Genomic DNA, 60,948 nt, shown 5'->3' with positions numbered 1-60,948 from the left:
ACATGTAGCACTCACTTCTTCCGCCGTCTAAAGCTCACCGCCGCACGGACCCCATAGTTAACACTTTTCTCCCACCCCTCACCCTTCCCTTTACGTGCGCTTGCCAGCACTCCACAGGTGCTCAGATCCAGTGCTTCCCCAGAACAACCAAATTTATCTGCGTGCAAAGGGAAGGATTCGAAGAAGCACCGAGAGGACTTTTTAAATAAACGTCGCAGTCCGGCGGAGGGACCCTTCTCGGGACAGCCGGCCCGGCAGCGCTGGCCTTGGAACCTGCCAGCGCGGCCCAGAGCCCGCCGGCTCCCCGCCGCCCTGAAGGGAAGGCCCCCGCCGCCAACCGCCTGCAGCGCTCCGGCTCACCGACCGGCGCCTCCCACGCACCGGGGCAGCGCCGGATCCCATTCCCGGGGTCGTCATGCGACCACCTTCCCAGTGAGGAGCCGCGGGGCACCAGGCACGGAGGGGCGGGAGATGGGCTTGGCTCAGTGTCCCCTCAGGCGCGCGGCGGCCGTTGGACGGCCCCCACCGCCGCTGCGCACGCGCAGACAGCTAGGCGCCCTCCGCCCAATCCGCGTCCCCGCTCGCCCTCGCTGACCAGCCCCGCCCCTTTCTTTGAACGCCGTCTGTTACCGCAGCCGCCGCTCTCGGCCAACCGCCGCTCTCCCTGCCGCGGCGCCGCCCAATCGGCGGGCCGTGGGGGAGGCATGACGCAGCGAGTTTCCCCCCCCATCCCCTTCGTCGCGCCTGGCGCCGGCTCTCGGCGGCGGCGAGGTCGCCGCTCCGGCCTGTGACGCGTGACGCACAGGTACGTGAGGGGCTGGCGAGCCCGGCGGTCACGTGGGGCGGGCGCCGCCGCTGCTGCCAGGCGCCGCGGGTCCCGTGCGGTCGCCCCGCCGCTCCGCCGCCCCTCCTCCTCTTTCCCCCCGCCGCATGTCGCTGGCGGCGCGCCCCGCTCCCCGTCAGCCGACCGCCGACCGCCGCCTCAGCCGCTGCCGCCCTTGATGTGGTTCGGGGCCGGGCGGGGAGAAGATGCCGCCGTCCAAGTCCCGCAAGATCGCGATCCTGGGCTACCGGAGCGTGGGTGAGCGCGGGGCGCCGCCGTGAGGGGGAAAGGGGGGTGGCGGGCCTCCCCCCGCGGCGGGCGGGCCGAGCCGGGCTCCGCAGCGCCCTCCTGCCGGCGAGTGGGGGGGGGGGGGGGGGAAGCGCGGCCCGGCCCCGCCGCATCGCCCTCCCCCGCGGCAGCAGGTGCAGGGGAGGGAGGGAGGGGAGGGCCGCCCCGCTTCCCGCCGCCGGGAGCGCGCAGCCGCGGCGGGCGGGCGGGCCCCGCCATGGCGGCGCCGCAGCGCGCTGCGGGCCCGGGGCTGCGGGGCCGCCGTGCCCTTAATAGGAAGTTTCGCACCTCCCCCACCCACCCCCCCTCCTCCGCCGCCGCGGTGCCGAACGGCCCCGCGGACCCTGGAAAGGCGGGGCGGGGGGCGGTGAGGAGGCTGCGGCCCCGCCGGGGGCTGTCGGGGTGCCGGCCTCCCCCGCGGCGGCCGCCGCTGCTCCCCGGGAAGGGGGGTCGGGGCTGCCCGCCCCGGGGAGAGGTGAGGGAAGCGGCGGGCAGCGCTGCGGTCCCCGCTGGCTCGGGGAAGCGCTGATCGAACTCCCTCCGAACGCGCCCCTGTGTGGGATTCACAGCCCAATTCTGAAATACCGAGGGGAAACCAGGTTGGTCGGTTCCCACTTTTGGCTTCCCCTCAACCCCCCCCACCCCCGCGAGATGCTTCATGTCAGCATCAGCAGCGCGGTGAGGCCGGTTGTACTCGTTAGGGCCGCGGGGTTGTATCGAGTGTGTGGTGTGTCCCCAGCACGGGGCCGTGTCGCTCTTGCAGGGTGCTGCGGGAGCACAGGCTCATCCGCGGGGAGCAACGGCCTGGAAGCGCCCAGCACAAGTCTGTAGTGGCTGAGAGGGGGTTTGTTCTGTAACTGTCCACACCTGTAATCCTTTCTGCTTCTGAGTTCGCCGTCTTTGACGGAAAACAGTTTAAACCTTCGGGTTCTTAAAGCAGAGGAGAATAAGCCATAGTACAGCTATCCTCATCGATCAAACTTAAAAGCGTAGATCAATGTTGAAGATAATGTGCGGTTGGAAAAAAAAATGCTGCAGAGAGATACTACGCTGCTATAAAAGGGGTTTTTACATTAAAGTAGTGGCTAAATCAGTAATTATCTTTTGTTATGCACTCAGCAGAAAGAACCCATAAAACAAAGCTTTTTTTCAAGATCAAAAAAAGGCTAAATAAGCCTTTCTTACTTGTTTTGTATGTAACTGCAGCCAGGCTTCGAAATGGGCTGATGTAAAAATGATGCTGCATTTATCTAGTCCTTAAAAGGAACGGCAAGTAGTAGATTTGGTCAGTTTGCACAGTATATTTGACATCACTTGTTGCAGTCCGCTCCATTGTCTGTCTTGTGTGTTATGTTTTGTTTTCTGTTTTCTTTGAGCACTGGTGAAAGCAAGCAATGGGCCGTCTAAGTGGGAAGGAAGAATGGTTGAAATTCTGTCATTTAGAAGTCTGCGATGGGGACTGGATGTACTGTTGAGCTTTGGTCTTTCATCTGTTGGCAATGACAAGCAGCAGTCAAAAAATGGGATGGTAGTAGGGTATATATTCCACTGAGGAAAAACAGAAGAAATAGTATAGTATTGTTAATCTGGTTGGATGTTTTGAGCAATAGTACTCACACTGAAAGAATGGGCAAATAGTTACCTGACGTCTATTAAGACCTACTGCTGAACTTCAACTTTTTGAGTTTTCTGAGACTAGGGCAATATTAGGATTGACGGGACAAGATCAGTTTTATTAGGACAGCTACAAGTTTTATGAATGTAGAATTAAGGGAGGGGAAATTCTGTTTTACTGTAGTTTTCTTTTTGTTGTCATTGACAGTTCTGTGTTGCCTCTTAGGTAAAAATCTTGCATGTTAAAACTGCAAAGTTACTCTTCTTAAATACGGGAGCATTAAATTTCTAGGCAAATACTTATGTAAAAGTTCACACGGCAAAAACAGGTCATTGGGGTCTTACTTCATCTTGTAAAGCTGTTAGAAAAACAAGAAAGTTAAACTGTGAGGTTTAGGTTGGGTCCTCTGCTTATCCAGTTATGCCTCCTGAAGTCTGGGAGGATAGCGACTTAGTTTGGCTTCAGAGAAGCTTTTGAATAAGTCTTGCTTTGTATCATGATGGCAAGAATATTACTTGAACCCTGGGTAAGAAAGGGTCTGATCTCTTCTTAGGACGAGCTTTTGGGTGCTAGCAAATGAAGAGCATTTCTTACAGGGGAAATGCAATGTTTGAATAGAGCTAATGTTCATTAAGCTGGGGAATAATTCCAAAATCTGAAGAGCCGGAAGGAAATGTTTTCTAAATTTCCTTTTGTAATTAGGGAGCTACATTACTTTGCCACTAACATTAGTCTTCACCCTGGAATGAGGGAGGCTAACTCTGGTAAGTTGTAAGATGTTTACAGTTCTATAGGTTAGCATAAACGCTTAGGTGACTTGCTCTGTCAAGCTGCCTGCTCTCCTTGTACTTTGTATGGTGTTAGAGATGAAGCTCGTCAGAAAATGGCGAGCTTTTTATTCCCCTGTGTCTCTTTCAGTTATGTGTTGAAATAACCAGGTTTTGATGACATATTTCAAGCAGTGAGCTGTTGCCTACAGTTGATGATTCAACAATTTTGCGGATCTTTCAGGTCGTGAGCGTGTATAGTAATGGACAAGCATGTCCTCCACGGGGATTTGTGAAATGGAGTCTGAATCTTGTACTGGTGTCATGCTAAGCCCCTGTTTCTTTTGCTTCCATTACATTTTATTCTTACCCCGGTGCTGTTGTCAGATAGACCAGAGGTTGGGAGTGGTATTCTCATATAATAGTTCTCGGAACAGAAAATTCAGGAGTCTGCTTGTTTGAATACACTCCCTCTATCTTTCAACACCACTGTCAACCCTTTCATATGTGAAACTGGTATTCATTGCTGATGGGAGATATCACGGTGGAAACCTCATGAATTCCCAGGCAGACGTACTTTCTGAGATGCAGACGGAGTATTTGCCAGGAACTTCGGGACTTGTTTTTTGGTGAGGAAGGCCAATTATGCGTGGATGTAGCATACAGGTTGTGGCATGACGCTAGGCAAAATCACACAAGAATGTCTCCTTTGGGTTTTGCTCAGGCTTAGATCGGTCTAAGAAAGTTAAATTCCATTATATAAAAGTGCTTGTCTTAGTGAGGTTGTGAGTAGAAATTGGATGGATTTCATCCCAAAATTTGAGTTACACAATGGGAAGAACTTGACTTTGGTTACTGTTGTTTGATAAATGACCAGAGTGGATCAGCTGCTCAAGATTTTATTCTGGAAAAAAATCTGGTTTATGCATGATGAAGCATAAAATTTTAAAAAGTTATTGCCTTAGCTAAGAAGAATCCTCGTACTTGTGTTTTGGTCATAATTTAATATATCCCAACTATAATTGGAAATAATGGCTTTGCATGGAAATAAATCAAGCAAGACTAAGATTTTCTGAATCTCTTCAGAGTAACAGCCACTCTAAAAAGCAGCATATAGTTGTCCAAAATGGTTTGTGCTCAGTTTGCTTCTTTTTTTTATTTATATATATTTGCTGTTCATATAAATCACGCTGCTGGTATTTACAGATCTACTTGCAGAAACTGGAATTCTGTTTCTGAATTTTACACGCATGGACTGGTGATCTGAAAACGTTCTGTTGGTCAGTTTATAGCTCTGAGGGGGAAATCCAAGTTAGTGGTGACTTATCTATTTTCTTCTCAGGTAAATAAATCAACTTTTTGGTGTAGGTGGAGAGCAGTCCATACTGCAGGCAGAAGTGGTCACAGTCTGTGCCTGTGGCATGCAGGTAGCAAATAAACTCTGATGAAACAAAATTATCTGCCAAGGTTAGATTTATATGGAAAGGCTTCCAGGTGGTTGCATTAAGCTAAAAAACGCTCCTTCCCCCCCCCCCCCCCAACTTACCTAAAAGCAAGAAAGGCAGAAAACGCAGTACCTTTAACACTTACCTCTAAATAGTAAGAATAATTCTTCAGACAAAACACAGTTACTGGTTTTGAAAACATGAGGTTTTTTTAATATTGGGAGGTTTGTATTGTAGAATGGAGTTGAGGCTTTGCTTTTTGCTTCTGAAAGATGGCATCTGTTTGCACAGTAGTATACCGCCCTGAGGAGGTATCCCTTTGATATTGGACGGAGGGAAGTGGTAATTTTAGCAGGCAATAAATTGCCCATGTAAATGTCAAGAGAGAAGGAATCGAGAAATTACTGCTGTCGTGTGCTGTAATTTGGTTTACAGAATTGGTTGTGTCCGCAACATTGGAAAGCGTGAGATTTAACAGGAAAATTGAGCGCTTCAGGATCCAGCTGATACCTAAGGTTAAAATTTTGCCGAGTCTCTAATAAGCGCCAAGATTATTTTCATGGCGCTTCCCCTCGTTAGGACTGCATTCGCTCTGCCGGGGCGCAGCGATGCTGCGGAAAGGAAAGGTTGCAGCTACCGGGGGACTGAAACGGGGCTGGAAATGCCAGCTTTAATTGCATTTCGCTGCGGCTGACTACGCTGTTCAGCAGTGAAAGTTGCTACAGCGCATTTGATAGCAGTAGCTGGAAGCACTAGAGGCAGCATGTTCAGCTGTAATATCAAGCCACAGTAGGGTTATTTGAGGACATCGTTTCAGGATTAACTCTTAAATTGCCTACTCCAGTCTCTCTTAATGGTAACACTTGCAGCTTTTGCTGGTTTATTTGAGTGTTTTGGTATTTGATTACTCAACTTAGAGTTACTGTCGCTGGGAGAAACTAAATGAAACGTAGATCCTGTAATTTATAAGCTATATAAAGTCGAAGCTCTTCATTTAGATATACTACACTGCCTTAAGTGTAGGTTCTGGGTAAACCACCCACCTCTGTGGCGCACACTGCTGCGGAAACGTAGCGTAACCACGCGTTTGGGATTAGAAGAGCAGGCTAAAATGTGATAAACTACTGATTATGATTAACTTCCTGTAGCTCTGCTGAAGGTGACATTCAAGGGCGTATTGTAAAAACTGCTCGACTTAATTGTGTATGCAGTCCAAAATTGAAACAGCTTCTCTGTGGGATGTTTGTAACGCACTCGAGCTCCGCGAATCTGCATGAGTCAAAACTGCTTGGTGTCAACCGAAATTATCCTCAATCGGAAGCTGCAGCCATGAAGCACGGTACGGAAAAACACGAAGCTGCCCTTGTCAGTCATGGATCTGTCTCCTTAAGGACTTCATAGGTCTCCTTTTGTTTTCCAAGGCCTGTATTGGAAGTGAATGGCAAACTTGTTGTGAATCTGATAACATGAGAAACTAAAATGTGCTTCCTGAGACTGGGGGGTGGGTGGTGCTTAAAATTTCTCTCCTCCAGTCCTGGTCAGGAAATTTACGTTCCTAGATGGTTCTTGCATGCTGATGGCAGATGTCCTGCAAATGAGGGTGTGTGGGATGGGGCAAACGAGAAGAATGTGGAGAAAATCTGTGTTGTGTGTTGCCTGTCGGACCTCTTAACAAGATCTAAGATTAAGTTTTCCAAAAACATGTCAATGCGGGCCATTAAAGACTGCATTTCCTTCTTGAGAAATACGAAGTACAGTGGATGCTGAACTGTTTTTTTGGTGGAAAAGATGCCTGTGTTGAACTTGTAAAAAGGAGGTGAACTGAGGCAGGTTTTGAACAAAGTGCTAAAACAGGCTGTCAGGTGCAGCTTTTCTCGAGAGAGATGTCCCTGCCACTTTCTTTTTTAATTGCCATGTAATGAAGGCAGATGCAAATGAACTATGTAGGCTGGGGCTTCCCTTGGCCCAAGTGGAGCTAATCCTGCACCGTGGGGACAGTTGCGCCTCCAGCCGGGTGGGCACTGGCACGCTGGAAGCCCGGTCGCCAGCATGGGGAACTGATTTCTTTCAAAAGAACAGCAACCAGAAGGAGAAGTTTTTGTATGGCTCAGCGGGTCGGCTCTGCAAGTACAACCCTGGCAGAGGGATCGGGGTCAGGAGCGTGAGCTGTGTGGGGAGGGTGGAGTAGGCTCTTTGTGGCTGTGCAGACTTGGGTTCAGTCAGACCTCTTATGAAACCACATCTGTAAGTATTTTCCTCCGCCACTCCAGATAAGCGTGAATGCTTTTTCGTAAACTTTCAACAGCGGGCCTTTTGAACTTTCTCTCGATGGAAAAAGATAGCCTTGTAAAGGTGGCGGACTGTGCATTAGGGAACCTTGAAGACATCGAGTCTCTCCGAGATTCTTGTTTAAATAACCTTCCGTCGTCAAATCTAATGCTTTCCTGCAGAATCAAGGAAAAGTAAGGTGTTTGACTTGCGGTAGATTCAAACCTTATTCTGAAGTCTTCAAATTCAGATGATGCTTCAAGTGATATGATCTGCTGGAAGTTTCTGGAAACGCTTAGTGGTAAAGATGTTGCAGTGGAGCAAAGCCAAAGGTGCAGACTACAACGTGCGGGGCATTCAGAATCACTGGTTGCCCCCTGCTTTAAAAACTAATGGAAACAAATCTAAAGGCTCTGTTGCTTTTCAGCATTTGCTAAGATATCCTACAAAATACCTGTTGCCTGCAGATACCAGTTGACTTCTCAGCCTGGTTGATGACTCCTTTAGTCATCCGGATTTATCAACGCTGGTGCAGCATAGAGGTGATTCACAACTACTTAATCTGTTTAGATGCGCTGATTCTTCCTCAGTTTACCATATGCGATTCTTCCTCAGTTTACCATATGCACTTTAATCGCTGTACACGCAAGTTTTAAGTATAGTTTTTTGAAGGACGCAGGGTGAGACAATGGTGAAAAAGGTAGTGGTATAAACAAATGATAAAAGATCTCGAAGTGCAGATTTTGGGTTACCGAGCATGACATACCAGTCAAGACGAAGATGGGACAAGCAAAGAATAGCTTGTGAGCCTTGGGGGCTCCTGCAAAAGGGAAGGCTACGTGGAATTTCTTATGGGAATTCTTATGTGAATTGGAAAACTTATGACTAGAACATGAGGAGAAAATTTATAGCGATTTAATTTGGATTAAATCCTGAAGAGTTTGTGGATAACGGCCAAAGATAAATCTTTTGAGGTATAAGACTAAGTGAATGATTTTTGAAGGCCTTTTAAGGAACAGAAGACCCGAATGTGTGACGCTCGGAAGACTTTTTCAGAAAAGTTGCGGTGCTTCTATGTTACGTGGAATCAAGATTTCTTCAGTTTGTATCCCTAATAGATTATGCTTTCAACAGTAAAGTTTCCTTTCAGCTCTGTCTTTCAATATTAATTTTAATATTTAATTTAATTTTAATATCACACTGCAGTCTTAAAAAATGAGGAGTCAATGCTTCTGGAGTGGTTATCGGTATCGTTAGGTATTTTGGGTACAGGAACCAGAGCAGCATGCATGACAAATCTTAGCTAGTTATTTGTATTCTGTGGAGTATTGAGTTAAATGAATTTTAATTTGGAAAAAGAGGGAATACATTAGTGGTCTTCAGTGTGTGGGTGTGAACATGTGCAAGTGTAATGCGAAATTATGATACGAAAGTGTCTCTTGACAACATTGTCTCCTGAGTTAGTGGGATACATCTGTCTAGCTTCAACAGCTTGTCAGATTGTATTGCCAAAACTTCATTCAATGTGTGCGACCTTCGTTAAAGGTACTCTTGCTATATGCCGAAGAGCTGGGGTGCATAATATGCAGGAAAACTCCATTGAATCTGTCCTACAAACTGTCAAAACAATCAAGCACTTGACATCAATGCAGTAAAGTGTATTTTGCTTTAAGGCTTGGTCCTTCATTTCTAATAAATTTTTGGTGTTCAAAAAACTGTTTCAAAAATTAGCATTTTTAATTAGAACTGGAAGTTTCTGCTTTGAAACGTGCATATGAACAAGCATTTGCTGGAGTACCTTCTGCATTGCTTTCTTGGAAATGTCCATTTCTAATAGATGTTCTGCTTCGTCTGTATGGTTTGACACTGGTGAATAAATTCTGAAGAAGGGTGTTAGTTGTAGTTTTACTGTTTTAACTTTTTCATGTTTGGAGAAAAAGGTTGTCAAAATTCTTGATAAACCTTTTGTGGTTACTAAATTTAAGTCTAAAAATGTTTAAATATGAGGTAATTCAAGTTTTCCTGAAGAGTAAAGCTAGGAAGAATAAGAAGTTGTCTGAATGTTTCAAAATCATGTTCTTTATACAGAGTGTATCAAGGAATCTTATGACATCTAAACCATTTTTCTGCTTGTCCTTCCTCAACTGCAAAATATATTTTATCCCGAAATACGATGGTAGGACAGAGGGAGAGTTAAAGTGAAACTTCCAGAACTGTTTTAATGACTACCTTGCTGAAATTTCTTCTAGATGGGTGTCTTGGATGGTGTTCCTAAGCCTAGCGTTGGGTTCTGCTTTTGTCACAACCAACTGCTATGAACAAGTGTAAGTTAATGGTAGTACAAAAAAATGAGATTATGTCTTCTCACTGTGCATTCCCAGGCAAAAAGCCTGTGATCTTAAAAAGCCATTACCTCATATACAATTTATAGCTAATGATGAGGCTGTAGAATAGACATTTCTTTGTTCTAAAGATGGTTATTTGAACATCTCATCAGTTTGGAGTCCAACTGCTTATGTGGGCATGGGCTGTACATCCTAAAGGTTGAAAGGTGGAGGTGGTTAAGGAGAGTCTGTATGAGAAGGGCTGTAGGGACCCAAGTTTTAAGGGCAGTTTATTGTGGGGAAGGTGGGGCCATGCCTCTCTGGTTCATACAGCATGGAAGTGCAGAAATCAAAAATGAAGATACGGGTTATTTCTCAAATAGCCAGGCTAAGGAAGTAAGCAACTTCTGAAAGGCTTTGCTGTACCCATAGAAAATCTTGGCCCTTGACCTGTTTGCCTGTAATAGTTAACACTTTATCCATTTCCGCCAAGTAGGTGTGATGTGCTTAATTCCCTAGCTACTGTTTAAAATAGACTTGAATTTAAAATTAGCTGGATTAATTTAAGATTTAACTGGATAATAATCACTATTATAAAAATAATAATCACTATTGTACTTTGAGAATTCTGTGTTGATGTGCAAAGACTTGTATAGCAGATAAATACAATGCACAGCTCCGTCTCTTGAAGGTCGGCCTGAAGTTGGGTTGCCTTAAACTGCGGCTTCATACTCCACTCCTTGTCCAGGTTGTGTGGTTGTGCTAGCGGAGTGCTGGGAAGGGAAGAATCCAGGTTCTGTTGGCGAGTGCTTCCTCGGGGCTGGAGCTGGGCTGGCTGGAAGACACTTCACTTGTGAAAGACAGTCTAAATGGGAAAGTAGTTTAATGTCTGGTTGCAAGTATCCTCAGTTGTCTCCCTGGGCTATTTTCAGGTGGTCGGGGGAGGGTCCAGTTAGTTCTGTGTTTTTGTTGTTCTTCTCTGCAAATATCGGAGTTCTGTGTTGTGACCTATTGTACTAGATATTGTAAAAACTGAAAATAGGGAAGTTTGATTCCTACCCAAAAACTCTTAATTTGAAGTACCTTGTGAGCCAACAGATGGATACACACTGGAAGGTAAGAACGCCAGCTGGCTGTCATGACAGGCAAGAACCTTATAGTATGCTGTAGCATACTTCTCTGCCCTATGGCAAAATCAACTATGTTATGTCATATCTGACGGATCTTTGGCTTAAATTCCCTTGAAATTTCCCAAGGTCGGGGGCTCTAATCATTCTCCTGGTATTCTGCATGGTGTTATCCTTACCCTGGAGTCTCTTTTTCTTGGTGTCTTACCCACATCTGTCATGCTGTGATATTGGTACATGATTACTTTGAACCTTCCTTACTGTTAACAGGTTGTCCTCTGTATTCAGAGGCTACTCTGTTACGTTGATCGGGTAAGTGTGTAAACGAAGAAAGCTTGCGATTGGAGTGAGTGGGGAGGGGTTACCGGCTAACTCCAGGTGCATAAAGTATGGGATGACGATGGCATTTAACAGATTGTGGCTTTCTTCAACCCTGATTTATAGAGGGGAGGAACTTTACATGTTACGCAGAAGGAACATGGAAGATGCCTTTAAAGTTAATTCAAATAAGATCTAGAATTGAATTGGAGGAGAGACAACAGTAATTTATCAAAAGTGGATCTCAATCTGATGGGGGGAGACAGTTTTGGTAGAGGAAGGTACAGTTCAGGCATACTGGTTTTGATGTTGGCATGGTTATGTATAGATCCACAGCATCCTTGTGCTAGCACAGGAGAATTAAAGTGGTCAAAGCTCAACTGTATGGTCATTAATGAAGACTATCTGTGGCTACCTGTGTGTTTGTTGATGGAGGTGTGATGGAGTTGACCATGTCCTGCTCCACTAGTGGAAGAGAGAGTCAATGCTAATCTCTGTCAGTACCCCTAAAGACCACCTTCTCTGTTTTGTGCTAAGAAATGTTAGTGTTGTCAGGGTTGGTATGGCAGTTCCTGAGGCTTCATGCAGCTTTGAGAACTTCCGCCCGTGTAGGTCATAGCAGGTAAATTGTGCTCTGTGTGTTGATGTTGAGTGCCAGTAGCAGCATGCTTTCCATGAAAGTCAGGTTTTGGCTGCCACGTCCATTGCTGGCATTTGTTGACATGGGGTTCATCAGGCTTTGGACCATCAGTGAAGACACAAAGAACCTGTAACAAGCTTCTAACCTCAACCTGCTAACCTTAGCAACCTTCTGTTGCTGAGATCTTCTAGTGATTATTATGCAGTTAGATTTATATATATGTTTAATATGTTGTAAAAGTAGCCTGGATTTGTTGGGACAAATCAGTAATATCTTCAGGTTTTGCTACAGGTTGACAAAGAGCTCTGTGGACCTTCCCTCAGAGTAAGATTGAAATTTCTTGGCTATAGTTGCTGGATATATATCACATTTTTTGCTGAAGTGATGTTACCAAGAGAGGGGATATTACCATTACAGTCTTGTCAGGATTTCGTCAGGTACTTGCCTTCTGTCATCCTACAACAAGGAAGAGAGAAATACATCTCTTACTATTGTTCTTTCAATTCCAAGAAGATCCTTGAGGCCCTGCATGGTACGCATTTTGGTAGTACTGCCAAGAGGGTCCATTCCTCACCATTTCAGCTGCATTTCTGACGGTTTACTTGGCATTAGGATACACTCAGGGTCAAGTTCCTAGACTTGCCTCTTTAAAATGACACCAGGAAAACTTCACTGGTGTTTTCAGAGACTTAGCCCTCTGCTTGGTGGTGGTTATAAGCAACAATGAGGTATGCTGGCCACAGCGTTGGCAACAGTGACTGCTATGGCTCCAGACCTCACAAAGATCCTTACCAAGGAAGATCCTTAGGGAAGACCTGCATTTCAGTGAAACAGTACTCATCTGTTGAAAAACTGAGGCCTTTCATCTTGGTAAGGGTTCTGTGCCATTAAAGCTGTTGCTGTTACTGACATAGATCGGGTGGTGTAAAAATGTGAGATTTGCAGTGAAAGCAAGAGGAAAGAAGAGTTTATCCCATTTTCTTACAGAAATGTTAAGTTTAAAATCCTAATTTGTACCTGTGCGCTCTGGCGTGTTGGATGGCACACTGCTTTCCCAGGTGGTCACTAGTAGCCGTGTAACTTAACGTGGCCGGTGTTAACTTCAGCCGGATGTGTAGAAATTAAAAAAAAAAAAAAGGAAAATGATGGGTGCAAACCCTCAGTAAACCTAAACAACTGCTTTATCCCACATGATGTGCATAGAGTGGAGTTCATCAGCTTTTGCCGTTAAATTCAGCTGTGCTGCCAGTGCAGTTAAGGCAGTGTCTGCGCAGCGGAGGGAGAGCTGGTGCTGGGAACTGCGGCTGCAAAGACCCACTTCTTGAAGAAGGGCTTAAAACCTGCATGTCATGATATTTAAGTATTTAAATTGTACACCCCAGTGATCTTTAGCGTCAAGGAAGAACTGACTGGAAGTTGGGGGTTCATTCCCTTGTGTTGAAACTGAAACCTTAAAGATGGGAAAGGGGGAATGCGTGGAATGCATTAAAGCAAGAGATATGCATTTCTATTGCTAATGACATAGCATTTTAAAACTGATTTAATGATGAAACAATGACAGTTACTAAAAATATCTTTCAAAGACATTTCATGTTGTACATAACCGATGATCCAAGAAAAGGTCAAGTTTGCTCAGACACCTAATTAGCTGCTTGAAGTGTGTGCACAGGGAGAGAGGACTTGGCTTTTACCCAGCAGTACGACTTGAATTTTGCCTCTTCAGGGGAAAATCAGTACAAAGTTCAGGCTCTTTCCCTCTAAGTGTGTCATAAACTAAAACATTAGAGTCTGATCTTTAAGCTTAATAAGCTTCCCTTTAGAAATCCAGTATGTCAAGTAGTACTCCCTAACTTTTAGTTAAGGAATAAATTTGCTAATTAGACTAGCAGACGTGCCCGGTAAGTGAAGTTGCCTCTGAACTTCTACAGCCACCTGTGATGTTGTGGGCATGGTGCTGTGGGGAGGGAGGTGGGAAGGTGCTGCAGGCATGCACAGTTTCTGCAGGAGGTCTGAAGGCAATACAGAGGATGGGATTTATCTGAGCAAGTACTGGTTGACTGTCTTGGATGTGAATGTCTGAATGGCCTTCGCAGTTAGGAGAGCCCAGGATGCAGTTTCCCTCACCTGTTTAAAGCATCTTGGATGCAGCCATCCATGCACATGTACCATGGCTGGGTGAGGTGCATGCCACAGGTTTTCTGGATTTCTTTAAGCCTTGTAACAATTTTTCCATCTTTGACAACTGATAGTAAACACGTGGAATTAAAATTGGGTTACCTCGCTGTCGTGGTTTAGGCCAAATCGACGACTGGAGGACCCCAGATAGGACCAACAGATGCTCCCCTCTACCCCTCTTCAAAGACCCCTCAAACCAGGACACTCATTAAAAGGGAAATACCAAGCAAACTGTGGCACATACTTTTCTGCCAGCAGAGGTAACTGGACTGTGTGCTAAAATAACTAAAACGTTTCTTCTGACAATCCTTTGCTGAGGTTACGGACTTAAATGGAGACAAAATGGACACCTGGAAGTGGCAACTAAGCTGTTGCAGAAAAACACTGGGATTTTTCTGTACATACTTGCCTGGACATCTAATACAATGCAGCAAAGCGCAGGTGAGCGTTGAGGGGGGAGCGCTGCGGCAGGATGGAGCAAGCTTGCTGTTGCATGTCAGGGAATAAAGCACATGCTCTCTTCTTGCTTTCCTTACAGCAAATATGATCTAGAGAGCATCATTAGGACTCTGGTTTGTGTTTTGAAGGCTTATTGCTGCCAGCCTTGCAGGGGCCTGCAAGTATGCTTGTGAGTTTGACCAACTGCTTTGGAATCTGAAGAAAATAAAGGAAGCCATCTGACTTCCTTGCTAATTGACTGCCTCTCAGATTTCTTCTGGTTTGCAGAGGAATACCTTTGATAAACCTCAAGAAGATTGTGCAAGGCAGAAGGAAGGGAAACCAGCAAGTGTCCTTTTCTCCCTGCAGGCTTGTGTTCTTGGTGTTACTGACTGTCATCTGCACCTCCTCTTCCACAGCAGGAGTGGTTCATGCTACAATGCACTTGCTTATATCCTAATATAAAAATAGATCGGGAGAAGGCAGGGAACAGTTGTAGCAATGGGATAGAGTGCCATAGAAGTTGAAAAAGAGCTTGTGTTGTACTGAAATGCTGATCTACTGATGGTTTGTTGTGAAGGTCTCCTCTGTTCTTGAGGTCCCTCACTACCAAAAGATGCCTCATTGAGGTCCTCAGACTTTCACTCTTACAGGATTATAAGGGCGGATGCTTTAGTCTGACCTTCAGGAAGCTCAGACAGCACTTTGAGAGGAGTGCCACCACTCTTTGTGTTGCAAATAGAGGAGCAAGTGCACCAGCTGAGCTCTGTGTCAGCAAGAGTTTTCTCTGTAAGTATCAGAAAATCATTTTTTAATCCTTGTGTCATGTTTACATCGCAAGGAAATCTCTACAATATGGATAAAACTGCAGCTCAAAGTAGATGTTTATAAGTGATAATTTTTCATGATTAAAAGTCTAATGGTAGAATTACGTTGCGTCTGAGTATAACACAAACTACTCATTGTATCACTGTCTCCAGAGGTTTAGGAACAGAGTTCTTTATTGACCCAGATGTATTGTATTTATAGTCATTAGAGTGATTCACTGAACTACATAGCAGCGGACAGCAAAATAGCAACTACATAGCTATAATTAGTACCTGGGGGGAAAAATCTTAATTAACCATAGAAAGTTGCTAATGATGAAGCCTGAGATGAATGATGAGCTAGTGATGGGTTCTGAGATCATCTACTATCTTGTGAAAAGATTTTTGTCGAAGAGTGATGCTGTAATTCCCTTTGCTACCCAGTTAAACCTCCATCTGCTCCAAGATGTTCTGTCCCTTTCTGTGCTCTGAGGACATACAGCTGCTCTGCCCCATGGAAATGCTGGTTTCTCCCTTTTGTGCATCTTCATATTCTGAATTAAAGCAGATAAAGATCCCAACGTTCCAGTTAAATCGAGTGTAACTTTCAGTATGAAAACTTCATCTCTGTGGAGTTGGAGTAAGTAGAACATAGCTGTGTGTGGGATAGAGAGTTGGGTATGCAGTAAGGCTTGTCTAATCTGATATGACTGACAGCATTTCATTATGAAATTTCTAGAACCCTTTTGTGAGAAAACCTAAACTAGTTTGTTCTGTAGGTAAGACTGAGTAGATCTACGTAGAGACTAACCTAGGTAAGATGCTAGGCTTGTGGAAGGCTTGTGCCAGCTGTTGTTTAATAATTAAGCAGAGTACATAAGCAGATGTTTTAATGGAAAAAGATGGGTTGAAGAAACTGTGCATCTAAAAGCCTAACAGAAAGGAGAATTGCAATTCTTCAGTAGTTGTTGTTCTTGACCCCATCAAACTGTTTACTGATAGCTTGTGCAGACGATTTTGAGTATTGAGAAATTCTTCCTGTTGAGATAACTGCTGTGTGCTGCCAGTGGCTGTCATCGGGGGGGATGCCACGTTAGAGGGCAGCTGCAGAACCGAGCTTGCACAATGCCTTGCTTGTGGAGCTGTTGTTTGACTTGCTGGCTGGCCGGTTGCATCATTTCTATCTCCTGGGTTTGGGGGGGGGGGGAGGGGGGGAGTTGGCTGCCAACGAGAATTTCATCTGGGCTTTCCCTCTGCCTGTGGCAAGGAGCACAGCGGTGTGGGACGGGGATGGCAGGCAGGTGATGGTGCACCGAAGAGAGGGCACGGTCTATCCGGGGAGGCCAGCTGTTCGTGAGCCCCCCCGCTCCGTTACTTGGCTTCTTGGTGAACTGCCTAGTGTTGTAAAGCTTGAATTTTAAGGCTAGATTAAATACCACAGCTCTTGTCCAAGCAGTAAAAGGATGAGTAAAAACTCAATTTGGCAATTGTTTTGCCTTGACAATTGCAATGGCATTTGAAACGGATGTGCTATGACTGCACTACGCAGAGTGTTTATGGGACCTTCGGCTTTATGTAGCGAATAGTCTATTGTGTGAGCAGAAATACAACAGCTTTATTTTTTGAAATGGTTTTCTGTCTGAAAACCTGTTCCTTTTCTGTCTTGACAGTGGAAAACTTTTCTTTACCACTCCCGCATCGTGTCATAAATAATGAATTGTGTATGCAGATATGCTTTGGGTAGGTCTGGATGACTTGAGTTGAGCTTTTGGCCGCCTGGGACTCATATTCTAAATGCTTGTAAAACCCATTCCTCCCGGCCCTTACCTTCTCTCCTATTCCTCTAGGGAGAGGGAGAGTTAGTAAAGTTGGAGGATTTTGCTTACAACTCCTCTGCTGCAGAGTACCTGGTGCTTTGAGTTACTATAGTAAGTACAGCTGGAGGAGCCGTCTCATCGCCCTGCCTCAGCATTGCCCTTAGTTGATTAATTTTTTTCTTTGTAGTCATCTTGAGCTCTCTGATTCTGAATAGAGTCAAAAGGTTAAATCATAATCCTCTCCAGGAAGGTTTTGCAAGTGTGGTTTTTTTCATCTTAAAATCACAGGTCTCCATCAATTTAGTGAACTGCTTCCAGCAGACTTTGTCTTGCCTTGTGCTCATGACACTTTTCCTTTTGGTCTCAACAGATGTTTATTTTCCTAAAACTTGAGGACAGTGGATGCACTAAAAGTACCAGCGTGGAGGATGTTACAAGGAAAAGCTTAGCGAACTAAAAAAACATTAAGCTCTTGTTCCAAATACTAGAGTTGAGCCTTTCTTGAGGTATGCACCCTTGAGTAATCAATTAATCAAGTCTTTGCTGCTGATGTCAGGCTCCCTCATCCTTTTAGGCTGAAGTGTGCTAGTGGCATATGCACATCTAGACTGCAGTGTCTCCCCGTGTCCTTCTCCCTGCCGTGCTCTGAGATGGAGTTAGCACATCACTAAACGCAGTTGCGTGCAGTTCCTTGGCCCCTGCCTCACAGATGTTATGTTTATGTTGTAATTCTCTCTGAAAATGTTGCCTGATCTTTCTGGGGAAAGAGGAGATAGGAGCTAAATTGTCAACTTAATTTTCCTCTCTGCCCTCGAGCATAGGTCAAAGGCCTGGAATAAAACCTGTAGGACAAAGTTCAAGCCAAGCTGTTGTTTACATGGTCCTGCATGCTTCTTGGGCACGGGCTGAGACAAGGCAGGGGGTGTTAATGACTTTGGTTTTAAATTTCCTGCGTCCCCTTTGGTTTAGTGGGATACTATTGCCTGCACTTATTCCAAGGGGGTATGTGACTGAATCCAAGACTGGAGAGCTTCCTAGAGGAGCCACAGGGAAAGCAGGCATCCTTCTGCGATCACAAAGATATCCTTACTGGAAGACTTGTTACAAAGCTTGGAGGAATTTAGAAGAAGAGTGTTGGAACGCTCGTTTTGTCTGGTTTTGTTTCCTTCTCTTTCACTGTTGGGGAAAAGCAGTGATTAATACAGCTGGATGTTTAGTGCAGCATTTTCTGTTGGCTCTGACTTCTTTCTAGTACTCAGTTTCCAGACTTTGCACAGACAGGCAGTGGCAGTCAAGTCTTTCAGTTTAGGATCCTTCTTAGGAGGAAAAATGGTCAGTGATGATCTGCGCTTAACTTAGCTCGTCTTATCTTGAAGATATGTAACAGTCTAATATAGGAGTAGCTAACTTTGTTTTAAAATGGAGTTCTTCATTTGCTGGTATTGGAGAAGAATCTAGAAGCATGAACTCTGGGTAGCAATGTCATAAGCTTATAGCTGCAGAATAAATAGCTTGAAAGTTCATTCAGTCTCTAAGTGGTGTCCAAAATACACAGTTTCAGAAAGTTGCTGGGATGCATAGTCTCAATTCTAAGTCTGTCCTTATTAGGATGATTTCAGATGTGCATGATTGCCCCCCGCCCCCAGCTGGAGCAGCAGTTTAAAGGGCAGTGTTCTCTGTAAACTCATGCCCAGTGAGTATGACACCTTTAGTTGCGCTGTTAGATGTATCAGAAAATGGTATCCAAAAGCTCGATTTGAGAAAAAGCAGATCTTAAAAGGTTGTGTGCTCATTGGTCTTTTGCAGGTTTGTCTGGGTTTTTAGCATTGTATCTTGAATAAACTGGCATGATTGGTAGGAGACAGCAAAGGGATAAGCATGGCAGAGCTGGGCGGTGATGTTAAAAGAAACCAAGCAATGAGTTGGTGAAAGTTACGACTGTTGGAAAATACCCAAATGATGGTGCTTGTGTAACACTTCTCTTCCTTCCTCCTGGAGAAGTAAATCGTGGAAGTGTTGCAGTTAATGAAGGAATTGACTGCATGTTTAATTATAAATATTAAGCCAAACTTCCTTTGCATCAGTTTCATCCTTGTACTTTGTCTGACTTGCCATTTTTTAGAATGTCTTTAACAAAATGACTTGCTAAGTATGCTGCTGATGATAAATGTGAACAGGTCAAGAGCCTTGTGTGGTGAAGCAAAAGTGGAAAACTGTGTTTTAGTATTTTCTGAAGGAATGCTTAGGAAAGAACTTCTTCTACAGAAAAGTATAAACTTAGCATGGTCTGAGCACTGCAAGTGGGCAATCTTTATCCAGTGCAATTAGTTCTTGAAAATAGTTTTACTATGTAAGTAACCAACGCTGTGGCTGCACTATGACATCATTGAAAGGCTTCCAGTGAGTAGGATGGTCTGGAGTCTAAATTTTAACTTGAGGTCATATTTTGTTTGTGCTTCTTGCTGATGAGAAGAGTATAAAGGAGCATGAAGAATATGCTCATGTGCAAAAGCAGCTAATGCACTTGGCAATCTTTATAAGAGTGTATTTGTCCAGTAAACATAATGTAATAGGATCTGGTAGATTCCCAAATGTAGAAGATGTGCTGTAATGGGAATTGTGTTAAGACTTCAGTAGTGCTTTGAAAAGTCTTGAGTTGCAGAGCTTTAAAGGTGCTTTTTATGGTCAATGTGTGTGATTTGTTTTTACCGTCTTGTAAAATCTTTCAAGACTAAATTAGTTTTCATTTTTTCAATCTGCTACTAAGTGCAGCATTTTGCATTACTCTTTATTGGGGGCTGTATGATCAAGTCAGCGTAATTGAAATTGGGGACGTTGTCTGCAAAAGTAGCAGTTAAAATTGCCTCCAAAAGAAATAATCCGATGATGCCCCCCCCCTCAATCAGTATGCTTGTAATACAGTGTCCGGTGGTCTGTTGTAGTGTGGCATTAAGAGGACTAATAGGAGAGTATATTGATCTCAAGAATTTTGAGATCATCCTTTTGTCGTGGGAAATATGTCCAATCTCCTAATCAAACCAAATTTGGCTGATTCTGCCCAAGTTCCTAGTTTTGTGTGCAATGACTGAAAATTATTTCTTTTTCCTTGCTTCTCGACAGAAGAATCTTCCAAGTATAGCAGTTTGTTAAATTTAGTTTTATGGGGATTGGACGCGGCTACTTTTAGATTTGTTTTAAACTGGAGGAGGTGCTTAAATTATGCTATGTTAAAACAAAAGCAGAACACATGCCGGGTAGCTTTTGTGCTATTTTTTAAATGTTCAGGAGACCCAGTTACTAGGAATAGGCCCTTAATTTAAAAATAGGTCAGTTGTCATGTATAGCTAGTTTAAATGACTATACAAAGGTCATATTAGCTCTTATAAAAGCATTAGTGTATCTGGTAGTAAGTGTAAAGTGATAACAGCCTGAAGACTTGTTTCAATACAGATCATCTTTTCCTTCCTCTACAGGAAAATCTTCACTGACGATTCAGTTTGTGGAAGGACAGTTTGTTGATTCATATGATCCAACCATAGAGAACAGTAAGTAAATAACTGACAAGCTGCTTTTCTGTACCTAATTAACTTTTATCAGAAGTCACGGTGGTTATATGTATTACTTATGTGGGCATTTACGTATTGACATTAAAGCTCATTAATTTACTGTTAAGTTTTATTACTCTTTTAAACCAATGCTTACCCAGCTTGTAAGCTGGGTATTGCCGTGTGGAAATCACATATTTCTCTTTTAATACTAAATGAAGGAAAACCTAATCAATTTGGCTAAAATGTGTCTCTTTGTATTACATGTATGTTGCTGGACATCTGCTTCCCCTAATATAGCCGGGGCACTTCCAATTAAGTATGTCATATCTATATGAAAAAGTACCACTAGATACAAGTATTCCAAAGTCTCAAACGTCTCGTTTGATCAGCATATCCAGATGGACACAAAGCCAGTGATATCAGTCAGGAGTAAATGACTACCTCAGAAGGTAGACATGCTGTGGCCATGATAACGTGATAATCTTTTAAATTACTTGTTTCCAACTGCTTGATAACAATCAGCTTGCAGCAGATGCTGGGTAACTGACTTCTCAAGCATCCTTTTTCTCTTGGCAATTTTTTTAATGTTAATGCCTTTGTGAATAGCTAGCATAGCAGGTGAGTAAAATACTAATACTGAAAATGCTGCCGCGAGCAACAAGTCGCTTCAGAGGCGAGTTAAACCCGGTATTCGTTACAATCCAACCAGCCCTTTCTGAGCTAGCAGTGGTCATAAAGTACTCGAGCAGCTGTGGCGCTAGGCTGAGTAACTTGATCGTATGGTCTCACTCCAGTCGTGTGGCAAATAGAACTTTGATTTCATGATCGTAGCCCTGGCGGTTTTTGTATTTTAATGACTTTGGAAATGCAGGGGTAGCACGCATTTTCACTGTTTCGAACTTGCGCAGTAGAATGTGATACTTCAGGAATTTGAATGAAGTAATCAGCAGAACAAAGTTTCTTTTGGGTATATATGGTAATAATTACAAATCAGTAGCTGTCAGGATAGTTTAGTCAGGATTATTTCATTGCTTAGAACTAAAATTCAAATGCTGTTTTTTGACAAAGCTCTAAATTTGCTTTAGTGAGTCAGGGTGGATAATTTGTCCCTAGACCTGAATGATCTGTTAGTCCTTATATGGATGTCATTAATATTAACACTTCCCATCATCACGTTTTACTTTAGAATTATAAGTAAGGTTTGTTCGAAATAAAAGTTGCTAACAAAATATGGGGGATTAAGTTTCTTTATTTTAAATCTTAGTATCAGTTGGGACAGGCTATTTTTCATGGTTTGTGCTATATAAATGTAAAATATTTAAAGTAATATTTTAGTTTTATGCAGGTATGTGAGAATGAATAAAGCCTGAGAGACAAAGTCAAAGTCACTCCAAAATATGTGTCGTCTTTTAGGATTTTCACACCTTGGTACAAGGTTGGCTTGTTTCATCCTTTACAAGCTGTTGTCCACAGAAACCTGTTGTCTGTAACTGCTGTTAAGAACTCTGTAGTTGTATGTCTCCCTCTGGTAGCATTTCTTAACTATATGAAAATACAGCCTGGATGAATTCTGTGCTTATTTGACTCTTGTAGTCTGCGCTGTTTGATCCGCTCTCCAAACATTGCGCATGTCATGGCCATGAAAACTTTGTTAGGAGGGAACATCTTGAAAAGACTTAACTTTCACTTGATTTCTTATTTGTTTGGAAAACATGCAGCATTATTCATTTGCTGAAAGTCTTGTGATCTGCGACATGGCTGGAGGAATTTGCTTTCTGAAAGGTAGAGAATTGAAGGGCTCTTCTTGCATCAGAACACATTGCTGGGAAAATAAGGGTTGAAAATGTAAAAGATGTGCTCTGAGGCATAAAACAGTTGGTCTGTCCCTTTCTTAATCCTGTAGAGAGGATATAGAGAATGGTTCAAAAATTCTCTGTGAAGAACAGAAGGGAAAACACTTTCAAATTTACCACTAAAATTTAAAATGTATTGACAGTATTTTTTTTTTTTTAATTTTTTTATTTTTTTTTTAGAAAAACATGTGCAACTAGTTTTGATGACATTAGTATAAAATCACTTTTTGGACTTAGGTTCTTAATCTTTTTTTAAATGCTTTTTCTACATAAAAATCTTTGAGTCCAGTCTTTTGAGACTCCCAGCTGTACGTTTCTGATTCTGTGCAGGGTCATAAGACACCAAGTATGTAATCAACTCTTTTTATTGTTTTCCTAGTTTGTAATTTCAGGTCTGGTTGACCATGCTGGCAAAAGGGGTTGAGGAGCCTGTGTCCCTGTGCTAGGGGCAGGAGGGAGAATGCTGCATTTTCCCAGTGCTTTATAGCAGCTTATAAAAACTTTTCAGTTTCATCTCGTGACTGGGTCTACTTTAGTGTCACAAAACTTGAAAATGAAAAAAAAAAAAAATACAGGCTAAAGAATAGTCTGTCCTATTTGATTTCTGTTTTGTCTCCAGAAAATTGTTACTGATAATTGATTATAGTATTCTGCCAGTACTGATGAAAGGTTAGAAAGCTGCAGTACTGTTGGTAGCTTAATCTTTGATTTTTGTCTTCAAATAATAAAACTTGCACAAAAAATGGAGCATAAAGCGAAATTGTATGGAAGGCAAGCCATAGTTAAGCTCTTACAGGAAAAAGTTGCATAGCATATAAGCCTTGAACAATAGGAATAAGACCTAATATTCCAGTAGTTTAGTTTTTTCAGTGTGAAAATCTCTACCTTCTTTGGAAGTGGTACAGGGAAAATAAGCTGCATCAGATTTCACTTAGTGTTTGTTAAAGTCAGCACTGCTTCACTGCTGCGTTTTCCTTTGCTTATATTACATTAGAACCAGAAAAGTTAGTTAACGAGCGTGCTGAATTCAGTTGCTTCTACTAAACTTGTGTATCAAGAAGAGTAACTTGTCATGTTTTGTGGCAGCAGCAGAGGTGAAATTTAATTGCTTAGCAAAATAAATTTTTCCCCTTCTGAATGTCCCAACAGGAGCGATACCACAATGGGTGGCTAGTCTTGAGACAGCCAGGTTGAGAAACCAGTGGAACCATTACCTGTGGGACTGTTGGGAAGAGGAGGAAGATCCCTGCAGAGCAGGAGTCTGTGTGGACGCTGAGCTGCTCTGAAGGCAGATTAGCTCAGATGAGCCGAGACCAGAACAATACAAAACTAAAGTTTTCCTGGAATAAAACCCAGAATCTTAACTTGGAATTCAAAGCAAATAGGTCAGAAGGAATAGATAATGATGATGTGCACATAACTCTCCCCACCCCCATCTTTGCAGGGATGTCTTTGGTTATCATTAATTCAGTGACTTTGTGTTGCAGGAAAGCTGACTTGGCTGCCCGAGTCTCAAAAATGTTTTCTCCACCTCCTCTGAGGCCTGCCTGGCTGCTTTCTGCTTTTCCTTGCAGTTTCGGAGAGGCTTCTAGCAGTGTGCCCCAGCTCTGTCATCTTCCCTTCTCCCTTAAACAGGCTCAGTAGCTCCCTAAAGAAAGGAACAATCTTCTGCCAAGGGTTTCCTACCTTCGTCCTGTGTTTTTTAATATAATTGTGAGTAGGAGCATATTAGAAATGGGGAGTGGGCTGGAGGCACCCTAGTAATTTTGGAGGGGATACCTGTAGGTTTAGATGGGTCTACTAGAAGCATCTTTAAGGCTTAACTTCTTCCATGCGTGTCATGGCAGCTGCACTGGAAGGGTGAAGTGTGCTTCTTCCCAGGAGTTGCTGATGAGCAGCCTTCTCAAGGTGTGGAAATGAGGTTTTTGAGAAAAATTAGAAATAACTGTGTTGCATTACACATCTCAGTGTTGTAAAAGATGTCCTGACAGAACAGGGACAGGCATTGACTTTGGAATGAAGACTAGTGGAAAGGGATGCAGAAGGTAGTAACTGAGGAGCCCTTACGAGGTGGTTGTATTTAGCCACCAGCCAGGAGCTCTGTGGGAATAACGTTACCCCCCTCTCATACCTTTACTCAGTAGCACTATTGATTTAAAAACCTGCATACAACTGCCTGGAACTGGTATTTTTATCACAATAGCTTGTTTTCACAGCAACTGTCGTTTGAGTTGCACGTGCAAATCACTTCATTCATGTTAGCCTAATTGAAATGTACGTGATCTTAGGGTAACGATGATCAGCAGCCGATGGAGTGGCTGCATAAGTTACATTTCTGCTGAGCTGTAGCAGCCTTACGTACTGAACTCTGCATGTAATTTTACCAGAACTTTCTCTGATGGCAAAGTGGCTTTAGTTTTGTTGCAACGCAGTTGTTGGCTGCTGCACCCTGAACTGTACATGTATATCTGTTTGGTGCTGTGCTGTTTGCTGCAGCACCAAATTCTCCAAGATTCAGGAATGCATCCAAACTAGGAACAATTGTAGGTGGTAAAGGTGGGGATCGCAGCTTTCTTCATATAGCTACACTCGAGCTATGTGTTGCAAGGTGTAAGCGTGTCCTGCTCCGAGATCTGTGTGCTTCATGGAGCTAAAACAGGCTTTGCCCATGCTTCAGCTGATGAGCAGCGTTTCGCAGATGCTCACATTATGAGTAGGACTGCAGAGATTGTTCAGGTCTGCTGAAATCTGCCCTTGCCGTACCAGCAAGAGCCGTACTATGCCGTGATCGTGTTATCGGTTGGTTGTCTTGCTCATAGGCGCAGCAGAAGGCAATATGTCCCAGGATGGTAGGTGATGGAATTGGAAGTGAAAACTTCCTCTGGGTCCAGGGGACCTGTGGATCACTAATCACATTTAGTACAGCTGCAGGTTTTTCCTGAGATGAAATTCTTCCCAGGAATATTTTTAAAAAGCTTCAGCAAAGAAACAGGAGTCATTAATTATGACTGCATCAAAGCAGATTTGTGTTCGTGCAGTGGGCTTTTGCTAGTGCTACAACCCTCTGCACTGAGCTAACAGTTCTCTTCACCCAGTCTGTGGTGACTCCTCCACTGTTTCCCTTCCCCTGGCTCTGTCACACTCTGCTTCCAGTACCGATGATGACGATGTCTTTGCTGGCTCTATTCTAGGCTTCTAGAATAGTCTGAAAAAGCTGCCATCTGTCCCTGTCCCTTTTTAAATATTAACTTCATGAAGCTCTTGAAGCTACTTTGATTGCAGAGTGCTTTGATGTGTATGTGAAGTGTCAAGAGACCAGAGACTGTTATTTTTAATATACCTGTTAATGCAGTGTGTCTCCAGATGAGTCTGTTTTCCTTCTGACAGTGATATTGTCTATAGCAATGCTGCATGCTAACATCTGTTCAAACAAACGCTTGCTTCTGTCCCCACCACGGTATTCATCCAAGGCAAAGAGCTGTTGTGGATTCTTGCTTCATAACCCTAAAATTTTGTGCAGCGATGACAACAGCATCCAGAGAGTGACTTGAGAGTGGCTCGTGTGGCTGTGGGCTAAAGCAGCTCTCTTAGGGGACAGAGAGGGTAAGGTAGGGGATCTTTTTGAGGCTCCATTTCAAATTGCACTTGTTAGTATTGTAGTGGCAACTGTAGGTACGCTTTACACTGTTTATTTAGACACTCTCGGCTAGTTTGAATTGCTCCCTTTATTTAAAAAAGGGTGCTTTCATTTACTAGGTGGGTTGAAACCTCCACTTTCAGATATTTCAGCCCACTTACTCAAGAGAATACTCCTATTGTGGAGACTCAACAGGGCAACGAGTATTGGCAGGGAGGAGGAAAGTTGGCCAACTTCAGCTTCTAGGGGACCCTGTACAAAACCCAGAAGGCGTAGGCAGGAGACAGCACAGCGGGATCGAGAACATTCAACTTTTCAGCTTTGAGAAGCTGTTGGACAACTTAGAGTATGGTGAACAGGTCACTACAGTGTTGGCTGTTTCCCTGCTCGTCACTGCAGTGAAAGGTGAAGCTACGTAGGACTGTTTGTATTTGGGAAAACCACCTCAACCAGAGGACAGCACAAACTTCACTTAATGTATCGGTACTGTCCAGTAACTGTGTCTTGAGTGCAACGCTAAGGCCGGAGTGGAGCTCTGCAGCCAGGTCTGTGTGCTCTGGTGGGTACACGGAGTGCTCGGTAGGACATTATTCCTACAAGGGCCGTGACACTGTTTGCTTTTGCAGTTGCGTAATACAAACACTGAGTAAGATTCCTCAGCTCACAGTGCGTTGGCATTTCATGAATCCGAGGAAGAGAAGCAATTCTCATGGCTTCTAGGGACTGAATGTACTTCCTGACTAGGAATAGATAGGCTGGTAGCTACAGCAAGTGTGGAAGCAACGTGGAAGCAACAAAATTTTCTAGCTAAATTCTTATTGTTTAGTATATTCAGAAGTTGGGCTGTGTGAGTTTTAGCCCCCTAAGATTTTTATTTATTTTTAATCCAGATCATTTACTTCATGGTATTTACATTTAGGAAATTAATATGCTAAACTGCTTGGAAATGGGGGAAATATCCTATAATAAGTTCAAACTTAGCTTTGATGCTAATTGTGTCACCATGAATTATAGTTGCATGGAAGTCTGTTAGAAACACATGTAAAAACCCTTTTTACTCTTTCTTTTTAAGTAACTAACGGAGAAACTGCTGCATCCAGTGTGAGAATCTTCTGATATTTGAAATCTTAAAGTAGATTTCTGAGTTTCAGTAGCTGCAGTGTGCTACTTAAAAGTACAGCCACCTGATCTAGCCTTTTACTGCTACTTTAAAGCCTATAACTAAAGTTCTTTTTCTTAGTCCCTTGGCTGACGATGGCATAGATAAGTGACTTCTGACCCCTTCCTTGTGTATAATTCTGACATGTTTATGTATTTGTTTGTTCTAGCTTTTACAAAACTGATCACAGTAAATGGCCAAGAATATCATCTTCAGCTGGTTGACACTGCTGGCCAAGTAAGTCACCTTTCTTTCTTTGAATCTTTCTTCAGAGTTAAGACCACCGGTATTCATACTCCTGCAGAGCTAAGTTGGTAGTGACCATGCGTTCAAAGGTGAAGGTTAACCTAAATGATTCTGCCTTGTCGTTTAGTCACTGAGGAGCAATGTTTCTATAGCATTTATTTAAAGGCTTTGGTTTGTTGGTTTTTTTCCCCCCCCGTCTATTGAATGTATGTCTAAAAAAGTGAAGAAGGAACTGCTTTAACTCTGTACCAAAAGTTCGTAAGTAGCTTGCTTGCTGTTTACAGACTAAACTAGCAGTCTTGCTTTAGGTGGAAAATGTCACTTCAATAAATTCCATGGAGTTTTTCATGACTTTTTCCTATTTGTGTGCTCTAGCTACACCACCATGACTTTTATCCATGAAATAGTCGTGGGGAATAGACAGAAATGCATATAGGTCATACTTACCGGGCTAGCAATAAACTACTGCGGTTTGTTGACACTTTTACATGCTGGTTCATGTGTGCTTCTGAGCCTTTACGTAATGACAGGGAGCGCAGGAGACGGCAAACGCGTGGCCTGTAGCGTGGTCAGTAGCTTCATGAAGTGCAGGTGTTCATTATATAGTGCTGCTTGGCTGAACTTGCACTGCACGTCCCGTGCACGGGAGTGCTCTGTCTTTTGGAAGACTCTGTATTAGGAAAAAAAACAAACAAACAAACAAAAAAAAAACAAACACCCCCCCCCCCCCCCAAAAAAAAAAAAAACCAGAATAGGGGCTGTTAACCCCCTGTATTTTTATCCTAGACTTTTTATTGCTTAGATGATACTATGCCTTTGGGTTTTTCCAAACTAGGAGTACTGTTAAATAATGTTAGTGTTGTAAAATACGCTGCCAGCGCTTAAGACTTTAAAGCTGCAGGATGCTTGCTCATAGCTGGGAGACTATTCAGAAGGGTTGTAACCTTCTAGGTAATGTTTGATCGCTTTCTTGGAAGAGAGCTATGTGACTTAAGAATAACCATGCTGTATTTGCACGGTGTCAGCTTGTGGTGCTAATCAGCAACACGATATCCATTTATAATCTGTTGGAGGTGTCTGAAGTGATTAGAAACACAATACTGGCCACACGTTCTGGGGCGAGATTGTTTGATGGGGAATGTTCCGCAGAGGGGAGCGAGGCTGAGAGGTGGGCTGGCAGAGAAAGAAGTGTGAGCAGCGGCACAAGCTCCGTAGGTTTCACTCTGTGCCAACGTAACCGTGCTTGCCTACATCTGCAATTGTACCGTAGTGGTGAAAGTAAAATTTGTCTTTGAGGAAGAAATGGGCTTCTGGGAAGGCAGTGTAACTTCACTAGTAACATATCTCTATTGCTGAGGTTTATTTTCAGGGTTGATTTAATGTTACACAGTGCTGTAAAACCAAAATAACTTCTTTCCCAGCCTGTGGTTATTTTCAGATTTGATTCTTCTTATGAATGACTTGAACTTTGAGTTCTGGCTCACTGGGTTGGAGGGGAGAGATGATGTTGGGTTATGGAAGGTGTGGCTTGGACAGATTTCTTAAAGTCTGTCTTGCTTAATGATCCATAGGGAGTCCTCGTGTATACAGCATAGCAAGGATTATACTGTAGGTTTGCTACATACTTGAAAATTTGGCTGTGACTTGAAAAGTTTGTAGCTACGTTGTTTAATCACTTGGCAAAGTTCTTAATTTGGCCCAGGAGTTCCAGGAAGCATAGCAGCTTTTCGTCCTCTATCCAACAAGCTAAAAATTAAGTAACGCATTAGAAACAGTTGAGGTTATGGCACTTACTTTTCTTGGTATTGCTCTTGTGTTCTGTGCCTCTTAACCTTTCATGGTTATCTGTTCAGATTTGCGTAGTTCAGTTAAACAAGAGTCTTGGTACAGGATCAGAGAAGAGGAGTGCAAAAGGAAATCTTACCTAACACCAAATTCCGGCTGGGGCAATCCTGAGAAATTCCGGGTAAAGTCAAACAACTGCAGAGTTGCACTTTCACCGGTTTTACACGCAGACTAGCTCAGATCCCTTCTGTATTGACTTTGGGATTACAGGGCCAACTGAAGTGGCAGTTTGGCATTTCAGTGAAGATGGGGGAGGGCTGCCCTCAGCGTGTAGCAATAAAGGCAAATAAGGGCATCTTTTGTCAAGTGTTACTCTTTCAAACTTTTTTGGCTGAATCTGTGAAGTTGATTTATAAAGGGTTTTTCCTCATTTGCCAGTTAAGGAAGTTTGATTCCTTTTGGCTGTCTAGATTTAAGCTGCGTAATTGCACTGTTCCATCTGTTCAGTCATGACAATATACAGAGAGGTTATGTGATCTTAAGCTAAAATTAACATCTTAAGAAGCATAGGTTCAAAAATTTGAGAACTCGTACATTAAGAATTATGGCTCTTGTCAAAGTGGAAATGTTTCCTGGAAATATCTATTAGAGCAATTTTGATTTTTAACATGGTATTCACAGTATTTGCGCTGCGTTACCTGTAATATGTCAGTTTGTTTCATTTACCTGTGTGGTCAGTTCCTTTTCTACAGTGGTAATAAATTCGGTGATTGAGTTTCTGGTATTCTGTTTTTGGTGTGTTTGTTTTTTTGTTGTTTGTTTTTATTTTTTAATTAAACACTTGCTTTATGACTAGAAGTTTACATTATACAACTAATAACTATATTTCTTGCATCTGTAGTTGATCAACATTAGTTAGGAAGCCACAGTTATTCACTTCCGAACAGATCCCTTAGGTAATTTAGATGTGATCAGCATCACTTGAAATTATGAACTGCTAGATCCTGTCGTCAGCTGTTGAAACTAGGAATTTGAAATGTATCACTGGCAAGATAAGAGGCATAATTGCTAATTAGTGGTAGGACAGAGTGGATGTTTTGTACTAATACAAATTGATAATTAAGCAGGATAAGAGGATTGGGAGTAGCTTTAGCTGATCCATAGTCTTAGAGGGAATAAACCAAAAAAGCTGTAGCTTAAATTTTAGAATATACAGACTGACTCAGCCTTCTGTTAATTTGGTGAAGATTCCACATCTGACATTATGATGAAAAAATGTCTGACGTTATGATGAAAATTTGGAAAGCACTAGCTACACAAAATGGCCCTGCACCTCATGTCTTAAAAACATAACCAACTTACCTGATGGTGATCTGCTAACATCAAGTTCTGAACTGTGGCAGTAAGTAATTTTAAATGCAATGTTTCTTCTACAGGATGAATACTCCATATTTCCTCAGACGTACTCCATAGACATCAATGGCTACATTCTTGTTTATTCAGTCACGTCAATAAAAAGGTAGTAAAATTTGTTGTGTTCTTCTGGTTCAGATATTAACCAGATATATTCTGGGTTCAGCTCCTGCCTCTGCTATGTTTTATGTGTTTAATTCATTCAATTTCTCTTTCCCTTAGAAGTATAATGGAAATTAAAATACATGTTTTTTCAGAAACTTCCCCTCAGGTCCAAATGTCACAGACACATTGCAGACTAATATGCACATGTAAGAGTTGAGACAGTGCTGAAATACATTGTTTTGAGGTGTAAGTAAAAGTACATAGAATGATTTGAGGAATAAGTGAAGTTCATTGTTCTAGCATCAGATACAAAGGCAGACTTAAATATGAACCTAAAGGGCACAGCACATTTATGTGAAGTACCCAATTAGCTACTAGATTGGTCCCTCAGCCTCAGTACTGAGATTTCTTTGGCTTTTTTCTGGGATTGTTCTGGTTAACCATTAGAAATTTTCACATAAATAGCAATATATGAGTTTTGGCCTGTAGACTCTCTCTTTGAGGTACTGCAGCAAATAATCTTACATGAAAATTTTCCCAGAGTATCTATTTTGTCGTTGCCATTAGCTGTCCATTCTGACATGAGGACAGAGTCCATCATAGCTGGAGTAATTTACTTGCAAGACGCATCTCAGCCTTCATAAGGCTTTGTCATCTTCTGTTGTTTTGCCCCTTCCTCTGGTTGTCTTGCTTTGTTTAAATACTGGACATTCATGAATAGATGTTAATTTTGTAGTATTGTACAGCATCTTTGTTATGACAGCCAAAACAATACTATTTTCTTAAATTTTTGTTTGAGTAAGACGATTAAGAACTTAGACCTTTCACTCTCAGCAAGTAGAAGAGAAGTTGATGCTTCCCTTCTACTTGCAAGGAAGCTGATAAGCTTTTTACAAGTGCTGAAGCATTCCACGTCTTTTCCTCTGAACCAAACAAAACTGGTCATCTCAGGTACTCTTTAGTAGACCATCATAAAATATAGGTAAAACAACTTACCTGTTGGTTCTCCTGTGCTTCTCAAAGAAGGGGTATGGTCTGGTTGTGTTGCTTGCGAGGTCTTTAACGTTGAACAGATTTTCAGTCCTTCGTTCTTGGTTTTCACCTTTAGTTCTGAAGTAGTGAAGGTCAAGCTCACGTGATCTGGAGGAAATGCAACAGATGTTAGGCCTTCATGTGTGTCTAGAGATTACCTAACTCTTTTTTCCTTTTTTTTTTTTTTTTTATGAGAGGTTCAGTGTTGGTGCTGAGTAATTTGCATGAAATAGGAGTTAGTATTCTCAGCTTTAAGTAGACAAACCTCCACTCCTAAAGTGAACAGAAGAATGTTCATTGCTAAGTGGTACTGTGAGGACAACAACATCTTTGACTAAAATCAATGTAGATCGCTTGGAGGCTTCTGCAGCTTGTGCTGTTCCCTGGTTAGCAGCTAAAGAAAGGACTTGTTCTTTTTCAGCTACTCCAGTTGTTGCCTCATGATGTCTTGAGCTTAGCAGCACAGATGAAGAAATGAAAATCTGGTTTCTGTGGTAGCGTTCAATCAGTTAAAACAAACCAAATTATGGTCAAAATACTAACAGAACAAGGTATGTTAAGACTGTAGGTAGATAGTCTTTTCATCAGTATTTTAGTCATGATCAATTTATTCCAAAGTTTTTGGTTCTTCCTTTAAATTTCAAAGTACCAATGATCCTGTCTTGTTCAATTCCTTGTGTTCTGTATCAAGACAGTGTTTAGGCAATGTGAAAGATCTTCCCCAATACTTCGCGTAGATGACTTGCCCAGGCATTTAAATTACCATCACCATCTGTCTTGACTTCTGTCGAAGTGCGTATATTGATCCGAGCATTGATCCAGCAGGGGTGAGAGCTTTGACAGCAAACTTAATAGAAGTGCCCTTTTAAAATTATCATCCTCCCTGCTAACCTCCAGTGGGAAGTTTAAATGGGACTTGAGTAGAAGCTGGCGCCCTGCATTTTTCATATTCCCAGGCTCTCAGCAGCAAGGTTTCTGGAAGGCTTTTACTCTAAAGCAGCTTAATTAAATTCCAATTTAGTATCTTGCTTGGTACCATGATCTTGTGTAACACATTTATCTGACAGCTAGTAACTTTTTTGTTGTGTTTCACACATTGAGCGGTTTGCTGTAACCCTGTTTGCTTGACAGAACTGTAAGAGACTTCTTATGGTCTCCAAATCTCTTGCTGTTTCGTGACTTGATGTGATGATGCCCTTTTTTGATTGGTCAATCTCTGTCTTAAAGTGTGTCCCAGCTCCTTCTAGACTTACTAATTTGGAAAGCTTTCTAGAACATTAAATTAATCTGATCAAGTCAGTTTCATTCCTGGCAGTTGTTAGTTGTTAGCAACTTCTTTCTGTGTCAGAACTGTCTTTGAGTTTAAATAGCACTTCTCTTTTGGTTTCCACCTTGATCTGTTAACAAAGATCATAAATCATAGGATGGTTTAGGTTGGAGGGGACCTTGAAGATCGAGTTCCAATCCCCCTGCCATGGGCAGGGACACCTCCTACTAGACCAGGTTGCTCAAAGCCCTATCCAATGTGCCCTTAAACGCCTCCAGGGATGGAGGTATTCAAGATCAATTGTTTATTTGTAGTATTTTTACTAAAAACTGAGCTCATGTGCTATCCTAGGCAAGCAGATAGGTACACAGAATTGGCAAGTGAAGAGCCCAAGTTGAACAAGAACGCTTTGCGGCATTGTGCGCTGGCGACTCCTCACCTGAGGTTCCAGGCTGCTGTGCCGTGGCATGGCGTTTATTCTGGCTATTCCGGAAACAACATGCCTAATAGTAGCAAGGAAACAGTGATTGTACTGTGTTAGTGATTCAGTTATCCTGTGGCTAGTGTGCTAGATCTTTCCTGTTGCTTCAGACTGAGAAACAGTTTTGTGGTCTGTAGCAGATTTGTTTTTGTAGTATTTTTATTCTTCTGTCAGTTTGCAGGGTCAGCGATGTGTAGCAATACCTCTCAACTTTGTCACAACCAAACTCCATTTAACTCTTATTTTTGGAATAATTGTAAGAATGAAAGTCCAAGACAAGTTCTCAAGACCAGAATTTCACTAATACCTTTTTGTAACTCTGAAGTCCTTTCATTGCTTCCACATTTTTATGTAATTTGTAGTATTGTACTTGAGTTAGTAACAATAAGTTTATTTGAGTTACTAATAATAAGTTGTGCCAGACCAAGTTGCGCTTTTGGTGCGAAGAGCTCGGTTTCTTGGTAGGGTGTATTAAAACTATTAGCTGAACATGGAGAAGTATTGTGTCCTACTCAGTCTCGAAAATTATTGCTGAAGTCATCCAAATTGACCTACTTGACAGAAAATCCTTCTTAAATATGGTAGCGTTTATTGTTCCAGAAGTGAGAAGTTTTAATGATTCAGATAGCTTGAATAGTGTTTTTAGGCACCGGTTCTTTGAGAGCTCCGAGTTGGAAGTGGTTTTGAGTGCTGCTCTATTTCTAAGAGTTACGATTCTCATTGAAATGCAGTGCAAGTCAAGGCACTGCCTGTAGCTAACATCCTTGGAAGCTGGAAAAGCTTCGGTCACTTTTTTGTTCTCTAGTTGTGTGTCTCATCCATGAGCCCGTGCCTGTCTCTTAAAACAAATCTGAATTGTGCACGTCATGTACCAGCATTTTTTCTGTAATGTGATTAGAGGAGCACAACACCTGCTCTTCAACCCCATTTATAGCATATTCTCAACAGTACTAAATGTCAAATGCAGTGGATTTTTAGTGAGGTTTTTGGCTTCCTGGTATTTCACAGTACTGCTTCTTATCTCCCGTCACCCAAACTTCACGTACATGGTAAGTGAACAGACAACAAGTATTTGAATAACCACTGTTTCAATACCATCACGCAGATCAGTTTACTCACTTTCCATAGAACATTAGAATTCAGGCTTCTTTTGGCTTTCACATAAGTAAAACTAAAGAATTCTATATGAGCTAAGTGTTCTTAAAATAATGTGTTCTTTCAAGATGGAGTGTGCTTAACTGAGTAATTTTTCTTTGAAACTGCTTTAATTTGCCATGCTCGTCCAGGCTTGTTGGACTCAAGCAGTTAAATTACTGCAGATACAAACCAGATGAGAGGTGGGAGGGGCTTTTAAGTGATTCTGTTAGATGCATCGGTCCTGGGTAATGTAATTTATTTCTGCAAATGGTTGTAACTGGGGAGGCTATAATGGTAGGCGTAGACTAGTCTTCACTGCTTCTGGGACCGTTTTGTCTGTTGTACACAAATCGGTAAGACTTTCAGCATCTTTGTAGTTCTGCCACTATACGTAGAGTAAGTTTTAAACACAGCAACCTACATATGCATTTAATTGCTTGTGTATTGGGTATTAAGGATAAACATCGGAGTGCATGTGTGACTTCATCCCTTTATTTTGCAGTTTTGAAGTGATAAAAGTTATCCATGGCAAGTTATTGGATATGGTGGGAAAAGTCCAGTAAGTAGTGACACTTTCATCTCATTTCATTGCAGGCATGTTACTAGTACTTTGTTCAGTATACTGTAACTGTTCTGAAGTTCTGAACTTTCTTTCACAGAATACCCATTATGCTGGTTGGAAATAAAAAAGACCTGCATATGGAACGGTATGTGAACTCCAGTATGTGTGAAATGCAAGACAGCAGCCGGCATTCCTGTGGCTGCAATGAGCTAGTTTTGTTCTTGGCTTTCCGTAACTAAAAATCAAATTGGAGGTTAAAATAAGGTACTGGCAAAGGAATTGTGTCCAGAATGTGAACTAGGAGCCGTGAACTTCTGTTGTAATGTTGACTTTTGCTACAAGGTTCCAGGGATGGTCATTTAACACTCTGGGTCTTCAGGGTTTTTTTTGAAAACAAGTAACAGAAGAGTAATTTCACAACTGTAAAATACCAGATGATACTACAGATTATGAAAACAAAGCAATACTTTGGGACAACTGCTCTTCTGGGTCGTATAGCAGTTTTACCTGGCCCAGTAGTGTATTTCATTGCAGCCAAAAGCAAATGCTCTGGATCAGACTTCACAAAACATTCCTATTACATGCATTTATGTGCTTCAGTACTCTGAGCTCCTTCCTGATGTATCAAATTCCAATTCTTTTGCAAGTTATAAAGAAAAGTATTTTTTTTCCTTTGGTCAGGGTGATCAGCTATGAAGAAGGGAAAGCTTTAGCAGAATCCTGGAATGCGGCTTTCTTGGAATCTTCTGCTAAAGAAAATCAGGTAACGGATTTAAGATTCACTTTATTTGAATAGCAATGTAATGGAATGACTCATAGTTTCACTTAATAAAGGAAGCGAAAATATTTGCTTGTACTCTACAGATATTTTGTGTAGATGGTTGGAAACAAAATGGCTGTTTGCATTCAGGTTTATATATACAAGATTTTCCATCTGACTGTAAATGGAAGGAGGAAGTGAAGAACTGAAAGTTAAGCTTCACCGAACATAGCAGAACACTTAATGACAAACTAAAACTCAAATCCTTGTGGTGGATGGAACAGGGTCTGTGATCTGCTGCAGTTACCTTAAATAGGAGGTCACTGTGATTGCAGAGGAGTGAGTTGGTATAAGGCGATGAACCTCACATTTTAAGGTGCTAGGCAAGGCTCGGTTTCTCTAATGTGGGGAATAATTGTTTTCTGGGTCCTTGGGGGGGGTGCAAACAGAAAAATGTTAGAATACAGCAGAGGCTGTCGGACACTGTGCGATACAGCCGTCAGTGAAGTTGCACAATCTGACACAATACAACCAGCACGCATTTACACTAATTGGTTTCTTATCACAGAAAGAAAGTGTTTAATTAAATGTTAAATAGCATCTTATTCTTGGTTGCTCTAACTAACTTTCTTTTAAAATGCCTCCTAAATTTGTTCTGGTATTTGAATTTATTCCTGTGGCTATTAATAATACTTTGTCATTGATTTGACACCTTACGTGTCTAAGGTACAAGAGCCTCCTACTTTGGCCTTGAAGTAATGGATAACTGCTGCGCACTGGGGGTGTGTGTCTCTTTTTCCTCTGTTCCCCGTGCCCCCTCCCCCCTTTCTATTTTTTCCCCTGTAGGTCTCAACAGCATCAAAGCTTTTGCTTTTTGAAAATATAGACATATGATAAGTTCAAAAGGACATTGTCGGGCTTATTTTAAACGAATTAGCCCTTATGCAGAATAAATACTCACATTGTCTCATTTAACCAAGGATATCACACCCTTGGCCTCCTTGGTAACGTTAGCACAATCAAGAGGGCAATCCTCTAGCTAGGACAGGGCCTGTTTAAGCAGCCTTTCTTTCCCTCTCCCCCATCCCCAAAAGCAAAACGAATAGCTTCTGTCCAGTGTCTGTTGTCAACAGTTCTTCAAGTTACTTGAGTAAAGTTGGATTTTCTCTGGAAGAAAAACTTGGAATTTTTTTTTTTTCCCCCTCCGGATTTGGAGCACTTGGAGTTAGTTTATCAGTACTTCTGTTTCTGGCTAAGATTTTCATTAACCTGTCAAAATAGGGCATGATGAAAGCATGAAATTTCTCAATATCTTCTCTGTACTGCTGGAGATCTTCAAATGCATACCCAAGGAAACTAAATTGACAGTGTAAAGAATAAACCAGTTAAAAGCACCCGATTTCCCCCCCCTCCCCCTTTACTTTAAACAACTTAATACTTCTGGAATAGTCAGAGCTATTGCCTGTTCTCTTTTTCTTTTGGCATATGTTCGCAATGCATAACAGTGTAGCGATTCATATCTAGCAGAATATCTTACTGATAACTTTTCTGAAGTTTGTATTGTTCTCGGTTCAAGAAAAAAAAAGTTGGGTATATTTATGCAAAGCAGTGACAAGCTTTATATGATACTTGGCATGTCTTGCATATTAAATTGCTGCACGAACAAAGTCCCATTGACTGCCACGTATTTGTGTCTGTTTCTTAGTCTCAGACTGTCTGTATTAAGTTATGCTGCCAGCATATATATATATATATATATAAAACATAGCAAACTTCGTAGCCTCCAGGGAAATCGGAATGGCAATTGTATGTCAAATACTCAAAATTCTGTAGTCCTGTACAAATCCCACAAAAAAATCAGAAGTTGTGTTTATTCTTGCTCTCAAAGGTGTTCTTACCAGGTCTTCCTTCCAGCAGGATCCTTCAGAATAGCAATCGCAGGTCACTGTAGATTCTCTCCCTCTGGATTTAAACACAGGTTGTTAGAAACAGGTCCTTGAACACAATTCCTCCTTCATGCCTCTTGCATAATACACTGGGTAAATTTGTGAAGTTTGAGATCATAATGTCACTTCTGAGATGGGTGCCCACAGCACGTGACCATCTTTCAGGCTCTCTGCCGTGCTTCCTTTGGAGGCTTGGGATGCGCAGAAGAAAGCATGAAGGAGCCCAAAACTGGCTGTAGTCTTTTCACAAATGGTTGTAGAATGTGGAGTCCAGAGCTGTGAGGCGCTAGGGGGAACAGGAGGCACCAGGCATTGTAGCATCCATCCCTTCCTATGAGTTAAGACAAGGAGCACTTCTGAACTCATGTTTTGTTTTTTTTTCCTCCAAATCCTAATTTTACAGAATTGAAACAGCTGATACATAGACCTCTCTCAAGACGGGATATTGTCTCTTGCTCTGAAACTGCCTCTGATTTGGAGGGGGGAGGGGTTTATTTTGAACTTAGTAGCAGGGTGTGTTGTCATTCTCCGGGTACTGAGTGTTCACCTTACATAAGTCAACATTACTGGAAAAAGAAGTCTGTCGGCACTTTTGTTTGGGGGTTCATACAAATCACCACCTGTAGTGGCTTGGTACAGCACATGTAACTTGCCTATCAAGATTAAGACTGAACTCCTTCCAAAACTGCTTCAGATTCTGTTTGCTTTACAGAAAGCTAATTTGATGCTTAAAGGGATGAGCTGGACTGGATTGGGAATTTAGAGCTTAAGAACTTCAGCAGAGAGCTCAAACCTTCCGGACTGGGGTGAAGTCTGTTAATCCTTTCTCTCTGCAACCTAGCCATCTGTGTTTGGTGGATGTGGAGCAAAAGTATGACAATTTCTAATATGCTGGTGTGAAATTGGTTTTGTACACGATGTTCTTCGCAGCAGCGAGGAGAATAGGTCTCCTTGCTACAGAGGTTGAACCAAACTCAATCAGTTATGTGGTCTATCCTTTGTAACAGCTCTGTTTGCAGGAACTGCTGAAAGCAGAGAAGGTACTCTCTAGAACGGGTTCCGAGAGCGAATGCTCCTTCTTCCTGTACAAGGGGGTGGGAGAGCATTGACTCTTCTTCCTTCCTGCTTTGGGCAAAAATAAAATCCTTTTTGGAGCATCTATGAGAGTCCTAGGAGCATATCCCTACTATACTGGGCAACTGAAATAGTTCTACAGATTACCTTCAACAAACTAGACCTATTTTGCTAGGAGTTATCAAAAGATACCATGTTCCAGAAATGGCGTGACTTTGAATAGATGGAAAACAACAGAGACAAAGATCAAAGCTGTGGTGTTGATAAATGGTAGCGGCTGGCAAGAGTTCTTGAGGTCAGATATATTTGAGGCTATGGATCAGCTCCTCCAGACAAGGGAGACCTGGTAGGACTTTTGGGAGAGCCTGCGTATCAGCAACACATCGGTCATCTAGGGAAATCCTTGGGCTTTGAGAAGGCAATTCTGAGACTCAATGGAAAAGACCTCCTTTAGATTGCTGTTGGTCTATTATTGTCATATCTTCTCAAGCTCCTTAATTATTACCAGATACGTTGAACTGCTTTGGCCGGCTTCAGGAGCTTTCAGCCTTTCTTGTGGAATTCCCTACTTTGTTTCACCGAAGCCATAGTATAGTGCTTCACCTTAATCCCAGTACAATAAATTGGTGACTGTTTGAAATACAACCAGAAACTAAATTGGTCTTAAACCCAGTTGAAACTGGGAGCCAACTTTTACTTGAAGAATTTAGGGAGTAATGAGCAGCCAAATTGTGTTCATCCAGTTATGCAAAATCCATTAGATAAACTTTGTTTTAGAAGGGGTGAGGTAGTAGCAGAAGTTTACTGCTCGCCAAAATGGAGCTCTGTTAAAGGGCAATTGTTTGGGCATTGTTTCTTTTTCAAGAGCAACTTCATCTTCAAGCTCAGAGGATGCAGTGCTCAGTAAATGCTCCAGAGAGCGGTTTGGGATCTCAGCCCCTCTTCAGGCATCTGACGTGTTTAACTGGGAGAGTGTTTGTGCTGGTGAAGGATGGGGGAAAACACCTCTCTTCCTTTACCTGACTATTATTCAAGTTCCTTTGCCCAGTTCTGTGCCAAGATAAACTATCACTATGAGCAGTTGAGTTTGTTGAGTTTCCTCTTTCAAAGTTTCACCGTTTCCTCTTTGAAATAATAAAACAGTTGCATAGTTGAAAAATACAGTCTACCGAAGGATGACTCCAGCGGCTGTGGGCTGGATTTGGGTGTTTGCGCCTTCCAGCGCTGGCTCCTGGCATCGACTCGTGCAGAGAGGATTGCACCTCCCGAGCTGGCCGTCCCGCTCGCACCGAGGGGCGCTTCTGCAGAAGCAGTTGAGCCTCTCGTGCCTCTTGCACGGTGCTGAGCTCTCTAGGCAGCGTGCCTTGCCCAGGCTGACATCTATTTCGTTTCCTTGGGGGGGGGGAGGCAGAAGAAAGCCAGATGGCTTTCTGTAGGCTAGGTGTGACCCACATTCTGTAATTGGGCCATATGGAGACAAATGCATATAAAGTCTGGCTGTGTTCTTTATTCCTTGTCACAGAACGCAACTTTCTGCATTGTTTAAAAGCTCATTCTAAAATTCTTCCGCATATTTGGCCTGAATTACAAATTCCTAAGTGTTAACTGTAGGACAGTGCTTAAACCTTCTCAGTGAATACGTTTTCTGTGAAATGAATTAACAAGCCCTGTGAACTCCTACGTCTTAGTATTTCAAACAGCACGTCTTTGACAGAATGTACAGCTTCGTGGTTGACAGAGTAAGTTGTGGAGGTTTTTTTTAATAGATGCTTTGAAGCAGAGGTATAAAGAACTTCCGCATTAAAATGAAACCATTGAAAATGTCAGCTCTAAGTAGGGAAACGTCGCAGTGTATTTGTAAATCAGTATATCCCCAAGTTTTGATTAAGGGAAACTCTTCATTAGTGACACCAGTTTGATAGCAATCGCAGTCCTGACCATAGTTCTAGAACCTAATTTGCCCAGGAAATGCATAGTACTGGGCTAATGAGCCACTTCTGTCAGTCAGTGGGGATTGTATGGAAACTTTGTTATATGGAGGAATACTCTATTTCCAGCTGATGAAGTATCTTAAATAGTTCCAGAGATAGTACTGTGCCCAAATGGTGTAAATATGGGAAACTTCAACATTCAGTCTAATCTTGTTAAGATTGCTTTAAGATTGTTAGGGCTAATTTGGTCAATGGGATTAATTTGGAAGTGATCCAGTTAAGAATTATACCTTGTGGAGGCAGAAAAACATCTGTCGGGTCAGAACACAGTCATAAATCACCGGGTACTGATTAAAACCAACAAAACTCCCTTTTTATCTTATTCCATATTGTGCCTGCTTTTATATAATCAATATGCTTTCCTCCTTCAGGAGCGTATGCTTGGAATTCATGCAACGGGCGGCTAGAGGTTAGATAAACTTAAAATGCCATGTCTGAGATGATCAGGAGACCGTTTCCAAGTTGAAGATTCACGTGCTGAAGTACTGATCACATGGTGAATCTTCAACTTGAAAATACCATAGAGAAGAAAAGTACTTTAGAGTTGTCCTTGACTGTAGTATAGATTGTTTTATTCTTAAGTTACTTCTAGGCTGTTACTTCAGATGCTGCATGCTGTAGTTGTAGTTTCTGTGTATTCTGACGGAGGCCAGTGTACAATTTTGAGACCCTTAAAACTAAGTGAATCCTGAAAATAAGCGTAAGGTGTTTACTGCAAGTAGCATTCATGATGTTGTCCCAGACACCTTACTCTCCCCGTCTTTCAGTATCCTTGAAAACAAACAAAAACCCACCAAAACCCTAACTACACATAATCGAACTCTTCCATAAAATCTGCTGAATCACTCAAGTAGTTTGACATCCTTTCTTAGCGTCTCTGCTTCACTTAAACTTATTTTCATGGGAAACTGTGTCTTTCCATCCCAAGATTTTTAATTTGCACTCACTAGGATGTGTGCGTCTGGGGAAGCATCGCCCCTCCAAGCCCGTGCACTGCGTTTCGGCGCCTGGAGCTTCGCTAGGGGAGAGCCTTTTTCACCAGACTGTTCTGTGTTCAGCGTGGAGGGGAGAGACTCGGTGGAGACCGAGCGGAGCTGAGAGCAGAACGAGCGACTCCTACTCTGAGAGCGCTCACTGCATTCCCTCTGAAGGAGAGAAGGGATCCGTAGTGCTGGTGTGGCTCGCGATTTTGTAGAGAAACTTTGTAATCCTATTGGTTCCATCCAGTAAGCTCAGATGTTTGTGTGAGCCCGACCGTGTTAGCAACAGCTATTCTATAATTCAAACTGTTTAAAATATAAACCCCTTTTCTCTCAGAAGGGCTTTTTCAAAGGATACTGCTCCATACTGGACGGTGGCTAGTTTGGCTTGTGTTTTCCCCTCGTGTTCTTTCTTGCACCGTGGCTAATGTTCGTCTTACCTATAGGTAAGATGAGAAAATCAAGAATATTGAAGTAACCCTCGTACTGGGCTGTGCAAAGTCAGTGTTTAGAGCTGAAAAACCTGCTGCCTTCTGGGATTACTTAGAATCCTAATGATTATTTAGAGGAAATGAATTGGTTTATTCTCCGGAGCAGCACAGCATCAAAGTCTTCTATGCAATCAGTCCCTCAGCACAAGCTTACTATGTAAAATAAAGCTGAATTACAGTTATTAGCTCTGTTGTGAGTATGGCTCGGTTTAAACTCGCCCTCCCTGCAGTGACAGAGAAAACGGTTGCGGATTGCTGTGGAGAAGGGGGTTACACTTTTCCAAAAGGTGGTGTTCAAAACTGAAATTACCGTATTTTGCCTCTTTGATTTGGGAATAAGTGTTGGACGGGCATTTATCTGTTGGTGTAGCCAGTAAAACTGCTAATTTGTGGTTTGTTTTTTTTTTTTCCCAGTAAGTGGGCAGTTTCTTCTTGCCTGCTAATCTTGCACTCTCTCTTTGCAGACTGCCGTTGATGTTTTTAAGAGGATAATTTTGGAGGCAGAAAAAATCGATGGGGCAGCTTCACAAGGGAAGTCTTCATGCTCAGTAATGTAATTCCACTGCAAAACCTGAAAACACTGGGAATACATTCTACCTGAAGAAGCAAAACTGCCCATTATCTTTAAGGATAAACTATGCTTCTTTTTTTTTTTTTTTTTTTAATTTTTTTTTTCTTCTGTTAACCTGAAAGATAAACAGTTGGTTTGGAGCCTTTCCCTTCAGATTATGTTAAACTCTGACTCCTGTGCAAATGGCTTCACTTCCATTTTCAAATTTTAAGCAATCATATTTTCAATTTATATATTGTATTTCTTAATATTATGACCAAGAATTTTACTGGCATTAATTTTTCAGTGTAGTTTGTTGGTTAGAATAATCATCAAAATGATGCATATTGTTACACTACTATTAACTAGGCTTGGATATCAGTGTTTCTTTGTGTTAAATGTATACTTGTAAATAAAATAGCTGCAAACCTTAAATGTTCTGTTTATAATTTTTTGTTGATTACTCCATATCAACTTTTTTTTTTTTGCGTGTATGAAAAATGTTCACCTGCTGACCTTAAGAGGAGGCGTGAGATCCTTGGAGCCAATGGATTGTTTGACTTATCCCTTGGGAAGCTGTTTGTGAGCAAACTAAACCGTTTTTGCCAGTAGAACCACCGGCTGGCCAAGTCGCTCAGCTGGGCGTCGTGCCAGCTCGGGGAAAGAAGGCACAAGTGACACCTTTGACGTGGAAGGGAATGTGTGGGTTTTCAGTCAGACAGCCTGTTTTTTGGGGGGTTTTGTTGTGTGGTTTTTTTTTTTTTTTTCGTCTGCAACTCTTAAGAGTGACGGAGTCAAGGGTCCGCAGAGCTGTCCCAAGCAAGGGGCTGGCGTACACCTGCACTACAGACTGTTCACGTGGACTTGTAACTCGGAATGCTGTCAGGATGGAGTGGATTTATCCAGGTCACGAGCGTAGACTTGCGAAGAAAACAAAAATGTCATTTTAAATAAATTGCACGTCCTGAACAAATCGATGTGGATTGTTTATCATGCGATTCCGTATTTTTGCATCTGGACAGCACTGGTAGAGGTGAGTGGTCTCCTGGCCCCTGACCTTGCACAGCGTCAGGGGCACAGCGCAGCTCTGGGCAGCGTTCCCCTATAATCACTTGCAAGTTTTTGCTTAGCTTTTGGGCTAGAGGCTTAACGAGCCTTTATCTCTGAAATCTGGAAACAAACTACTTCAGCTATATATTTAAAAAAAAATGTGCGGTTGACCTACTTTGCATTTATAAACAAAACCCAAAACAACGACAAAAACAAACGAGGCTGATTTGGGGAACAGTTAATTAAATGAAATGTTTCTCATGCGTTTTCGTATCCATTTGAAAAATTAATTTCTGGCAGACGTAAAATGGAAGGGAAAGTTGCAATGTTTTTGCAACCAGAAGTAGCTTTTGCATTTCAGTCTGTGATAAAAGATAGAAATTCAAGCATCTCCATTTCTTGTACTGTGGTTCCCTTGTTTTATGCAGAAGATTGTCTAAACCCTCAATTAACGATGTATGTAGAAAAACTTACTGTTTTCTTTGGTCACCATGAGATTAACTGGCTTCTTGGCAAAAAAGTTGCCTTTTTTTCTTCTAACATTTAGGATATTTCCCAAAGTTTCTGAAAGCTCATTTCTGTTACTTGAATTTTCATACCCTGTGCCAAATACGGCTTCCGTAGGTGGACGATTGTCACACGCGATAGATCGCCGAAGATCAGCACAGTCAGGGGTGCTCGTTCTGGGAAACTGGTACACGCTTTCATTTCGGAACCAGACTGATCTGGGGCTGTGCAGTAGGTTTCCTTCACAAGAACCTGCGACACTGGAACGAGGGTGGTTTGGCTGATAATGAAGTTGCTGAGGATTTAGAAAATGATCTTCTGTGGGACTTGGGGCAGTATGCATCTGTTTGGTAGTATCCTTCATTGCCTAATCTTGAGGTGGTAGATGATGCGTGGCCGGAGTTGTTGGCATCGCATCCTGGACACAATGTCATGTGGGCTACAACAAAAGGTAAAAGTTGTAGAATACCAGAAACCTCAAAGACCACGTTTACTCTTTTTTTTTTTTTTTTGGTAAAATAGTGGCCTTGTGTACTGGTGATCAATCTAAAGCCTGAAATAGCCGCTGCGTTGGTGCTAAGGCTTTACAGGAGATGGGTGAGGAAATGTGCAACTTGATAGTGGTGGGGTCATCAAGGCCCTGCCTTCGGGGGTGAGGCTTTTCAGGAGGGCTTAAAGGCAAGTGCAGGTTCTCCGGATGATTTGCGAAGATGAGTTCTAAGGCTTGATGTACTCGGCACTGTGAAGCCCGTACTGCTCTTGCGTTTTCTGTAAGAGCTGAAGAATTGAATTCATCAACATACGTTGTTTCCTTTCTCCTACCACTGACTCATCCAGTAAGAAATGCAAATTACTCCCCTTGTCCAAGGCTTTCTCTGCTAATAAGATCTAGAGAGCAGCCATGTGCGATAGTCCTGCAGTTTTAATGAACTGTGTAGTGAAGCGTGGTCAGTGAACTATTTGTCCTTTGCAGTTTGGAGGTTTCAGTTGGCTTCTGGGGATGGCGCCTTCCAGCAGCAGGAGTCCAGTGGGGGCTGGGGCAGCCTCCTGCTTCCGTATCCTCACTCAACAGCTGGCACGGGTTGGGCTCTTCACCGTGAGAGCCCGAAAATGGGGTGGTGGGCAATCTTGGAAGCCCTTATGTACAGAAGCAAGAAATCAGTATCTAGCAAAGTGCTGCTTGCCTGGAATTGATGAATTTGCGCAGCCTTCTCTGGCAGCTGCCCTGATCCTTCGGAGGCTTCTGGAGGATTGTGATAAATGGTGCACGGATTAAAAGGTAAGTCACAAAGGAGCTACGTTCTCTGGCCCAAGCTAGAAAAAGGTTGATACGCACTTAATGGGGCCCTGCCTTATTTGTAAGGGATGACTGTTGGCAAAGGGGAAAGTGCAAAGATCCTTTTCCTGTTGAGGAAACGAGCAATATTTAACTACCATAAGTCAAGTCAAATTCCCATCGGCTGGCATGGATTTAAAATCTATTGTTGGAAATGATTCCTGCCTTGCTGGTGCTCCTGTCCAGCTCCATGCTTTGCTGTGCGAATACTGAGAAAAACCTCTCCGTATCCTGAGCTCAAGAGACTGCGCCGCCCGTGTCCCCGTCTGCCGCGCACGAGAGTGCGGAGGACCAGAGGGTAGATGGGGCAGGAACGGAGGATGGACTGCAGGCGGAAAGTGGATACGTGATCCTTCTTTTTCCTCTTGTTCTCGTTTCTATGCATAGCAAAGTTTATCCCTGCTTGATTAACTCCGCGATGGGGAGGGCTTGGAGGCAGTCTGCTTTGGGTCTGTGGAGTCTTCTGCCTAATGTTTCTTCCCAGCTTCTGGAAGGGGTTGGTGAATACACGCTGGAGAAGGAAAAAAAGCTTAAAAACGAGGTTTTACTGCTCCTTTGTGTCCTCGGTAGTTGTGTTGCGGTATCTGGACCAGGAAGCCCTATGTTGTTCGTCAACCGAGGGCAGAGAAGCGTGGGCTGAAATTGGACTTCGCTGAGGAAGTTCTCACAGCGTTGGAGGCAACGGTGAAGACTTGGGGCTGCCCGTTTTCTAGCTTCTGTCAACTGAGAAGTTTCTACCTCCAAACTTGCACCCTGGAAGCGATAATGGACAACTTTTGCAGTTCCTGTTGCTTCTGGCACAGGTGAGCGTGAAACACCCAGCTGGGTCTGTCCCACCTCGCAGCAGTTTCCTTTGAAGTGGAAGAGGGGCAGCAGCCCGAGATGAGAAGGGCAGCCTGTGTCATGGTGCGTATGTCGTATTTTAACCTTCTTTAAAAGAAACGTGCAGTCTTACACCTTTGCTGCTAAAGAATTTGTGCTGCTGCTCCATGCAGATGTCACAGGCTGTGGTGCAGGCGGTGACGATGCACCGGGGTGTGCTGGGCTTATCCCGCTAATTAGCGCTGCTGTGCTGTAGCCTCTTGGGAAGGAGAAACCAACAGGTTCTAATTAGTCCTTATGTAATCAGTACTGTTCATCTTTTGAGCGTTTTGCTAATACTGACTAATCTTCACAACCTCATCTAATAAGGTTGGCATTACTCCCCTTTCACAGCTGGGGAGGGGGAGTGAGAACCCTCACACAGATGCCTTCAACTTGTTACGGGCACGACAGGAACGGGGCTAAATGGGTCTGAGCGAGGGCTGTCCTCAGCATCCAGCTTTTTCTTGGGTGTCCTTAGATTTCCCTACTGGAACCTTTCCTTTTTGAAATAAGATGAAAACTGCAAGGACTTCACCCAAAACCCTGAGCTTTCTGATGTTTTCCAAAAATGAGAAATCCAAGCTCTATCTCAGTCAGATAGAGGAGCTATGTGTGAGGAGCTGCACCAATACTGATCCTTACACAACAGTACTTGGAAAGCTTTTGCAGAATTTTTTCAATATCCATCTCTGCAATGCTGCAAATAAATATTTGGCTGAACCTGACCAGCAGGTCCCAACCTCAAGGCGAGGAGTTATTTTTCCTAGGAGGAATCTGGCCAGGTCTGAACCATCATTGCATGGCAGGGTTTGCTCAGGCATGAAGAGGTTTTTTGGAGTCTGTGCTCCACATGGGGCAAAGCAAGGTGTTGCATGGCTGGGGACGGGTGGTGGGTCAGGGTGTGGGATGGCCACCCGTGGTAGAGATGTTGCATAGACTCTTTGTGTTGGTGCATCTGAGATGAAGACAATGCGTTTGAGCCCAAGACCATCGCCTGGCACCTGATTCCCATTTCCAGCAACAGGTGATGTATTCTGCCAGTGAGGGTGTGGGTTGGAAGATGCTTTCTCTGTTTGAATGGTTTGCGGGGATGTCCTGCAGTTAGTGTAACCACCTTCCCCAGCAGCTCTGGGAGGCAGCACGTGGTGTACCCAGGCACTGGGAATGGGTTAATCACCAGTGGAAATTAGTGCTTTGGCAATGGGCATGAGGTGGGCTAGGTCTTAATTGAGCAACGTGAATTTAATACAGAAACTTTCCCTTGAGTCATAAGGATGGTTTCTCACTCTGTTGCTGCTCTGGAGTGGCCCACAAGACGTGCTTATCCTTTTCAGCGGTGAGCCAAAAAATTTTCCATGGGAAGGAGCTCAACCTGTGTCTGTTCCATAGTTAACCAGCTAGAAGCATCTCGTATGTGAGACGTGAAGAAATCTGTGAGCTTTTTTAAGCAAGATGGCCTTTTCAAAGCTGTGGATGTTTCTTGTGCTGGGTCTTAGGCTGCTTTGCAAATAGTAAAGAGCTCCTCCGGAAGCCGGAGTGTGGCCCTTTCAGAGGATGTGGTGCAACTCCTTGGCCGTTGCTGACTTCATGATTTGCATGGGGTTGTACTGGCCGTAGCAGGTACCTCTGAGTAGAATGTGAATCCTGCTCAGCCTCTGCTATGAAACATTGCTGTTAGCATTAGCGAGGTCACTCCCAAAGATTCCCCTCCAGGAGTCACGCGCTGCTCACTTGAGGAAATCTCTGCGTCACAGAAGGAGCGAGTTTGGTATCTTCCTACTGTAAGGTGGGTAGTTTGGGAGCATCCTTCTGCCAGCACCACCGAACACTGTAGATTATTGTGAGGCGAATTACTGTGCAGGATATGTGCGATGGCCAGTGTCTGCTGAGCTGCACGGAAACACCACCCCCATAAATCCTATATAACACCCCGTGGAAAGAGGTGGTGGCATCTGTCAGCTGCGTTTCGAAGGCTACCCAGCTTGGGCTTATTTGTGCCGACAGGACCTTGCTCGGAAACCCTTGGCACGTAATGGAAATTGCTTTGTAAGAGGACAAGAGCTGTGCCCACATCCTGTGTGTAGGTGGGATGCAGGGAGGAGAGTGGGAAGGCAGTTGGAACCACCACATTTATCCAGACAGCGTGTTTTGGTCCTAGATGACTGAGTTCTGGTTTCTAGTGTGGCCAGGTCTATCTATGAGACTGGTGTTGGCACCAATGGTGTCCCACAGCAGAGTCCTTTCTGACCTGGTTTTGTTGGGGATGTAACCGCAGGGTTACAATGGACCTGAAATCAACCTTGGCCATCTTGCGTGGTTGGGGTGTTTTGGTGTTCTCACCTGGACTCAGAGCAAATCGCCTCTGAGCACCTCGCTCTTTGGCACCCAGGGCAGGCAGGGATAGCACAGCCCGGAGCCCTCCCGGTGGATGTCAAGCTCGATTTCTCACTCCCTTTACACCAAAATGCTCAAAAAAAGTCTCAGACTTTTGGGTTTTGTCTGTTAAAGCCAAACGCTCAAACTTGTAAGTTCATGTCTCCGTTTCATCCTTTAAACAGCCGCAGCAGAGGAGAGCTGCCCACGATCCTGTTAGTTTGGGGCAGCACAGTCGGATGCAATCCCGCACCCGGGCACGAGCGGGAGGCGAGCTCTGCCCCAACATCCTGTGCCTGAAAGGTTGATAGTGGCCATGGGCTCCTCAAGCTGCTCTTCTACCTCCTCCATGGGCAGCCATTCTGTCCTTTGCAAGGAATGAGAAGTTGGGGTTTGCACTTGTTTGGTATTCTTTTTTTCCTGTCATCTTCCTTTTTCCTAGAGATGGGCCCTTTGTTGTTTCATATCTTTAACGTGGTTTCTCAAAGAAATGAGAATAAAGTTGTCACACCCTCTTTCCATCTCTCCTAAAATAGCTTTCGAACCTGCTGGACAACTTCTAACATATCTAACAGCCAGGCACAAGTCTCAGATACTTCAAGTTCCCGCAGATTTAATTAAAGCTCACATCTTAGGAGAAACAGGAAAGTCCCATCATGAGACAGCGCCGGAGGAAACCAGGCTTTTGTGGGTCCATAAAAACCTTCTCCTGCAGTAATATTTGCTTTACTGGGTATTTTAAGGCCGGGTTGTTATGGATGTTGTGGGTCTTCCTCTCCAGGCACCAAACAGCTCATGGCCAATGCAACGAGCGTGTGGACCATTACAACCCCAGCGGTTGAGAGTGTGGGGTCCCAACGCCAACAACGGTGCCATCTCCTCACCGTGCTGCTCCCAGCCATGGCTCAGAAGAGGGACACGTCTCCTCCTTCCCTCCCAGGGCACCAAGTGCACGGCTGTGGGGAAGGGCTGGTCTTGGGGATGCCGCTAATGCCCCCCCGCTCTGGCTGCTGCTCTTCCAAGTGGGACCTCCCGTGCACTGTTACTTTTCTGACACCATCTGGAGACTAATTTAGCCCCTGGAAAATACCAAAATACCACCATCATTTCAATGGGGGCTTGGGTAGCTTTTTTTTTTTTTTTTTTTTTTTTAATCAGATGGCTTTTCTTTATTATCTCCCACCTCCCAGCAGAACATGGAAATGTAAACAGTGTTTCTGCGACGCCAGGGCAGGTTTACCTTGCATCAGCTGAAGGATGCGTTTCTTCTCCAAACACAATGTGCCACCTCCCTCCTTCCCCCTCCAGCGCGTCCCAGTCAAAGCAACGTCTTCCAGCTCAGCCTACGTGTGTGCGCACACGCGCTTATTAACTTTTACATGTTAATTGAAAGGGCGGCATATGTTTAAGCTTTAATAATGACATCCTTTCTTCCCAAAGGGTCTTTAATCTTGCAACGAAGCGGTGAACAAAGGCAGCAGAGGAGCGGGGTTGCCGAGCGAGGCCGCTGGCACACGTGCGGATGGGAGCGACCCGCCAAGAAATGAGTTTTCAGGGTTCGGATCCAAAGCGTGTGCCTGACGGTCTGCGAAGGGTGACGAAGGGGAGGATTTGATGAGTAGGAGCTGGGTGTGAGGTTTCTTCCAGAGCTATTAAATAGGATAAAAGACAAATCTCCATTTAACATAGTGCCCTGCTACGCCTCTGCGCACTGGCCCGTGGGCCACCACCTGCATTTGCCTTTGCCTCTTCCTAGCCTGGCTTGTTAATATAAACTGACGGCGTTTATGGGCTGCAGCTATTCCTTGCTCTTTGTCCTGAGAATAAGACAGTTAAAGTCTCTGGATGCTCTTATAACACAAAAGAGGGAAATATGAAGCAGCTTTTCCTTGCGCTGGCGTTTGAGTTGCCAGACGCTGAAGCCACAATTGCAGCTATATGGGAAATACTACTTTATGGTCAACGGTATGGCTTAAAAATCCCTCTAATCCTGACTTATATCTGTGCCTCGGTGCTTCAATGCTGAAACATCTATAAAAATGACACTCGTGGATAACGTCGATGGGTTTGCGAGCCCAACCTTTGCGCTTTGGAGGGGTTTAGGTCCTTGGCTTTCGGAGATGCTATTTAAAGAGGTTCGAAGATTGAACGAGAAACCATTGCTTTGAGGGACGGAGTGCGATGTGTTACTGGTGAGGAGTCTCCCAAGGATGGTCGCTTTTGGCTGCCATACTGCAATAGGCGAGAAGCTGGGAAAATGCAGTAAAAAGAAGCGAACCCAATACAGAGAAACTGTGTGCCGTGCTTAGAGGTGCTGCTCTTCTGTTATTTACTTCTCGTCTGCTCTAAAAAAAAAAAAAAAAAAAAGAGGATTAAAAAGGAGGAAAAAAGAAAAAAGGGAGAAGAAAATAAGAGGAAAAAAGGGAAAACGGGGGGTGGGGAGGGAAAAAAAAAAGGGGGTGAAAAGTGAAAAAATAAAGGGGGGGAAAAAAAGAAGTCCTTCAAAAAGGAGCAGTCAATGTGCATGGCTAATCGACCAAAGCCCTGCCAAGCAAATCTTTTGTCAGATCGTCTGCCCGAAATCAAAACCCCGGACTCAGCAGGGCCCGTTACCGGCGTTCTGCCTACGAAGCAAGAAAGCGTAAAGCCCCCCGTTCCCGCTGCTTTGTTAAAAAGCCCTCGCGACACCAGCCCAGTCTCCCCCCGCCGCCGCCTGCTATAAAGTGGGGTGTCCAACGCTGCTGTCCATCGCGGTTTTGGTTTGGCTCCCGCTTTTGGTCTTGGATAGCAGCCAGCAGAAAATGTCTCAATACTCGGGAAAAGTAAGTAACGACCCAACCGCTCCCCTTTCAGCCTGGGGCTGGAGAGCCCGAGCATCCTCTGGGCTGAAGGAGTAGGTTAGGATAATATCCCGGAGGATGCGCCGTGAGTGGTGATACTGGGAGTAAACTCGGCAGCAGGGACAGGGAGGGTGCGGCAGAAGGAGCTGCGTTTCGGGAGCGGAGTTTCCTGTTTAAACATTCCTGCTGGAAATATGTGTGAGCGAGCACGAGGCGGCGAGAAGTGTCGTAAATGCGGGATGCGCTGCGTTCCCAGAAAAACAAATACGGTTCTTAGGAAAAAATGCCAGCGATGCCGTGCTCCTCTAGCTGGAAAGCAGCTAAAAAACCCCAACCAAACCATCCTAAAACGAAACGTCCGCAGGAGATTCCCATCTGCTCGAAACGGGGGTCTGGCCGTACCCCCGCTCCTCACGGTGGGACCGTTCTCCCTCTCCCCAGATCACTTTTTACGAAGGCAAATGCTTCACGGGCAGAAAGCTGGAGGTCTGCGGCAGCTGCAGCAGCTTCCAGGACCGAGGTTTCCTCAACCGAGTCAACTCCATCTGCGTCCAGAGCGGGGCTTGGGTCTGCTTCGATCACCCCGACTTCCGAGGGCAGCAGTACGTCCTGGAGCACGGCGAGTACCCCAATTTCTATCGCTGGAACGGCCGCAGCGACCACCTGGGCTCCTGCCGGCCTGTCGGGATGGTGAGTGGATGCCGCCGGTGCTTCCCTCTCCCGGCTGGAGCATCGGTGGGATGGAGCTACCATTGGGCTTTGTTTCTGCTGGTCACAGGAGCTCCGTGAATAAGTGTCATAAAAACCTATGCTCCTAAGAAATCATATGTCCCATTGAGATTTTCCAGATGAGGTGGCGAGGTCCTGCCGGCGTTACGTGTTTTCGTTTTTTAATGTGAGTTGCTATGAAATACTCATGGGAGAATTAAGAAGGAGGGTCGTTGCCAAAGGCAAGTTTGAGCCGCAGCAGCCCGGTCTCCCCACACACCCGGAGGGGGAGTGGGCAGCCCCAGGGCTTTCTGAACCAGTCCCATGGGGCAGCTGGGCTGCGGCTAGCAAATTTTAGCTGAATTCTCTGCTGTTGGGGAAAAAACCAACCAACCAAACAAAAAAAAACAACAAACAAACACTAATCCTAAACTAAATCCATTTTTTTCCCCATACTAGATAGCCCTCCCTTCATGGAGCTTTTAAAAACACCACCCGGAGGAAGGTTTAATTGGGAATATTAAAAAGTAGCAAAGAAAAATGAATTTGGGTTAGGATTCTCCTATCACTCATGACCTCTGGGGCCACGATGAATGCACCTGGAGCTGGTGGGATTTCTCGCTGGCCCTGAAGTTTCTTTTTGGCACGGCAATGGGTTTGTTTCAGCTCCGTAACATCCTTCCCAAAGCACCTCTGCAGTCCGTACATGGAGGGATGCTCTGCCCCGAGCCCTGGAGCCTGGCTGGTGTGAGGACATGCTCCTCCTTCCCTGGCCCACGATTTTCCCTGTGAGATGCCAGCGAGTGTTTCGAGGCATTTTCTGCAGTGCAGATTCCCGGAGGAATGTTTGCTCAGGCACCGTATCCGCTCGGCTGCTGCTGGCGGACGCCTGCTGTGGGGTTTGGCATCGCAGCCCGGCCTTCTTGTATGTTGACATGGCTTATTTGAAAAATGCAGTTAGGTATTCTTTGAATTTAGCTTTAAAATATCCTTTCCGCTCGCTCTGTCCCACATCCTACGCTGCAGGCTGCAGAAATCTCCCCGGAGGAGGTTATGTCCTGTCACCCTCAAGGGCTCACGCAGCAAAGACGATGCTGAGAAGGTTTCTTTTTCTTTTAATGTTTTTCCTTAAAGAAAGGCACAACAGCTCCCGTCAGGACCCCCAGCTACATGTGGAACTGGAGGCAATATAGATTAGTTTAGGAAAATTGTCTAACATCTTTGTACACTCTGGATATTTATCTTTTTTTTTTTTTTTTTTTTTTTTTGCTATGTGAGTGCACGGAGAGCTGCGGCTGCAGCTGATGCTGTATTTGGGACGGAGGGTTTGTGGGCTGATGGGGGGGATCCCCAGGTGAGCGAGGGGCTACGTGTGCCTGAGCTCACCACATCCCCCGAGCGATGCGTTTGCAGGTGGACGGCGGCTGCAGGAAGGTGCAGAGATGAGGGGTTTCTGGCTGCTTTTCTGGTGGCGTGGTGTGCTGGGAGGTGGCACCAGTTTGTGTGTACTCTGTGCATGCTGGCACTGGTGGCATTGACCTGCTTGTCACATTCCCCTTCCAAAGCACTCTTCTGTCTTCCTCTTTGCCTTATAAAAGCCGGGGAAATAATTTGCTGGGTTTTTTTTTTTGTTGTTGTTGTGGTTGACTTGAATCCCTTTGTTCCCCAGCACGGCGAACATTACAGGATCGAAATATTTGAGGGGAGCAATTTTAGCGGTCCCAGCCTGGAGCTGACGGAAGATTGCTCCTTCCTGCAGGGACAAGGCTGGGACAAGACCTGCATCAACGCCCTCAAAGTGTACGGCGATGGCGCGTAAGTAACCGTGTGCGTCCCGGCACGCAGCCGCTGCGGCGCTCCCTGCTCCGTGCCCCTTGTACCCAACATCGCAGGGGAGCGAGGCGGCTGCAGAGACTCCCCCTGTTGTGGAAAAGCCTGTCGATGCCGGGGGGGCTTGGAGAATGCCTAAAAATGTGAGTTAAGCCTATGGTTTAAAGGTAAATTTTGGTGCCTGCCCATTGAGAGCTGCTTCAAAGGAGCACGATGCTTGGAGGGTGGCAGCTAAGCACAAGTTACGAGAGCTCTGAGACACCTTTTTAAGGTGTATGAAACAAGAAGTCTAAACACAGCGCTTTTTTTTTTTTTTTTTTAGCTTTTTTTTTTTTTAAAAAACCCACATTTTTGTGCATGTTTCCAAACACCTCTTTAAAATCCATGCAGATGCTTTCGGGGAGGGCGGATGGACAGCTCTGGGTGATGCAGGTCAACATTTTTGCTTTGCAAGTGGTGTCACCCAGGCTTGCTGCAACACCAGCAATCTCCTCCTTGGACAGCAAAAATGAGGCAGCGGTGTCTCACCTTAAAATTAAATCCTGCCTCTGAAAGATGGGCAACTGCAGCAGTGATGCACGACCACCCTGATGGGGGGTTTTTGGTAACCCTCGGTGCCTCATGAACCTGCTTTGCAGATACGTTGCTGATGCTCAGCCCCATCCTGCTGCCCCTGCAGATGCTCCCGAAGCCTCGGCAGGACGGCAGCTTTGCCTTTTTCTTGCTGTTGGGTTGCAATTTGCATTTTTCTCAATTGTGTCAGTCCTTTTTATTTTTTATTTTTCTCTTGTTTTGAGACGGGTTGTTATCTGGCCATCTCCCCTTTCCTCCGTCCGACAATTGCATTCTCGCTGCAAGCGTGCTGGGAGTCGGGGAATGCCGTAAAATCCTCCCGCAGCCGGACAGAGGGTGGCTGGAGCTAGGGGACCCCCTGCAGAGGAGGGAGCGCAGAAAAGCTCTTTTCTGCCTGTCTTGGACATTATGCATCTCACCTTCACCCAGCATGGGATGTTGGACCTTTGTCCAAAAGCAATTTTTCCCTAGAATAGGAAAAAGTTTGTTGCCATTCAAGCTCGAGACATCCTGACAGCGAGTGTCCTGCAGGACCCTTTCTGATTCAACCGAGACCTCTCCTCTTCCAAAAATCCAGGCTTACAATCAGGCAGTGGTGGTTCATTCAAGCTAAGGAGCAGAGCTACCAGCTCCCCATGGGAAGAAATGGCTGGAGCCCACCAGGCAGTCCATTAGTGCTGAGCATTTGAAGCGAAAGGCATTTGAGTACCAACACTATAAAGCCAAGAGAGAGCCTGTGAGTACTCTGGCAAGAGCCGTAGGGACAATTATTTACCATGTGTGTCCCTGTAGCAGAGCTCGGAGCTTGAGAAATTGGGAAGCTGCCCAGAAACTTTCAAGCACTTAAATTTTTTAGACTGATTTCCCCTCCCTCTCCCCCCGCAAAATATATAAGGGGCACAAAGCTTGCTTCCCCTCGCATGGGAGCCTAGACTGGTTATGTTAACGTTACACAACTTCTCAAAGGCTTCGAGTAGTGATAAAGAAAAAATATAGAAAAAAATAAAAGTACTGAGAAGAACATGGGTTTGTAGCATTACATTCAGACCCTGGGAAGATGGATGTTGCAAGTCCGTGGAAGGGTCTGTAAAGGCCATTAAAAGGTAGGACAGCGCAGAGGGACCTGCTGGCCCCGGACTGCAGGAGGAGGGAGGGAGGGAAGGAGGAGATACTGCAGCAGAGAGGTGAGACCAGGGAGGAGAAAAAGATCCTACGGCACCTCTTTTCTCCTTTAGATGGATCATAGAAGCCCAGGTGCCCCCAAAGGTGCTGGGCTCAGCCTGGCAAAGCCCTCCCAGGACCCATCCTCGACTGTTTGGGGAGCAGAGGAGACGGGGTCACCGGAGATGAGGGGAGTTTCAGCCACAGGCTGTGTCCAGCGCATCCCCAGCCTGAAAACGGGTCTGTTTTACCCTGTGCATGCTGAAAGCAGGCATAAAGCAGGGTCCTCCTAAGTTCCCTTCCTGCCAAAGTCTTGCTCTGCAATTTTCTCCCTCAATTCCCACAACGCAACATGCGTTAGATACCGAAATATTTGCTTCCCTTCCAAAATCCATGGATGGTGTCACGTGCTGTTAAAATGCTGCTGCCTTCACTTGCGGGGGTGGCCATGCCTGCGGGAAGTGATGATGGATCAGCTGGAAACACGGGAAGGGAGAGAAACGTCTGCCTTTGGCATGGTGCGCGGTGGGGCTGAGGGTGTCCAGCACCTTCCCCGCTGCCCTTTTGGGGCTGGTGATTGTTACCCCACACAGCCAGAAAGGCTGATGATAAAGCTGATAAAACCATGTTGGAAATGAGATTGCTATTTTGGAGCAGTTTTGAGATGTTACCGCCTCCTCGGAAGCTGTTGCGGTTTGCATGGCGAGCGGCTTTGCCCGTCCCACGGGCAGAGCCAGCTCCAGTATCACATATGGTATCATCTGGTGTTAGACGAAGACATGCGCATCTTGTCCTCCTTTGTGCCTCAGCCGTTCCACAGAGGATTGCTTAGAAATAACAACTTTAAAAAGCTGAATTTGTTTTACAGCCCGGGAGAGAATACCCCAAAAAAGGGCTTTCCAGCACTATGGTGATGTAACTGGAAGGAACCAGACCAACCATTTATTCTGCTGAAGCATTTATGAGCGTTTGGTAAATGTTCCACAGTCAGGCTGTGAAATATCAACCAGAACAGGTACCCAGACGTTGCTGCTCAATAAAAGTTACCTGTTCCTCAGCAGAGGCAATAGCTGCTCATGGCACTGCTCAAGTCCTTCGTGGAGAATGAGTGACCTTGAACCCTACTGAAAGCACCCTGCTTGGTTCAGGCTGAAGCTGCAGCACTCCCCTGCTAGCTTTTTCAGTGCTAGCAGCCAGTTTTGGCTTGTAGGGCTTGTGCTAGTTCCATGCGAGTCTTATTCCCTTGTCCTCTGGGTTTATGTGCTAATGAAACACAGCACCGAGATGTTTGAGGGCTGCGTGCTATGTGCCTGGATCAGCCCTCCCATGCTGGGCTTGAGGACAGGATCATCTTTTTTTGTTGTTGTTTTTAGGGCTCCTGACTGACTTGATTTCCTCTCTTGCCAATGGTCTCAGAGAACATAAATTTTAGGCAATAAAGGAACAGCTAAGTGAGCCATACAAGTCTTCACTCATCACCTTGCACTGGAGATACGCTTCACTCCCATCTTTCTGCTATTCCTTTTATTCTTCTTTTTTGCAGCCTTTCCCTAAGCAGAGGGAGAAGCTGGTGGGTTCTCATCACCACACCAGGTCATACAGTCTGCTTCCATCTACCCCAAGGTCCGTCCCATTCCCTCCATGCAACTGTGCGGACACATCAACTGTATGTCTGGAGAGAAACGCAGAGATCTTGGGGAAAGACAATGATTACGAGGGGCTGCTCTACCACCTGCATTATTTTTCAGGGTCCAGCAGTTGTTGAAAGATGCCCTAGAGCAGTGGTGGTGGGCCAGCAATGAATTGTGAACATCCCTGTCCTACCACCATGCAGTATTTTCAATAACGTTAGGCATTCCAAGCAGGAGGGAGTGATTGGAAGGTGCTGAAAATAGGATCAGGAGCTCTTTTCAGGAGTGCTTGAGGGAAGGATGGTGAGCTGATGGAGAAAGAGGCTCAAAAATATGGAGAAGTGCATATAAGCTGAAGGGATGGGGCAGAAAAGGAAGGAAGCCATGTGTGCCTTATGAACAAGGCTGGGGTGTATCTAGAGAAGGAGAATAATTTTATAAATTGTTCCTAATTAAGCTAAAGAGCTGAGCACGCTGTCTGACAGTGTGCATCAGGATATGTGATGGAGGGACATGGCTTTGGGGCAACCTGCCGTTACGCTCCCATGAGCAGTAGGCAGCCTTCTCGACGCGCTGCAAAGCGCACTTCAAAGGAGGAGTCAGAGGATGACTTTGTAATTCTGGTTCGGATATAAACTGGCTGCAAAAAGTGCCAAAGAATGAACTTGTTTGTTTGCAGGAAACGCTCGGAATCCAAATGTCTTGGCTGAGCACATTGCAGCAATGCTGCAGAAAAGGGTTGTGCAAGCGCGGGCAGCGCGGTGGAGAGGGCCACCAGGCAGGCGTGTGCCCGACGTGCACAGTTGGATTAGTGCACCGACAGATGGGAGAAGGGACCCACCACACTCCCACCTGGTGTCCTCTCAGAAACACAAAATAAATCCAAATATGTCACGGAATCCATAAGGTGGCTCGACTAAACCTAACCTTTTGCTTTTTTTTTTTTTTTTTTTTAATAATGCCCGTGGGTGGCTGGTTTTATAAACAACTTTTTTCCTAGGCCTCCAGCTTTTTGCTCTGGGTCAGACTGCTCTGAGTTCCCCAGCTGTTGTCTGACCCTGGAGGCCCAGCAGTCTTTGACCCATCCACTCCTTCAAGGAGTTTCTCCCTGGAAATCCCACATACAGTAGGTCCCAACCCCGATGTCACAGCTGAATTCCTGGCAAGAGGCAAACCACAGAAACCAAATGATTTGGAAGATTGCATTTGTGCTCTGTTGTCATTGCTGAGCAAATAGTTGGGACAAGCAGCAAAGATCCTTGTAAAAGCTTTAAAAAAGCTGGGAAGAGAAGAACGAGACAGAGGTGAGCAGTTCAGCAATGATGGGGTGGAAACACAATGGTAAAACTATCAGAGCAATGGCAAAACTTCATTAAAAAGTATAGGAAATTTAAATAGAGGAAGGAGGTGACACAAGCGGCCACATTAAGATCATGGCACAGTGTGTACTAAAAGAATGAAGGGGGAGAAGAGCAGCAGAATTTGTCCATCTTGACCATCAGAATTGCTCCTGACTTGAAGACCTTCAAATGGAAAAAGACATGCTAAAGAAATGTAACCCAAGAAGCCCGCCATGCCAAAGTCACCAAGGTTGTTGAGCGGGGTTGACTATATTCCAAGGGAAAGTCATAGTTACATTCTACATTCTCTACATTGGGAGTTATCTTCCCTTTAAGTGAAGATAACCAAGCCAAGTCCTGCTGTCTGTTGGAAAGCATCAAAGAGAGGCCACTGAGAATTGCTAGCAAAGACAGAAATTATTAAATATGGTTCCCATCATAGCTCATGAGTCAGTTCAAAGAGGTAAAACATCCTTCAAGCATTGCACATTTCTTACAGTCCAAAATGGGTCTATCCAGGGGCTGAGGGGACTCATGTCCTTCTTTAGCGCTATCAAATTTGTTCTGTTGCACATGGTGAAGCTCAGAGAGATCCATTCCTACAGCCATGTGAAGCTGGGAGCCCCTGGTCCCAGGCTTCATTGCTGGTGTAACCCAAAACAACTTCTTCTAAAGGCAAGGTGCAATCTGGCTGTGGATAATTGCCAGGCTACACTGGAAACAGGAGGAAGCCCAGCAGTTAACTCCACTGGAGGCATTTCTGTGTGCAGGATGGGACCAGGACTGCAGAGGGACCACTGGGCCCTGGTAGTTTGCAGTACGTGGGCGTGAGGCCACCTCACATGACCACATTGTTGGGAGCCAAGTAACCCTCTCTTTCTGCTCAGGTGGGTGCTGTATGAGGAGCCCAACTACCGAGGCCGTATGTATGTGGTGGAGCGGGGTGAGTTCAGCAGCTTTGATGCATGGCAGGCACGCAGCGCGAATGTCCAATCCATCAGGAGAGTCATCAACTACTTCTAGCTGAGCTTTCATCCTACCAGCGATGGCCTGCTGAGACCGGGCACCACCCTCCTTCCCACTCACTGACCTGTGGAATAAATTGTTAAACACCAGCTTTTGGCTCTACGTACTTTTTTCCCATCACTTGCACAAGTTCAAGAGGGAATGGACTTGCAACCTTTCTAAGCTTGATTTACGTGCTATGAATTTGCTTTTTTATCCTGCAGTGATTTATAAGGAGGACATGGGGGTGATAGGCCAGAACTGGTGTTGACAAGCAGACCTAGGAACGTGCTCCCCGGTGCGGTTGTGGTCTGACACGTGTTCACTGTGGCCCATCCAGGGCCACCATGCGATGGACCCAGTTGACTCCTGATGCCTGGAGGGGGTCATGTTGCTGCACATGTGCATTTTGAGCACAGGCACACAGCCGTCGGAGGCTCTGTTTGTGCCATGTGAGGACACATGTGAAGATCATGTCAGGATCTGACCGACTTGTGGGATCTGTCTGAGCACGACACGCTGGTCCTTATTCAAATGTGATAGAAATCATTCATCCTGAGTTACGTTGACTTTAGATCAGCACATGTTAAAAATATATATATTAAAAAATTCCCTGAAGGCACAAAACCTGAGCAATCTTCTGTTTGCTCCCTGATTCATAAGCTCTTCAGCAGATGATGACATTTTGAGGGGGTGACAGCAAAGAAAAACAGCCACGGCACTGTCACTTTCTGCACAACCCTCTTCCCAGCCTTCTGCCCCTTCAGTACTCCCACTCCATCCCAGTTGTTTCCGTGCCCCTGAACCCCATTTGATGCTTGGCAGCCAGATGAGAACAGCTCTGCCCATTCAGCTATGGACC

The 60,948-nt window shown here is 44.2% G+C and overlaps 2 protein-coding genes across 3 annotated transcripts; both read left to right on the top strand.

Moving 5' to 3' along the window:
- Positions 1-816: 816 nt before the first annotated feature.
- RHEB (Ras homolog, mTORC1 binding) lies at positions 817-43,303 on the top strand. Of its 2 annotated transcripts, XM_082499600.1 has the most exons (8): positions 817-1,081; positions 20,325-20,396; positions 27,218-27,285; positions 30,516-30,598; positions 35,017-35,073; positions 35,174-35,221; positions 35,758-35,839; positions 42,783-43,303. In XM_082499600.1, the coding sequence occupies exons 1-8, from the start codon at positions 1,030-1,032 to the stop codon at positions 42,873-42,875; spliced, it is 555 nt and encodes a 184-aa protein (XP_082355726.1). In that variant the 5' UTR covers positions 817-1,029; the 3' UTR covers positions 42,876-43,303. The 2 variants fall into 2 exon arrangements, with proteins under 2 accessions (XP_082355726.1, XP_082355727.1); XM_082499601.1 differs by lacking the exon at positions 35,017-35,073.
- Positions 43,304-51,799: 8,496 nt separating this feature from the next.
- On the top strand, positions 51,800-60,104 carry CRYGN (crystallin gamma N; the record flags this gene model as incomplete). The annotated part of the gene is made up of 4 exons (XM_082499396.1): positions 51,800-51,820; positions 52,280-52,528; positions 54,216-54,361; positions 59,969-60,104. The coding sequence occupies 4 exons, from the start codon at positions 51,800-51,802 to the stop codon at positions 60,102-60,104; spliced, it is 552 nt and encodes a 183-aa protein (XP_082355522.1).
- Between the last annotated feature and the right edge of the window lie 844 nt (positions 60,105-60,948).

The sequence above is a fragment of the Vanellus vanellus genome (assembly GCF_965231255.1).
Source record: "Vanellus vanellus genome assembly, chromosome: 2".
NCBI lineage: Eukaryota > Metazoa > Chordata > Aves > Charadriiformes > Charadriidae > Vanellus > Vanellus vanellus.
This window is presented reverse-complemented; position numbering and strand designations above follow the sequence as displayed.

Excerpts from the sequence above, each read along its gene's own strand:
- RHEB (XM_082499600.1), top strand. The coding sequence starts at position 1,030 with ATGCCGCCGTCCAAGTCCCGCAAGATCGCGATCCTGGGCTACCGGAGC. Across the intron at positions 27,286-30,515 it reads TGGTTGACACTGCTGGCCAA|GATGAATACTCCATATTTCC; the intron begins GTAAGTCACCTT and ends TTTCTTCTACAG. Across the intron at positions 35,840-42,782 it reads CTTCTGCTAAAGAAAATCAG|ACTGCCGTTGATGTTTTTAA; the intron begins GTAACGGATTTA and ends CTCTCTTTGCAG.